A 72,089-nucleotide genomic window follows, 5' to 3' on the forward strand; every position below is an offset into this window, starting at 1 on the left:
CCAAAGTTCCAATATATTTTTCTTTGCTTTTTCTCTAGGGTCCCTGGATTAGACCAAATCTCAGGGACATTTCTGCTCTTTGACTCAATAACCAAATCCAATGGGAAAGCACATGAAAAGTCAGACTGTGGTGAGAGGATCAAAGGGCCTCGGATGGGGAAGTGGGGTGACTGGAACATTTAGGCTGCCTTTCACCCCATCTAGGAAGCCATCCCCAGTAGATACATGAAGCAGGATCTGGTGGGCTCCTTCATGTAGTGGAGGAGGCTTGGGGGGGGGCAGTCGGGAAAGGGGAGGAAACTGGAACTGGAGGTCTTAGCCTAAGGACCTCCTTCCTGTTTGTAGGGAAATGACTGCCTCAGAAAGCTGCTGGGGGAGAGGAGGGAGGCCATGGTGACTTCCTGGGAAGCTGACAAAGGCCCACCCTCCCTGTGCCCACATGGGGTTCTCCAGTCTTGGCTTAAAATAGTACAACTCTGCTATTGATGCTGAACCCAGCCTGGACCTCCAAGGGTTGCAACCATGGTTTGTGCTGCCAGTAGGAGCTGTGGGTATGTGTGAGGGTCTACCGAGCTATCTAGTTCAAATCAGACTGCAACCCCTGGCCACGGGGACTAAAATAAACTACAGATCCCAGACTTGAAGCTTTGGATGCAAGTTTCAGCTTTTGCACTGACGGGCTTTGAGGCTTTGGTCTGGTGCCTGCCTGGCTTTCAACCAAATTGAGCCAGTGGTATGGCACAGAGCCCTGCCAGGCATAAAGGGGATGCACAGAACTGCACTCCTGTTGTTCCCACACTGCACTCTGCTATACCTGCATGCCCTCAGGACTGGGTGTAGAGCAGGGAAGGCTTGTGGAGAGGGAGCTTGCAAGGAGGGCAAGGATGGGGCTGTGGTCTCCATGGTGAGACTTGTTGCCAAGGGAACAAAGTCTCCAGGAGCCCTGGGTCTGGCAGTTGGGTACTTTTGCCACAGGAGCTGGCAGGCTAATTGTCATTGCACCCAAACTCCTGATGGGCCATCAGGCCAAGGCTGGGCCGAGCCGAGAGGAGGCTCCTGGCTTTGTTTGGCCTCTGCTGCTGGGGTGGAGGGGCTGCAGCTTCAGCACACAGCCTCCGTGTGTGGCTGGACTTCAGTGAGGCCTGCTGGAGCCAGACATTGTCATTCCTAAACTCTTGAGCTACAGGGACCATCCTATACTGATACCACTGGAGCAGGGTCCATGGAGGTATCTATCTGGGTCAATGTCAAACTCCACTGTGGAGATGAACTGAGACCCCTTGTTGTTCCTGCTGGCTCACAGGTTGCCTGAAAAAGGTTCCTGGAAAGGAATCCCTGCATCCAGATCATCCAGTCCCAGCAGCCTCCCCTGCCATCACTTCCGGATGTTTCTGGCTCCTCTGTTGGAACCTGGAACACTAGATTTCACTGCTGGTTACTCAGAAGTATCCTTACTCATCTCCAGCCTGGTGAGGAGCTCAGAGAACATAGATACTTTCAGCAGTCACCCAACATTTATTTCTATGCATTCCTGAGTGCTCAATAGTTAGGTCTCCTTATGCAAATTATCTATTATCTGGGGCTCTGTTTTTTCCCCCCCTGTAAAATGGGATTATAGCACACACTTCACTGGGTTGCTCTGGGAAGTGACCTTATGAATGTTGGTACAGTCACCCACTCTATGTCCACATCACTTAGTACTTTAGTGCTGAAACAGAACCTGGGGTTTCACGCGAAGTTATAATCCTCCATTCTTTCTTCCTAGACTGTCATGACACACCCAGGAAGCTCAAAGCTCACCATTATTTAAGAAGCAACTCAGACATATGGGAGAGCACTACCCTAAATTTTACCCTATGGAATGCTGACTCAACAGAACTTTTACAGAAGACACAAGTAAATCTGACAAACAGGTAGTTTTGTTGCACCCTGGCTGGGCTGAGAGGGGGTATTTCTTTAGGTAGGACTTCCCACAGCCTTGGCTATATGCAAAGGAGGTTTGGGAGTCTGGGGAGAAATAGAGTGTGGTATTTCCTCAGTTTCTGCCATACACTTCCCTTCACAGAACTGTTTTTTGTTTTGTTTTTGACAAAGCCTTCATGAGTGACTATGTTCAGAGAAATCATATAGGCTGGGGGTCTTGGGACAACATTGCTTTTCAGCCTGATTTGGTTGAGCCTGTATATACAATTTACAGGATTAATCTTTCATTGGTTGGCTTGTTTTTAAATAGTGAAAGGTTCAACCAAAGGCCGTTTGTTCCTAAGCTTTGTTACAAACTGCATTTGTGCTCAGAACTGCCGAAAGAACAGGGAGGAAGCTGCTGTAACTTTGGTATCAGATAGACCCGAATTCAAAAGTTAATTCTCCAGCTTGCTCCTGTGTCATCTTAGGTAAGTGGTTAAACTTCCCTGAGCCTGTCTGCTTCTGAGCAAAAGGGATGACAGGGAATGGTGCAGGTGGCTATAGGGTGTGACTGTCGCTAGGCAGCCACTGTAGCCCCTTCTCCTTGTGCCTGTTTCTATCTGCTCCCTCTTGTGAGTCTGTGAAGACAGCCTATTACCTCCTGCTGCTGTGGGTCCTTTGTTTCAAATCACCTCTTTCAAGCCTTAAGGGCTCTTTGGTACCTTGTGCTAGGCTCGGAACACAGAAGGCAGCTGGGTGTTCCTGTTCCATTCGGGACAATTTAATAGACTGGTGAGACTCTTCTGGCCTGTATCTGCCATTGAGGACCCTCCCTCTGGTCTCACAGCTCTTACCCTGCCTGAGTGTGTGAGCAGGACAAGATGGCTGGGTTTTACAGCTGGGTGAATCTGGGTTCAAAGACACTTCCTGTGTTGCCTCTGCCATGTCCCTTGACTTTTCAGTCACTACTTGTTCACATCTTACAGTAGTTATAAAGAACCTTACTAGTTTTCTGGAGAGTCAGGTATTAACTTACTAGACCACTTACTGAGCAGGTAAGGCAGGCTACCACTGCCCAGTACGCTCATTCATGAGGTCACTTCCCAGAGCAACCCAGTGAAGTGTGTGCTATAATGATCCCATTTTAAGGGGAAAAAAGTCACTCACACAGCTGAGACTCGGCCTTCTCCCAAACTCTGAACTCCTTCCAGCAGTGCTCCAGGCACCCATGGTGTCCCTAAATTCAGCTCCTTCCTCGTGTTGTTTTATGGGATCTTAGGAAGTGCCCTCGGGACAGCTCTCAGCTTGGAGCTTTGTCATCAGGAGAGCCCCTCCTCACTACCTGTGCCCACCTGGAGTCCCAATGCTCTCCTCACGGCATTCGAAGGTCTGTACCTTTTCCTGGCTGGAAACCTTATGCAAGCCTTTTCACCACTCTCAACCTTAGCTTCTTCATTTACAAAAAGAGGCAATCGTTCTCAAAACTCATGGTGGTTTAGGTTATGGCACACCAACAGTGCCCGGCAGGCAGCAGGCACTCACTGGCTCCTGAGGTTCAGCAGCACACTGTTTTCTGCCAAGTCCTCAGCAACAGAGATGGGGGTGGTACTGGCTATGAGCAGGAGTCCATGCCTCAGGACACCAGGCCATCCCTCCCCCGAGCCCCAGATAAGCTTCACAGACAGATGGCATGTGCAGAGGATTCACATTTATTGGTTCAAATACAGTACCTAATACTTGCTAAACATGCATTTCATACTAATTGGTCACATTTCCACAGGTAGTCAATTCACAGAACAGGGCCCACTCCTTGCCAGCAGGCAAGTGTGGGAGGTAGCAGAAGGCCTGAACAGCCTGCAGAGCCCGCCAACTATCATTTGGTCATGCAGGGTTGATGGAGCCAGGCTGGCAGGCAGCCCTTGGCCGGCCCTTTGGGAACAAGGGCTCAGAGACATCCATTCATTCGATTCCTACATAGGACTGTGGGAGGACTGGGAGGTAGCCTGAGGTAGGTTCATGATGCACTTGCCATCAGAGTCCCTGAAATCCAAGCTATGGAGCATAGGAACGGGGCAGAGGCCGCTTCCAGCAATGGCTTGCCCCTAGCTGGGCAGGTGGAAAGGACTCCCCAGATACTGCCCAGACATTACAATGCAGCCACAAGCTCCTATCACAGGCCTGGGATGGCAACACAGACAAAAACACAACAGTCGGGTTTCGTTCCCGACAGAAACACGTAAACAGCACGGGAGCTACAGTCTTCTTTTCCCACAGGACTCCTCAGAGAGGAATCGACCAGGATGTCACTCAGAGGTAGTCTTTATTCCCCCCATGGAAATTTGAGTAAAAAACATTATCACCTATTATATTTCGGCTAAAAAAAAAAAAAGATCAGCAAAGAGCAAGAGAACCCTTTGGCTGGCAGGGCTGGTTTCAGGGTTTAGAAGACTAGCTTCCACTAGTAGCACATTTTTCCTGATTTGGAGCAGACCCGAGCCTTTCCCACAGCTTTCATTTGAGCCTACAGCTGATATGCAAGCAAGCTGGGTGTATTTAGGACTGACTGACAGATAAGAAGAGGGTTTGTCCTGGGCAGAGGGTCTAGGCTTCTCATGAACACCAGAGAGCTGTGTGTGTAGGACGGTCAAAAAAAGTCTTGAGGAAGTTGTCAGGGTCTGACTCTCAAGTCCAGGAAAGATGCTACTTGTGGCAGCCAAGAGAGGGCTTTCTGGGGACCCTGTAATTAAATACACATCCCTGAGCTGTGGTCCCAGAAGTGCCTGCTTCAAGGCTGACCAGTTTCCAGCACCTGGTGGGATGATTGCCATTTTTCATCCTAAGAAACAGATAAAACTCTACTTCACAGACACTGTGGAAGGAGAAGGGAGGAGGATGGATGGCGGAGGTGCAGGCATTCCCACAGACCAAGGTGGGGGAGTCAGCTAGTGGGCTTTCTTTTTTTCCTTTTTGTAAGTTTAAAAAAGCAGTAAAGAAAAAACAAAACAAAACAAAACCAAATTTTAGTGGAAGGGCTGGCCTAAAAGGTTGAATTTCTTAAAATTGGAATTAAAAAACAAACATAAAATCCAGCATTCTAAAGTCAGGTGTGTGGAGTGTTCTACACTTCCACTGTTCTAACATCAGGACAGGCAGGTTCTGCCTGCTTCCCTCTACCCGAGAGGCCTGCCTCCTTCACTAGTAGACTGGCCCTGGCACTGGGTGTCTGAAGCCACATGGAGTGTTTTGAGATGAGTGGTAAGAAATTTCTCCAAACTCCAGGTGATACTACCAGTTCACTGTTTGAGACAGGGTCTTGTCGGGAGAGCCGACCCTGGCCTCAAACTTATTTTTTTTTCTTTAAGATTTATTTATTTATTATACATAGGTACACTGTAGCTGTCTTCAGACACACCAGAAGAGGGCATTAGGTCTCATTACAGATGGTTGTGAGCCACCATGTGGTTGGTGGGAATTGAACTCAGAACCTCTGGAAGAGCAGTCAGTGCTCTTAACCACTGAGCCATCTGTTCAGCCCTGGGTGAGACTACTAAACCTTGCAAAGGACACAAATGGCCTGTAAAGGGAGCCAGAGAACAGGAATTACAAAGCTCCAAGACTACATTCCGGCCTTGGGTAAAGAAAGTATACGTAAGAAAAGGAAGGGGGAAACTTGTATGTTTTGGCATAAGGCAAGGAGGTGGGTTCTCCTTCTCCACATGGCTTTGGGGACTATATTTTTTTGTGATGGAAAAATTCTCACTCAAAGTGAGTAGTTTCAGTGGCCTGGATCAGAGGGGACAGGAGAGAGGAATGAGATATGACATGCACAAGTTTTTCCTTCTTCCACTAGCTAAAAGGCTGCCTGTTAACCAAACATTATAGGAAAAAAGGCAAAAAACAAGCATACCAAACCTCCTCCTCCAACCTTTCTCTGTGTCCTTCAAACCAAAATCACAAATACATCTAGTGGCTGACCTAATGTCTCCACGCTGCTAGCTACACTCCTGCCTTCTCCTCATAACACCCGAGTTTGCAATGCAGCACATTTACTTTACCCTGTTTAAAAGAAGCCCATGTCATAAAAGGACTGGGTGCAGAAGACATTAAAGGCGGTCCGCAGGTCAGGCTTCAGCTCGGAACACACAGCCACTTGGCTCAGAGATTCTGCAGGGCTCTTGGCAATGAATGGGCTCTTTGTTCTGTGGAATCTGCTGCAAACATTTGTAAAAATGGATTTGTACAATGGCAACTTGCAGAACCTTTCCCCCACTCTACAAATTAACAACTTGCTCTGTTTAATACTACATGATTGGAGAGACATGTTCTTGTATCATCAGAGCTTTGACATTCAGCACAACAGGTAAAATGCTAATTTGAAAAGCAATTTAAAAACTAACAATTTGACAAATGGAGGTCTAAGCAAGAAAGCTGCCGTGTGCACACAGGCTCTGTCTCTGATCTGTGTCTCTGATTTCTAGCTTGAGGATAGCAGCTGAGAATCTGACCTGGAGCCAAGTAACGTGATCTGGTTGGTTAAATATAAAAATTCAGGCAAACAAGAAAACATTGTGAGCCCAGAAACAGACAAACACACCAAATACATATATCTTCCCACAAACATGTGAAAAACAATCTATCTGGAACTTTCTCGAGAAACACATGTCTCTTAAGTGGCTGGGGAATAAGAAAGAGAAGAAATAATGCTCTGAACTTTGGACACCAAAGGACATATTGTCACTATGCTGGTACCCGTGACATTTCACTGGAGAGAAAACCTGACAAGAGGAGACTGACTACCTAGGGGGCACAGGATGTGGTGGCCTCCTGGGTAAGTTAATAGGCTTTTCTGGGGAAGGTAAATAGTTCCTGACAAAACAGGCTGAAAGAGATCATGTGGGCGAGGCAGTCCCCATCAAGGGATACAAGCCAGGGAGCATCTGTCTGGGGTACTGGTGGTAGGAGCGCCTGGTACAGGCAAAGGGAAAAGCAGCTAAAACAACTCTCAGATAAACCTAGCTGGTCCTGGCCAAAGTCTGGAAGGCAAGAACTGTTCCTAGAACCATGGGGTAGGAGGCAGTAAAGCACAGGGGTCCAGGCTGCATCTGCAGAAGCAGCGGGCAAACCCTTAGGAACATGAGGTAGTTTAAAGCCCCTTCCCCTTCTAGGTGCTTCTGGCTCCATCCCTCCAAACCTTTGTAGGCCAGACTACTGATAATACTTGAAGGAATAGCTGGGCTTCTTTGGGTCTTGGCTTTCTGTTCTATAGCCCTGGCAAACGAATCTCTCATTTTGGAAATAATGGGAAAACTTACAACAAAAATTTAGGAGCAAAGTTTCTGGTCCTTTGTATGGTTTAAAAATGGCAGTTTTGGATTTAGTTCTGGGGATAAGGTGGGTGAGAGCAGGGCTTCCAAAGGAGTCTTTACTCTTTCAGCAGCCTGGCCTTCCCCTACCTTCTGAGGGAAACTCTTTAAAGAACAAATCAGAAATGGCATCAGAATTCAGAACATTTTCCTGCCACCTTTCTAAAGGACTGACAGGAAGTCAAATTCATAAGAGGGAGGGATGGAGTCTGAAGAAGGTAGGCCTTGGTAGATCTGGGTCAGAAAACTAGGCAGCTATGAGCCACAAGGGCGCTGGGAGGCAAGTCTTACAGACTGACTATTGTCAGGACTCTACCTGGATGAAAACTTGACAGCAGCAACCACAGTGTGTGGGGGAGGGGTGCAGCAGAAGGCAGGGCAGAGTTTCTGATGGCAAATCCTCATCAATGTTGAGGATTAAAATCAAAATTGCCTCTCTGACGTCCTACCAGCCATTAGTAAATCTCCCTATACCACTTCGCTCCTTTGCTGTACTTTTACTTAGATGTTTGTGGCTATAAAAAAGGCAGTTTGCTCTCTAACAGACAAGTGTATATCTGCTGAGAAAAATGTGGAAAAGGTAGGGATGGTCATACACCCGTTTTCATTGAGGTAGTTGTCTTTGTCAACATTATGGAAATTCTCACCTAGTCCATCCCACCCTCTCCCTCAAAATACAAAAAACACCTATTTCTAAACAATGACAATACGGTAACATTAAACATCTTCACATTTTGTAAACTGCAAGGAAATGCATCTGCTGCATTCACACAAAAGCATGTGCATCATGTTGAAGGCCATACATTCAACTCTGTCGTGAAATAAATATATAGAAAAATGAGGTTAAAAACAGACAAACAAACAAATTCTTCTTGTGATGGAGGAAGCTGCTCCACAGTCTCCATCTTGGTCTCTGGCTCTTTCCTCTGGAGCCTGTCCTGCGTACCCAAGGCACTGTGGGTGGCCCAAGGAGGTGCAGGGCACAGGTCACTCCTTCACTGTACTTGTCTTGCAGGAGTGCAGCACCACCTTAAAGAGGAGGGGCAGCTGCTCCAGGGGCACATTCACCATCTTGCCTAGGTAAAGGAAAGAGATAGGAATTAGCAGTGGCCAGCAGGGAATGAAAGGCTGTCTTGTCTCCATACAGGCTGCTGGACTGCCTTGGTACAGGATGAGGGGAAAGACAAGTATCAGAAGTACTGAAAAGGCCACAAGGGTTTGATAATGTCAGGGTATACACTTACTCTCCTCTCTGCTACACTTGTTCCGTGCCAGCCAGTTTAATGCATTGTCATATTCAGACTCAATGTTTCTGTCTGCAATTGCCTTTAACCCCCCTCCATTTTACAGCTGAAATGAAGAGGGAGGTCCTACTGAGCTTTTCACAGCTAAAAGACTACAGGAAACTTGTTTCCCATCAACTCTCTAGCATTCTATAGGACATTACTCTTTAAAACAAAGTAAGTGATTAATAAAAGTACTAGGGGAGTGAGGAGAAGAATTACAGGGGCAAATAAATTTGAAAAGTCTGGAGATAAAAAGAGTTTGACAGATTTTTTTTTTCCTGACAAACTTCTCAAAGAAAATACCCCAGGGTATTATATTTTCCCTGATAGGACCTTAGAATTACCTGGAGGGCATTAGAAATACTCATGTCTGGCCTTCACCATGCACCAGTTAAGTCAGAATGTCTGGAGATGCAACCTACTAAACACTATTATTTTCCAGTTAAGTAAGAATGTCTGGAGATGCAACCTACTAAGCACACTATTGCTTACAAGAGCTTTCCAGGTGACTGAAAATGCTGCCGGGTGCAGCCTGCATCTGTTAGACTGCACTGTGGCTCAAGAAACAGAAAAAAATTCTGTCAGACTGACCCGTTTTCCTTTAAAAGTTGTGCTGCTAAATTTTACAGAAAGCAAAAACAAAAACAAACCCAGTCTAAACATCATCCCAGTGAGTGCTGGATAACCAAACCAAGAATCCTCATTAAATGTCATAAAGCAACAACAAAGAGCCAAGGTTATGCACTGAAACAGACTTATTAATTGCCAGGATCTTAGCAGAGGGTGCAAGACCAAAAACACAACACACAGCAACACACAAAATTCCTTTGTAAACACATAAGCTTAAAGGTGCTACTTTATATGGCCCTGGAAAGAGTTTGTGCAAGCCCATGAAATAAAATCTTTAAAAATTGGCATATAATTTACATATAAAATTTATTATCTAAAAGTGTACAGTTCAGGGTCTGAGAGATGGCTCAGCAGTTAGGACCACTGACTGCTCTTCCAGAGGTTCTGAGTTCAATTCCCAGCAACCACATGGTGGCTCACAGCCATCTGTAATAGGTGTGTCTGAAAGAGAGTGACAGTGTACTCACAAAGTAAATAAATAAATCTTAAAAAATTGTTTGAATAAATTATTTCTGAAAAAAAATATATTGTTCAGGACAAAGACTGGAGACACAGCCTGCTTTCTCATCCACGCTACCTGCACACCATAATCGGAGCCTGGGAAATACCAGTTTTTCTTTTCTAGAGACACTGACTTCCTATTACAACAGAACTTATCTAGGGTAGGCATCCCATGAACAGTGCTCATGGCAACCCTTCCCAAGCTTGGAGAAGCAAGGAAGGATGGAAGCCTGGGCCCAGGTTACCTGCGATGTATCGGATCTCGGGCAAGCACATCATCAGATCAGGAAAGCGGTTTGGCTGATGTGTGTATTTATACTCAGTGAAATCCTGACAAATGTACCAATACCGCTTGTTCAGTTGTTCCAGCTGTGAGGCACTGGTCAGACCCCTGATATCTGAAAACAAAAACAAAAAAATCACCTAGGGAATGAGGTGGTGGTGGTGGGAATCATATTTGTAAAAAATGAGACAGTGTTAAATGTGGTCATAACAAAGATTTTTCTTTCTCTAATGTGGAGAAACTAAGATCTGAATAAGGGAAAATAAGACAGAAAAGGAAAAATATGCAAAGGACAGCCCTTAATAAAGGGTATGGTGGCACAAAAGAGGCACCAGCGAGTGTGGAACAAGCGACTAACTCCTTACTCAATAACCCTTCAGAGCATCTTTAAAGCAGAGGTTGTCAGGAGCCTGACATGTATCATCTCCAATGCCTCTGTGTTCTTACTCTTTGGTCTTTATGTACATACCTGAATGTATGTATGTATGCATGTATGTATGTATGTATGTCCATCTAAAGTACAGGAGATGCATAAAGCATTCTGAGTTAAAAGTATACCAAGCCTTTAAGGTCCGGCATACATTTTTCCTCCTCTAAGAAGTTGCTACCAATCTTCTCCCATCTGTGGTACAATTAACATGTTGAGTATTAGTGGCATGTAAATTCTTCAGGGACCCAAGGGCTGGCCTGGCTTTTTTTTTTTTTTCCTCCTTCCCTCAACCCCTGCCTACATCCTTAATACATGGTATAGGGCTTAGCTAGAGAAGGCACAGAGGTCACAGAGGTCACCTGATAAATGCATGATGGTATATAGACAGGAGTAGTAGGTTTATACAGCACTGAAAAATTGAGTGGGGAATAGCGGTAAAAAGGCCTGAGGCTGGAGAGATGGCTCAGTGGTTAGGAGCACTGACTGCTTTTCCAGAGGTCCTGAGTTCAATTCCCAGCAACCACATAGTGGCTCACAACCATCTGTAATGGAATCTGATGCCTCCTTCTGGTGTGTCTGAAGACAGTTGTAGTGTACTCGCATACACAAAATAATTGTTTTTTGTTTGTTTTTATTTTTTAAAAGGAAGGCCTGGAGCTACAGGAATAAAATCACTCAGGTCCACTCTGGGAATAGGGCATTTATATGTTGGCAATGTGCCTACTGGGCAATAAGTCAACTGGGATCCCTAGTGGAAGAGCAGGCTTCATGTGCACATGGAGGTTTGTGTACCACCACTCTTCCCTGGGACATCAGAGCCACGGTCAGCCGTCAACCAGCCTTATCTCCAACAGTCTCATCAGTCACCCTGCTTCTCTTTAGTTGCTGGTAAACTTGTACATATTTTAAATGACGCATGTTCTGTCCTTGGTGTCTGTGTTTAAATGCATTAAAACTGACTAAACAAAGTGAATCCTCTTCCTTCCTCTGTGAGTTATAGAGATTGTGGCATTTAGATTTCAAGAAAAAAAAAAATCTAAGCATTCCTTGCACTGTAGAGTAGCAGGGGGAGTGTAGGCCTTCTAAGACTGATGGTCACATGCTGTAACCGACCTGTGACAGTCCTGGGGGTGGGGCGATGGGGAGTTATGTATGTGATACCGAAGGGCGAGCGCTTACTGGCAAAAATAAATACACAAAACAAACCGATGCTCTTGCCCTACCACCTACTCACCTTGATTCAGGAAGTTAATTGCTTTCATGCATGCATATTCCTCATTGCTGACCTTTAGCTGATGGAACTTGTGATATAGGTAGATGAGTCGTTCAATCACCTCCATCCCTTCATCACTAAATCTAGAGAACAGATACAGGTTTTTACCTTGGATACAAGCAAAGGCCTGGAAGGGCACAAAGATCTTATCTATGATAGGAAAGAAGCTCCACGTGGGGGAGAGGAAACCCACAGAGAAATCCATGCTTTGTATGGCAGCCAGTGTAGATGACGTAAGTTGCTGTTTCCAAGGTCAGACAACCAAGTAAAACCAGGTTCAAATCCAACTGTGCCACAGACAGCTGTGAGATTCTGGGAAAGCCATTTGACCCCTGTAAGCTTTTAGGTCTTCCTTTGCAAAATAATGTTTGCCTGGTTATGCTGACAAGAGCTGAAGGAGATCTGGGGTAGAAATGAGGAATGTGACAATATTAACATACAGCTTTTGTGGAGATGCAGTCTCCAGTATCAATGACAGCTGCCATGGTGACTCTATGAGAGCCTCAGCCACAATGTGGAAAATGCTTCCAATTATGTTCGTTTAGATTCACTGTTTCTAGTAAGGCTGAGATTATATACAAAAAAAAAAAAAAAAAAAAAAAAAAAAAAACCTGGCATTCCTGACTTCAGCTCAAGGTAGGAAACACTTGCTGAGTCTTTATATCACAAGAGGCTTTGTGCTGGGTACCTTCTGTGCATTCTCAACCCTAAGAGCTGAGTGAAACAATCACTACCAACATACAGCTGAGAAACTCAAGTTTAACATGGAGAGAGGACTGGCTGGTGGGATGAGAACTGGGACTAGCTTCCCAGGGCACTTCTAGTACCCAGGGTAGTTGGGTCATGCAGAGCAGACAGGCTTCTTGAACTATTTACACATGACTTCTTGCCTGATGACTTCGTACGTGTACATAGGTAATACAACAGGTATATAAATCTAACACTAAACCACAGTGGAATTCATCTTATTTCTACTCTTTTTATGTTTTGGTGTTGGTGGGGCTGTGTGTGTGTGTGTGTGTGTGTGTGTGTGTGTGTGTGTGTGTGTGTGTGTGTAAGAGATACATATAGAGCCAGAGGTTGACACTGTGCATTTCACTAGTAGTCTGCACCTTATTTTTTTTAGGGATACCAGTCTTTAATTGAATTCCAGATCTCATTAATTTGGCTACACTGGCTATCAAGCTGTGAGGACTTGCCTGTCTCTGCTCCCATCCAGTGCTGCAGCTACAGACATTCCCAGGTTTTCACAGATAACTGAACTAGGGGTCCTCATACTATAAGTACTTTACCTATTAAGTGCTTTTCTCCAGTCCTAATACATTTAAGACAAGTCTTTGGCATGTGATTTTATCATTTATTAAAGATAAAATCGATTTTGAATACAAATGAGAGAGATATGCTTGTTATTTTTTTTTAATGAAGAATTAAATTTGTTCTGTGTAGTTGACATGGCTGGACATATACCAACGTTTTCAGAGTTAAACCATTTTTTTTTAAAAAAAGATTTATTTATTTATTTATTTATACCAACGTTTTCAGAGTTAAACCATTAAAAAAAAGATTTATTTATTTATTTATTTACTTACTTATTTACCTATTTATTTATTTATTTATTTATCTATCTATCTATCTATTTATTTATTTATTTATTTATTTATTTATGGTTGTGAGCCACCATGTGGTTGCTGGGAATTGAACTCAGGACATGGCTGGACATATACCAACGTTTTCAGAGTTAAACCATTTTTTTAAAAAAAGATTTGTTTGTTTGTTTGTTTGTTTGTTTATTTATTTATTTATGATTGTAAGCCACCATGTGGTTGCTGGGAATTGAACTCAGGACCTCTGGAAGAGCAGCCAGTGTTCTTAACCACTGGGCCATCTCTCCAGCCCCCCCACCCCCTTTGAGACCAAGTTTCTAGACCCTGGCTGGCCTAGAACTCACTACATAAAACAAGATGGCCTCAAATTTAGAGACCTGCCCTTCTCCGTCTCCTGAGTTTGGGGATTAAACGAATATTCTACCACCTCTGGCTTACTTGATATCTTGGTCTTTTAACCATCAATGGTTTGGGCATGAAGTGGCAGAAGCATATACAGGGTTATTTCAGAAATTGCTAAAAATAATTGTGCCCTAATCCCAAGAAAAAAATCATTTAACAATTTTTCAAAATTAGTTTCAAGTCAGAAACTCAAACAGCAAACTTTTTTTTTTTTTTTTTTTTTAAAATAGGGTCTCATACAGGCCAAGCTAGGTTTGATCTTGGTATGCAGTGGAGATAATCTTCAGACCCTCAGTTCTTCTGACTCTATCTTCCAAATGCTAGGGTTTCAAGACATCTGGCTAAAATCAGACTTGACATAATCTAAAAACGCCAATTTAATAAAAACAATGAGGAATGGTGATAGGATGATATTCAGTCTTTTCATTTCCCATAATTAAATCATCTTGTTTCTAGAAGAGCAAAAACCCTAATAACTTGGAATCTAAGCTAAGGTATCTCTGGCAATTTTTATGTATGAGGGCACGTGCTGTCCAATGAGTGCTTGGAACCAAGGCAGCAGGGAAGCTCTGAGCAACATGCTCATGTGTTCCCGCAGGCACCATGTTCACAGAAGACACTGAGGACACACAGTGAGTTTGATTGTGAATGAATGTCTCCTTGTTGAAGGTTTTAAAATCTTTTAGTAATGCCTTTACATTCGGTTACACAGCCTCAGGCAGGGTTGTGACAAACAGTTTAAGAATCTAGCAGTCAGGACCAAATCTGACCACACTTTCTACTTTGGGCTAGAAAATGAGCATCCTGGGGACAGAGCATGTTTAGGTAAAGAGGCGCCAGACAGTTGTGATGGCTAGTTCAAGTTCCTCACTGTTCTAGCCCAGTGGCCTTTATAACTTTATTACTACTGTCCCAGACTGATTAATAACATATTCATATTGAGTATCTACTCTAAAACGCTTGCCAACCATTCTACTACATGTTGAATGCTGGCTACTTTTAGCATTATATATATATCCTTTCTCCCAATTAAAACAAAGTATATTAATCAAAATTTCCTTTGTTCCTGTGTGGGAATGAAGACTCAGAGCAGCCGCAGACTGTGCTCCTGACATAAAGACCCTTTCACAGGCATTCTTACTTTCCTGATAACTTGTGAGATGAACCACATCCTCTGCATTAGGATAAGAAGAGGTGACTCTCCCAAAGTAACATAGTAAGAGTGAGCCAGGCGTTTGAATGCCAAGCACAGGGGCTTTCCTAGTGCTGTACTATCTACCCCAACCCCGCCAAGTTCTTACGTGCTACCTGGGAAAGGCTGCCACATTCTATCTCAAGAGAAACCGTAATAGCATCTCATCCTGGGGCTTGGCCCTAGGAGGTGCCAGGCACTTCTGTGCCACTTGCTTGATGATGAATCTTGTAGGAAGTAGTGTGTCTAGGGGTGAAGACCACTCCTTATAATAGTACTTGCTGGCTACTTAAGTTGTTGAGAGAGAAAAGGGGTTTACTGCCGATTCCCTATACTATCTGCATGGAGTAGTAGGGTGGGGACAAGCTAAGGTGGAGCATAACAAAGAAGGCGGGGAGAATGATGTTGACGTCTGTCTGGTAGCCGAGCGATGCAGCACAAATGACAATGTTCTGTCCCTTCGTCAGCAAGCTCTCACTCCACGTGCTGACTATTGCACGGTAGGATCTGCAGGTGTGTGGCTATCATCCAGATCCTGAGCTGGCAGTGCCAAACCTGTCCCTGGCTATCTTGACTTAGGGGACACTAAGAAGTTCTCAAGTGTTTGGACCTGTATATATATGTGCCCAAGATCTGTTCTTTCTCTTGGGAATAGTACACCCCTCTTTTCCAAATATCTTACAAGAAGCAGCCATCATAGTACCTTGGCAGTGGTTAGGGTTGGCAGTCAGCCCAGCAGTCCCCACTCAGTCTCCACAGCTTGGCTGCAAAGCTTTCCTCCACACCCGCATCCCACCCTTTGATAAACAAAGTTGTTCTCTGTTCCATGGGCCTGCTTTCTCTTCCAGCCGTTCCTCCTCCACATCTGCCCACTCCACATTTCTGATGCCCCTGTATTCCCTGTCTACAAATTATCAGCATTCAAAGCCATAAAGCCAGACAAACACACCCATTCTTCTCCTAGGTGCCTATCACACAAGCATTCTAGGACAAGGAAAACATTCCTGCCAGGATCCCCCAAACCACTGGACCATTCAGTCAGCAATCGAAGTTGACACTATGTAAGTTATATCCTGCTCAGGGCAGAGAGGACCAGCTCTCTTTCCTATTCATCTGAACGTACCCTCCCCAGCAGCAGTCATCAGCAACAGTCTTTAAGGAACTGCCCTCTGGTGCCACATACAAGTCAGATTACAGCTCGACAACACATTCTAGAAAGTCATTCCTCCAAGAACCTCATGTAGCATAATGGTGGAGAGCTCCAGCTTTGGAGCACAACAGACCTGTGTAACAGGTCTTAGCTTCATCTTTTCTCCCTTTGTAGCCTTACATTTTCTTCTCTCTGAAACTCAAGGCTTATATATCTACCAATCTCATAGGATGGTGGCAAGGACTCAACAGTAATATAAGTAAAACAATAATAAAATTGGTGTAACAAACCCTGTTGGTTGTTATACACTCTCAGTGTCTCTACTGTTGTCATTCTTCTGTAAAAAGGAGCAAAAATAGTGTTTCCCCAGCTGGAGAACTAGTCAAAAGTGCCCATTAAAGTCCATCTAACTCAAAGCATCCTCTCCAGGGAGTGAAAGGGTGTTGATTAGGGCTAGGAGCAGTCACTGGCTGGTGCTACAATCTGCTTTAAATCACATTTGTCCACCTCTGTTTCTGATAACAGTCTGATGAGGAATAGGCACCATAAACTTGATTCAGTATTGAGAAGAGAAAAGGAGCTGGTCATGCATCATCCGGAAAGCCTTTTCCTGACAGCAGGCACTCACACTCAGGAGCTGGGAAGAAGCAAAGGCTGCCTGGGGGAGTGGGAGTAGTACAGCAAAGTAGGAAAGAGCTATGGCCAATTAGACTCCTTACCCTGGAATTCTAGCAGAATGGGGATGCTTGGCAGTGATTAACCTAACCCCAGAGGTTCAACTCCCAGATCTGATGACCTGGTTCTTCCTGCACGCAACTCAAGACTTCAAGACACCTGAGCCAACACAGAATGGCTTATCTCCCACTATGTTCTTCCCAGAGGCTTCATCCTAGCTAAGACACCTTGGGCCCACAACTTTCCTTACTCACAGATCCTGCTGAAGCCACATCACTGATCCCTAGTTTGGTGCTGCCCTCTCTTCCCAAGTCATTGCTGTGTCATCTTGCCTTGTTTTCCTCTCCATGGATACAGAGTAGCCTCTCACTCAGTCATGCTCTAGTCTTGCCCACACCAAATGCAACCTGTCCAACACATCAAATCCAAAGTCTTTTCTTCTTATTAAAAAACAAAAAACCAAACCGGGTGGTGATGTACATCTTTAATCCTAATACTCAGGAGGCAGGGGCAGGAAGGAGTATCTCTGTGAGTTTGAGGCAGCCTGGGCTGCAGTGGGAGTTCCAGGACAATCAATCGGCTACACAGAGAAACCCTGTCTCAAAAGACAAACAAACAAACGAACAACAAAAACAACCCCAAACAACCACCACCAACACCACCATCACCATCCAAAATTTCATACAGTCTACATGGGCCTCAAACTCACAGTCTTCCTATCTCCATTTCTAAAAGTGCTGGCATTACATGTGTGCATGTTTTCAAGTGCACCTCTGTGAACTGCTTTGTCTGTCTCCATTCATTTTTCTTCCCTCAGTTTTCTTTGTCTTATATCCTAATACTCAGGACTGATTTTGGAGCCTTACACATACGGTCACCTAAGATTATTTCTAGGTGACCCTTCCTTCCTTCCTTCATTCCTTCCTTCCTTCCTTCCTTCCTTCCTTCTTTCCTTCCTTCCTTCCACCACACTCAGCTCTTACTGAAGTTCTTTTAGTCTCCTACCTTCACATTGCCCTCTATACTGTACTTAGAAAATTCTCACTTCAAAACGTAGCTCAAATGTCTGTTCTTGTGGTCGGCCAAGTATGAGAAGTACAGCCCTCTTTACTTAGTCAGTGTTTGACTAGTCCTTACACCCTCTGAAATCTATTCAATATGACCTTGTATTATAGATTTTATCTGCTACTAAAATAAGAATTGGCATTTAAAGCTTGTCTAAGCTAGGTGTGGTGCTCAGAAGATTGAGGCAGGAGAATTCTAAGTTTGAAGTCTGCTTGGGAAATTTAGTGAGAACTTATCTCAAAATAAATGAGAAGGGGTTGGGGATATCATCTCAGTGGGTGAACACTTAGATAGTGCTTGTAAGATCCTGGGTTTAAATCTATGGAACTAGACATTAAGGGAGGGAAAGGAGGAGAGAAAAAGGAATGAAAGACAGACACTTCATCTACATAGTCTGTGTTCCTAGAAGCCTTGCCCCTAATAACTCCCAATACATGTAATGTGGGCAGAGTATGTGCCTGGAAAACTGTTCATGCTTCAGGGAGCAGAACTCAAGAGGTTGATTATTCTTCTTCCTCCTCCTCCTCCTCCACCACCACCACCACCACCACCACCACCACCACCACCACCACCACCACTACTACTACTACTACTACCACCACCACTACCACTACTACTACTACAGGAAGTCAGTCCCAGGAAGAGCTAGTAGATCCCAGGCAAATAGGGAGTCTGGGCTCTCTGAGGCCAAATCTACTAACTAACTATATCACAGCAAGCTTACTGTTATCCAAACAGCCCTTCAATCCAAAGTTATGAGCTAAAGCCAGAAATCTGACAGAAACAATGAATTAGAGGCTATGCCAGGAATAGGTCATCTGTTTATAAGACAAATGTCAGGTAGTGCATCCTAAAGACAGCAAGCAAGGCAACGCTTGAAAAGCAAAGGAGAGAGCCGGTTCCCAGAGTCCCACTCTGCTGTGCACAGAGCTCTTAAAGGCCTTGAAGCTCTGCTCTGTCCTTAAGTGTTGGCCTTGCTTTCATGTAATATATAGGATGGTGGGAACTGATGCACCCCAACCTAAGACAATTATAGAAGCTGGTACCCTATCTTCTCCATATCTCATTTATCCTTGTTTTGGGTACCTTTAATTCATGTAACTTCTATTATTTAAACTGTCCAAAAGAGGTGGTTTATTGAACTGCTTATTTAGATGTGAATTAAGCTATGACATTTTGTATGAATAAGTTAATAAACCATGGAAGCTATTGAAAGGAGGATCAGAAATTAAGGGTCTCATCTGTCCTAGACCTTCAAAGAAAGTGAGTAAAGTAGGTATTTGGACAGGTCATGGAAACAGCACGGAGGAAAGGAGCTGTTCTAGAGAAGGAAGTTGGAGGATGTTGGTCAGCTAGAAGAGAACCTTAAGGCACATAAGAGCCAGGAGCCTGCTTAGCTCAGTCCCAAGCTCTTAACATCATCTCACTGCACCTCAGGCACCACAACAGAGCCTAAGACGTCAGCAGGCTGTGTGGGGTTGGGAAACTTCACCTTTGTCGTCCTAAACAAGTACATGACACCTATACTGCCATAAGTTGTGGAAAGAACTGGTAATGTAAAGCTGCCTACAACTGATACCAAGATGACTCCCGGGTTCCTTAAGGAGAAATTTAGGTTTTGTTTTTCCTAGATATACCATCTTACTAATCTGGATAGTAAGCTTAGTGCTCTGCCAGTCTGGCGGTACAGCACTTATTTGCCATAACTGCTCGCTTTGTGGGAGAGGGACTTTTACTGTACCACAGTCTATCCATTTAGAGCCTGTGACTGGGTGACAACACAAAGCTAGGATGTGACAGGGACTTAATGCTCCTCCTTTGGAGGCTGGGCAGCCTTGCCTCACAGAGAGGATGATGGCTTGGTTGCCTTCGGAGAGCCTCCCCAGTCATCAGCTCTCACCTGTGTAGTTCTTCATCAGAGGGTGAGTACTTGGCAGTGACATCAGCCAGCTCCCCAAAGATCTGCTTGCTGTAAACTGTGAGGGAGGAGAGCAGGATTAGCTCCTGCCATGTAGAGCTCAAGAGGCACGTGTAATCCTTGATTGAGAGCTCACAGAAGAATGGCAGCTTCTTGATCCAGGCAATCTGCCTAAAGAGCAACTCGTCAGCCAGGCGGCAAAGCAGAGCAAACAGTTCTGCCTGTGTCACAGCATACCTGGGGGCAGGAACAGGACAGAGTCACTTCCTTCAGCCAGAGAATGAGGCTAGGAGCACAGGAGAGGGCATCCCTTAGTAGTAGGCCTCTTGTCCTCGACCACAGATCTCCAGTTTTACTTCTTATACAGGGGCAGGGTTGAAGCCAGCAAAAAGCTAAGGTGGGGTGGGGAGAGGGCCCAGTGAGATGATCTGGTGAGAAGAGGTTGCTGAGGGAAAAGGGGAATTATGAGGGAACATTACTCTTAATGGTGGTGTTCTCTGATGTTTCAAACCTTAGAAGAAATTCTTACTCTTTCCTGTTCTAATTTTGGCAATGAAAACTTCAATCAATGGGGGTGGGTTTGGAGCATACCCAGTATAAGGAACAACACCTACACATGCAGGAAAACAGAAACAAAACCTAGAGCCAAACAAGCCCAGGGGCCAGAGGCAGAGGAGATTCTGAGAACAGAGACATTCAGAAGCCTGTTCTCACTGTGCCCCCTGGTGGTGACAGTTCAGGAACCAGAGTTGCTCAGCCTTTCCTATAAGCTATTTCTCTAGCCCAAGGTGGGTCTCTGAGTCTCATCTTCATTCTTCTCAAGGTCCATGGTCCCTTGTCATCCTCTTCCTCATACACTACATAAAAGCTTTAAGTCTCCTCTTCTGAAAATGGAGCCTAGCTTAAGATCTCAGGATACCCTCTGGGAGGCATTAGATTAAGATTTTAGCAAGCCATGTTTTCTACCCAAGAAATACTGGGTACAACAAGGAGTGGCCCAGATGGCTAACTCCACAACACTCAAGTAGAACTAAATGTAAACTGAGATCTCTTCTACACGTATTTAGGCCCATACCAGAGGCTACCATGCACCATTGGTTATTTATGGACCTGTTGGCTAGGGACCTAGACAGGTTAAAACCAGTTAGGGCTGGCTTGAATGATTGAAAAACCCTAGGCCTGATGTAGAGCCTGATTTTGTGCCAGAAAGTGCAAAGAGCAAACATTCCAGGGCTTGGTTTACCTAAACCCAATGAGAAACAAAGGCTCTGATATATACCAGATTCACAGGAACTGAAAAGTAACCTGAATCTTCTGAGAAAATACGATTAAGAAAACATGAGGGACCAATGCCTTCAGTGACAAGGCTGGGGATACAACTGATGCATGGTAAGGACATTCTGAGACTTCAAGGGGCCAAACAGGACAGAATTCACTCACCCATCTTCAATCAACATGGGTGTGCCCAGCGGCTCCAGGTCTTCCGCTGACATCAGCTGATGAATCAGACTGTAGGACTGAGGGTCCAGGCTTCGAGCTTGTGGGGGCAAAAGTGGTGAGTGGCCAGAATAGCTAAAAAGGTGTGGTATGTATTGATAATGTGGAGGCACCGACATCCCCATGTACTGATCCCTGAATGTCATGAATCCATTTAGTTCCACAGACCTGCAGGAGAGAAAAACTTCCTATCAGGAAAAGCCATGGCAGGTTGAATACCTGCTCAAAGAAGGTAACTCAGAGATGAGTTGCTCTCTGATCATGAAGTCTGAAAATAATCAAGGTATGGGACAGAATTAATGGTTACATACATGTCTACGCTATTAAATTCCACCCATGAGACACGGATTCTGTGTAGGCCCACTAATGTGACCAGCTGAATAGGGGGATATGAGTAACTATGGACAGGATTGGATTAAGTCTTTGTACTGATATCACACCTAGCACCTTGCTCATGTTAGGCAGGTGCTTGGCTACTGGGCTATATCCTAGCCCTCTTCTAACATATCTTGAGACAAGGTCTCACTAAGTTAGAGGGCTAACCTTGAATTTACTCTGTATCTCAGGAGCCTTGGCCTCCTAGATAGCTGCGACAACAGGACTTCATCCCAAGGCCAGCTTTGAGCAGTTTTAATATATACTAATAATCTATGGTGACAAAAATGTGTGCTTTTATTGTTGTTCAGGTAAACAACGGCATAGGACAGGCTAAGTGGACTTAATTAGTCTAAAGCCCTGAGGTCCATAAGTCCCTAACTATTACAAAGAAAGAACAGGGATGCAACTGAATAGAATAAAAAGCTCTAGTTAAATCTGAAGATTGTTTCCTGCTTCCTCTCCTTTGGAGAAATGGATCCATTTTCCCAATTAACTGTAAAAATTACATCTATACATATGTGTATATACATGTGTAAGAGTGCATGAGTGAGAGAGGACAACTACTGGGAATTCTCTTCTTCCACCATGTGAGTCCTGGGTTGTCAGGATGCACAGCAGGTGCCTTTATTTGAAGAACTGTCTCACCAGCCCATTGCTAATTAACATTTTAAAAATCATTTAGCTTTCCTGGACTTATCTCCTACAGCCGAGTTTGGCAAACTGCAGCCTACAGGCCAGATCTAGCCCAGCACCTGTTTTCGGTGAGTCGAGCTTTACTTGAAGAAAGCTACCCTCGCTGCTTTAGACAGGGCATGTGCTGTGCTGCTTGGGAGCTGGGACCCAGGCCAGCTTAAACGTCTAAGATAATAACTATATGACCTTTCACATTTCTATTTATTTGTTTGTTTGCAAACAGGCTCTATGTAGCCCTGCCTGTCTGGGAATGACCTTTTTAAAAAAGAAAATTTCTTTCTTTTATCATTTGTGTATGTGCTTGTGCACATGTGTGTAGGCCTGGCGTTGACATCGAGTATCTTTCTCAGCTGCTCTCCACCTTATGTTAGAGCACACAGGGTCTAAGGGGACGAAGCTTACCAACCGATTCAGCCGAGTTAACTAGCCAGTGAGCCCTGGTGATCTTCCTGGTTCTAGTGCTGAGTGGAGACAGCGTCCATTTGTTCCTCACAGCATCTAGCTTTCGTGTGGGGACTGACTGGGGATCGAACTTAGGGCCTCACACTTGCAGATCAACTACTTTACCAACTGAGCTATCTCCACAGGCCCTATCCTGTGATATTGTACTTATTTGTGTATATGAGTGCTCTGTCTGCATGCTTTGTTTGCATGCCAGGAGAGGTCATGATAGTTGTTAGCTAACATGTGGTTGTTGGTAACTGAACTCATGAGAAGTAGAGAGCAGTCAGTGCTCTTAACTTTTGAGTCATCTCTCTAGTCCCCTACTCTGTGACATTTCATGAAAATATCTGTTAATTCTTGTCTTATATGAAAGATTTCTGGAGTAAGGCGCCCTTCCATGGTAGCTCAAAGCTATACTTACAACTATTAGCTAACTTAAGAAAGCATGATTGCCTCAAGAAGCTTAATCTTGAATTCCCCAATAACACCAACTCTGGTAAGTCAGAAAAACTGTAACTCAGTTCAACAGTTTGTTAAAATGTTAGTGATAAATGAAGTGGGAATGCACAGCAGTGGCACTTAGCAGTCTGCAAAAGAGGTAGCTGATGTTTTGTTTTGGTCAACCTGCCCTTGCACTATCCTGTTCCCAAAGAGCCTGAGGGCCCAAGGGCCTGAAAGCTGAGACAGCTGGGCAGAGGAGCACTAGCAGTTCTTTGGAGGATTACTCATTGGATGATGATTCTAGGTTTGCTTTTAGCTCACCTGGATGACAGCGTGGAGCCTGGTGAGGGCTGGTTGCTCTCTGAAACCCTGTTCCCAGGGGAACTGTGGTCACTGTCACCATGGTTGCTCCAGTGATTGGCTTCTTCTTCAAACTCCTGTCCAGACATGATTCTTTCAATCTCTTCTTCTGATATCTTTGATAAGAAATGGATGCATGTTAGCTTTGGTGCCACAAATACCTTCTGTTCTCTCTCAGAGTTTATATTCAAGGTCTCTCATGATGTTTAGATGCCTTTGGATATGCACAGTATATCTGGACACAATTTAGAACCATGGTTTATCACTACTTTCCCCTTGGCCATTTACTTTACCTTCAAGTCACTTTTGAGTCTTCATTTTCCTAACTGAAACTCCATTTCAATGACAATCTCCTACTCGGCAGACCCAATAGTAAGTATTCCCTCCTTTGTGAAGTTATCTACTGTTATTTACCTGCCCATAATTATGTGAATTCTGAGAAAGGAAGTACAGTATTGTGGTTAATGGTATAAATTTGGGAGGCAGACTTGTGATGAAATCCAGAGTATACCTCTTGTAGCACAACCTTGGGAAAGTTACTGAATTATCTGAAGCTAAGTACCTCCATTTCTGTAGTAGGTAGAACAAAAGAACTACCTCATTTGATTCTTGTGAGGATTAATCAAATCAGATACTTATAAGGGGACCTAGCAAGAGTAGCAACTATGGAAGTACTGGGAGTTACAATAGCATCTTTTTTGGGTTGCTTTTCTTTTGAAAAATGGTCTTGTTACACTGCCCCAGGCTGGTCTTACATTCCTAGATTCAAGCAGTCTTTCTGCTTTATTCTTCTAAGTAGTTAAGACTATAGAGATGTGTGTCTCCATACTGAGCTGTCATTGTTATAGAACACTTACAGTAACACATCCCAAAAACATCCTCTGTAGTACTTAAGACAACAATAGGACCTAGAAAAGAAGTAGTACTCAATAAATAGATATTGAGTAAGTGTTTATTTGTTAAACACTGATATGTACTTTCATATAGATTTTTAAAAAGAAAGATATCCCCAAGTTTATTAAGTAAAACTTGACAAAATCACAGCTTACTGTGTACCTAGAACTGACCAGGGGTATGAGGAAGGAATAGAAATATGTTAGTAATCAATCCAGTACTGTACAGAGAACAAATTATCTTTGATACAGTTTCTAACCTAGGGTTGAGGCCTAACTGGTCACAGCCAACACAGCAAAGTTCTACAGAGGAGGAGCCAGAGGAATTTTTATATGTTGTTTCTATGGAAACCGCAAAGGCCATTTTCTCCCAGGTCTGTCTGGCTCAAACTTGCATATTTATTTGCTCTAGTAGTGTCTGAGAAAACCCTTAACTATTATGATCATAAACAGAAGCTTCTAGAACTCTACACTAGCAGGACCAGTGAGAGGGCTCAGCAGGTAAAGGTGCAAGCCTGAGGACTTGAGTTCGACCCCTAGAGCCCATATAAAGGTGGAAGGAGAGGTCAGACTCCATAAAGTTGTCCTTGAACCTCCAACAATGAATTATGGCACTAGTGTGCTTATATACACACATCACACATGTGAGCATACATGGCACACATATGTAAGTACATACACAATAATAATAAAAGGTTTTTATTTTTAATTTTTTAAAAAGAACCAAGTGTGAATGAGACTACAGGGCAGAAAAATTTAACTAGTAGATAAACAAAGGAGGTGGTCTGAAACTGTTTGGTGTATACATTGAAATGGAAATGTATACAATGACATTTTCTGATAATTAAGTTATAAATACATAAAAAACAAACTCCAGTTTTTATTTTAAGGATGCTTAGTACTCTGAAGTCCCTGTAGCCTGACTAGTGGTGACAGCAAGTTAAAGACTGGCTGGGTAAACGAGCAAACCCATGGTGGCACTTTCCAGCTAGGAGTCGGACCATCTTTCCCCTGTAAACCCATGGGACAAGACTGAGGGCAACCAGATACACTGACAACATGGAGGACAGACTTGCTGGGAATGCTTAACCTGGGTTCAGACTTCGTTTGCTATTTCCCAGATAGATGCTACTGGGCAAGTCCAGTTAGTCAAGCTCTGTGTTTCAGTTTCAGGCAGATATTACTCTTTTGTAGCTCACAGCTGTTACGTTGGAGCTAGAGCAAAGAAGTATGCAGGTCAAAATCAGACAGACTTGGAAGTTAACTCAAGATGAAGTAATAAAATATGACACAAAATATTTTTCAATAAAATAAAAACTCCATCTCTCTTTGCCTTTATTAAGAATAGATAAACACAAGCTGGGCACATGCACACACCTTTAACCCCAGCACTCAGAAGACAGAGGTAGGAGGACCCAATTGAGAACTTATAAATCACAGCTCTAACACTTCATTAATAAATAGGGAAAACAAAACAAAACAATATGTTCAGTATAAAAAACAAACACAGCAGCAAATGAAATGGCTTTTCTGAGCATTGGTGTCTCAGCGCCAAAAGCAACAGTTTACACTTCTATGACCTGAACATCCCCCCTGGCAGAGCAGAATACTTATACAGCACTAAGAATGCATTAGGTGCTTCCAGAGCACCTTAATATAGTTCCTCGTGTTGTGGTGACGCCAACCATACAATTATTTTTGCTGCTTCTTTATAACTGTAACTTTGCTACTATTATAAGTTATAATGCAAATATCTGTTTTTTCTAATGGTCGTAATTGACCCTTGTGAAAGGGTTGTTCAACCCTCCCAAAGGGGTCACAACTATACTAGAGGGTTTTTCTTTTTCATTGCAAAAATATTTAAGAATTTTCCTCAGTAGATGATCTATTACACCTAAATATGAAAAGAATGAATACAGGTCAGATATGAAAGACCCAAAGCAACCAAAAAGACTCCAAGCAGCCAGGATAATCTTAAGAAAGACTAATGAAGCTGAAGGCTATACACTTCCTGGTTTTTATTTATTTATTTATTTATTTATTTATTTATTTATTTATTTATTTATTTATTTATTTATTTATTGTATATAAGTACACTACAACTGTCTTCATACATACAGAAGAGGGCATCAGAGCTTATTACAGATGGCTGTGAGCCACCATGTGGTTGCTGGGATTTGAACTCTGGACCTCCGGAAGAGCATTCAGTGCTTTTAACCACTGAGTCATCTCTCCAGCCCCCACTTCCTGGTTTTAAAGCATACTTCAGAGCTACAGTAAACAAAACACTGTGGTACAGATTTACACCTCAAAAAACTATATTTACAAGTATATGGTCAAATGATATTCTGCAAAGGCACAGGACTACACAGTAGGGAAAGAATAATTTCTTCAATTTACAGTGCCAGGCAGCTCTTGCTTTCTTGTGCTAGCTCTGTCCTCTTGCCCCTTCTCCCCCCCACCCCCATCTCTCTATGTGCTCATGGCCAGCTTCTCCTTTCTCTCTCTCTCTCTCTCTCTCTCTCTCTCTCTCTCTCTCTCTCTCCATGACCTGAATAAACTTTATTCTATACTATAAAACAACAACAACAAAACAAAGAAAACCATTGCCAGGCAAACAGCAGTTACATGTATATAGGCAGGAGTAAAAAAGGAAAAAGAGACCGACAGCTCTTGTTTATTAAATGAAGGACTGAAACTGTAAATTTCCTAGGAAAACAGAAGAAAACCCTTTCAAGGTTGGTGTTGGGAACAATTTCATGGATAAGACATCAAAAGCCCAGGGGCTGGAGAGATGGCTCAGGGGTTAAGTGTTAAAAGCACTGACTGTTCTTTAAAAGATCCAGAGTCCAATTCCCAGCAACCACAAGGTGGTTCACAACCATCTATAGGAAGATCTGATGTCCTCTTCAGGCAGGCGGATGTATGTGAAGCAGAGCACTCATACATTAAATAAATAAATTAATTAAAAAAAAAAAAAGACATCAAAAGCCCAGGCAACAAAAGCAAAACTAGAGAAGCAGGACTGTGCCCAAGCTTCTGCACAGCCAACAATCAGCCCTTGACAGGCAGCCTGTGCAAGCAGAAGAAAGGAGCCAGCATCCACAGAATGGTGAATTCAACAGGTAGTTTTTAGTCATGCAAGATGAAAAAACTCCAGTCTACTGGGCAGAGTTACAGACACTGATATTAAAAAATTAAGAGAGCTCAACAAGTATAGTGTTTGCTGTGCAAGTAAGAGGTATGAATTTAGATTTCAATATCCACAGGAAAGCCAGGTGGAGTGACGTGTGCTTATAATCTTAGTGCAGGTGCATGCTGGGGCTCTCTGGGTCAGGCAGTCTAACAGCAATAGCAAGCTCAAGGTTTAGTGAAAGACCTTGTCTCAGAAATAAGGCAGTGAAGCAAATAAAGATATCTCAAATTCAACATCTGCCCTATACAAGTGCCTACATGAATGATAGCACCTCCACCATACACTTAACACACACACACACACACACACACACACACACACACACACACACACCACATATGTAAGCAATCACATGTTGTTTTTAGTATAGAGTAAAATAAATACATTTTCAAGAGATAAGTAACAGGCATAAAATGTAACTAACAAGATAAAAAACAGCAGGAAATTTCCCATGTATCAGTACATATCTCTGGATTCTTGTCTTCACTTGTTTATACTTAACTGGAGAAATTCTAATTTTCTTATGAACTATCTCTTGGTTCTCCTCCCCCTGCCTGACCTGTGCTCATTGTCCTACTTACTTCAAACTATTACCTGTATCTCTTTGAATATGTGTATCTCTCTGCAAATCCATTTTAAACCATTCCTATAAGTATTTTTTTTTTCTAAAATGTAAAGCTCTATAGGATACTCCCCTTTATTTGCAAAAGTGACTGCTTCTTGGTACACAGCAAAAATTTGCAAAACTGATCCCAGCTCTTCATATGTTTGGGGATTCACTTGATAGGTTCGCCATTAAATATATCCAATTTCCTTAACTCATGAGGTTCTTCTGCTGGTAAGTAAGAACAGGAAGTGTAGGCTGGTCCCACAAAAGCTTTACTTAGGAGACATAGTAAAGACAGTTCTCTCTAGAGAACCGACTGAAATTCAAGGACTCTGCCTCATTTGCAGCCACTCTACTACATGTGCCTGACAGTCCAGTTTCACTGAACTACCTTTGTGGTTCTGTCAGGAGCTGTCTGTGGGTCATTTCAGTCCATTCTCTCTGGTTTTGATAAACCTTGCTTCTTAACACACCTACTTCTTCCTTTCCCTTCAAGAATCAGTTCAAAAGTACCTTAAGGAGCCATTTCCTAAGTGTTTCCAGCCTCCAAAAGGAACAGCCGTTTCCCTGGCATCTTCTTTTAGCTCTCATTGTACCTTCGTGTCTATCTGCCATCTGTCTCCCTCATTAGACTGAGTTCGCAATATAGAGACCAGCAGCAATAGGAACTTGGTAGAAACCTATGTTCCTGCCTATAGAGTAGAATGTTATTATTCCTATTTTACAGCCAAGAGCATGAATAACAGGTGATTTTTGCTGATTTCTGGCAGGCTGAGTTCCCTATAACTTTAAGTGATAGATCAAGGTGGGAGAATAATCCTTTGCATGGTTTAGAATCAGAACTGAGTTCATTGCCTATCAACTTTTAGGAAGGACTGAGGGATCATAAGGAGAGCTTGAATCCATTAACTCCAGCAGTTAAAACTTTAAAGTGGGGATGGATAAGTGGCTCTGCAGTTAAGAGCACTGAACGCTCTTCCAGAGGACCCAGGTACAATTCCCAGCACCCACATGGAAGCTCAAATTGTCTGGAATTTCAAAATCTGGCACCTTCACCCAGATATAAAGACTTTAAAAGTGTTCTCACATTTAGACTATAAAAGCAATTTTCACAGAAATGAAAGCAAAGATGGCAGAGGAGAGGATCAAGGTAAATGGCTACAGGAGCATTAACGTTACCAAGCTTCTAGAACAAACTAAGAGAGTGGGTATAGGACTCACCTGGACTGGCCCAATGCTCTTGTTCCGGCCTCCAGGCATGCCATCTTCTCTGATAGCTAGAAGGAAACATAAGACAGTTAGAAACACACTAAAGATTGTTTATGAACAAAATGAAAACTTATCTGTTCCAGCACTTGGTAGGCAGAGGCAGGCTCATCTCTGTGCCTTCTAGGCCAGACTACATAGTGAGTTCCAGGACAGCCAGAGCCACATAGTTAGATCCTGTGTCAAAACAAACAAACAAACCAGCCACACACACATATATATAACCTTACCTAGCTAAAAGTAAAATGTAGTTAAGTAGAGAAATGAAGATTTAAAAAGTCCAGGCTTTTTTGGACCCACCGTTTACTTTATTACTGAAAGTTGTCCCATAAGCAGCAGATACTTTTGGGTCCCCAAGGCACTAGATATGCACTAAATATAATGTACACATTCAGGATATTCAGCTAAAATGGTGACATTGTTAACAAGTCCCAGTTACAAATATCCCTCCAGAATGTGGTATATCTCAAGACTGAGGGACATTTTAGTGAGAGTTTTAGTGGAAGAAGTGAACAACACTTGTTCTTTAATATAAAATCTATTTCGTTCTCTTCCTAAGTTTAATTTAAAGGACCAGGACAAGTTTTTATTTTTTTATTTTTTTTTTTTATTTATTTTATATTGTGTTTCTGGGACTTGAACCTAGCAGTTCACACATGCTAAGAAGCACTCTGCTATCTAGGCAGAGCCCTGTAGAACATGACTTCTGATATTTAGTTTTTATTAATTGGAACATTGGCCTAATTCTTCCTTACAAAAGCAGAAAGTTGAAACCAAAAGAACTTACACACACATACATACACACACACACACACACACAGAGAGAGAGAGAGAGAGAGAGAGAGAGAGAGAGAGAGAGAGAGAGTTTAGAAGAGGCATCAGATTCTCAGGAACCAGAGTTACAAATGGTTGTGATTTACCGTGTGGATACTGGGAACTATCTGTGTCCTCTGTAAGAGCAGCATGTGCTCATAACCATGGAGTCATTTATCCAGCCACCAATGACACGTAAGTGGGGGATTTGTTGTTGTTTTATGTATTTGGGGGTTTTGCCTGTATGTATGTCTGTGCACCAAGTATATGTGGTGCCCGAGGAGGCTGGTGAAGGGTGCTAGATACCCTGGGACCAGAGTTTCAGACAAAATAAAACAAAATCAACAACCGTTATTACTATTATTATCACCATTGGTTTGGTTTTATCAATCAATCAATTAATTAATTAAAAATGAAAAGATGGTCTTATGTAAGGTAGACAGGCTGTGAACTTGCTTTGTAGAGAAGGTTGGTCTCAGTGTCCTAGAGATCTGCCTGCCTCTGCCTCCCAAGTGCTGGGATTAAGAGAGCACCTTATATACAGTGAGTGTGAACTCTGGTGAAGGCTGACCTGGAACTCCTTTTTGCCATCTCCTCCTATATGCTGGCACGCATCACTATGCCTTGCATCACTGTTAATGGAGTTTCTTAATATGGGGGCACAGCACAGGGAAAGGCTTCAGAAAAAGACAACTTTTGAACTGAATCTTACAGGAGGATTTAGGAAGGTAGAATATACACTAAGGATGTAGCATCATTTCTATGACAAATTGCCCAAAATATGTGACCTGAATCTAATGTTGAAGGAACTAACAAACCCAAATTGAAGACTAATCCATAAAACAAACCACCTACTTGCTTTAAAAATCAACAATGTTATTAAAGGCCATAATAAGAGACATAAAAAAAAATACAGGGGGCTGGGGAGATGGCTCAGTGGTTCAGAGCACTGGCTGTGCTTTCAGAGGTCCTGAGTTAATTTTCATCAACCACATAGTGGCTCACAACCATGTGTAATGGGATTTGATTCCCTCTCCTGGTGTGTATGAAGACAGAACATTCATATACATAAAAATCAATTAATCAGTCAATCAATCTTTTTTTAAAGAAAAAAAAAAAACAATGTATGATCCTAGACTAGCTTTTAGGTCAGAAAAAAATTTACAATTGTTACACACAAACACACAAAAAGATAACAAATTGAAGTTACTCTTTATATTAAAATGTTATAGCCATATACTATTCATCAGTACTAAAAAATTTTGGTACAATATTATTAACAAAAGTAAAAGCTTTCTTAGCATTTCTTCACTTTCCTGATGTCTTCTCTTCTGCCCAGAAGCCAAACCAGAATCCAATACTGCATTTAGAATGCTTCTACTGTTTTCTCCAATTTATAACAGCTTTTCCATCTTTGTCTTCATAACCTTGACACTTTCCAATAACATTTCCTACAGTGTTATTCTGAAAAACTGCCCTCCAATATGGACTCCTAAGTTTTCTCATGAGTAGTCTGATAATGAACCTCATGTTCATTCTGTCCCTTTCTTGGGGTTCTGTCTGTCTGTCCGTCCATCCCTACACTCTCATCTCTGAGTGTGTGCCTGAACTTTTCTCTGCATCATCTTACTAGGGTGAACAATGCTGGATAGTCTTATGTCAACCTGACACAGACTAGAGTCATCTGAAAGGACGGAATCTCAGTTGAGAAAATGCCTCCACGGGATCAGGCTGTAGGCAAGATTTTATAACATTTATTTTCTTTTAAAGAACCTTTTTCAGATTTACTTCATTTTGTGTGTATGAGTGCTTTGCCGGCATGTATGTCTGTGCACCACATGCATGTGTGATACCTAAGGAAGTGGTGAGCCTCCATGTGGATACTGGGAATTGAACCCAGGTCCTTTGCAAAAATAACAAGTGCTCTTAACCACTAAGCCAACTCTCCAGTTCAAAGGGGGGGGGGGTGTTTGTTTTATTTGCTTTTTTTTTTTTCTAGACAGGGTTTCTCTGCATAGCCTTGGCTATCCTGAAACTCTGTAGACTAGGCTAGCCTTGAAATCATATAGTCTCTCCTGCCTCTGCCTCCCAAGTGCTGGAATTAAAGACTTGTGCCACCACTGCCCTGTGTATAGCCTTTTCTTAATTAGTGATTGAGACAGATAGGGCCAAGCCTTCACTGTGGGTGAGGACATCACTGGGTAGACGGTCCTGGGTTTCATAAAAAAGCAGCCATGAAGCAAGCAATGATGAATAAGCTGGTGAGCAAGCTAGTAAACAACGCCACTCATGGCCTCTGCATCAGCTCCTACCTCCAGGTTCCGGCTCCAGTTTCCTTCGATGATGAACAGTAGTATCTCTGCAACTTGTTTTGTGGTCATGGTGTTTGACTATAGCAATAGTAACCCCGACTGAGACACCAACCCTCATTACATTCTGGCTAAAGTAAATTCTCCTTGGAAACAATTTTCCCTTTATAGATATTATTTTTAGACTCCACTTTTGTTTTAACCAATGCTCATTTCTGTTGGACTCCATTCAGTGGATTTGGCTGCAAGTTAGTACTATCATGTTGTGTGTCAAATAGTGACTTGTATTTCTATCATGGACACTGGAATTCTTTCATAAGGAAGAAAGGTCACTAATGTTCATTCAGTTAGTTGCTTCTATCAGTATGAGCATGCATACATATTCCTGAGCCCACAGGCAAATCTAGAGATGTACTGTTCAGGTTGAGTGCTGTGCCCTGTGTGCTCAATCCCACAATCCCACATACTGTCTTTCTTTCTTATTTATGTGTATGTGGGTTCCTGTGGAGGTCAGAAAAGGGTCCTGAATCTCCCAAAGATTGTTTTAAAGGTGACTGTGAGCTATCTGATATGAGTGCTGGGATCCAGACTCTACCTCTGCACAAGCAAAAGCAGCAAATGCTCTTAACCATTAAGCCATTTCTTCAGGCTCCCCACCCCATTCTCTAAGCTCCTCCTATTCTCAAACACTCCAAAACTCTCCAGGCTTCTTTTGTTTTTCTTGTTCTAGCCCTGCATCCAACTAGTTTTCCATGGAGACTTCACTGTTTTTACTGATACTTAAAACAAGATCTGGGTTCTCATTCTCTCTCTCTCTCTCTCTCTCTCTCTCTCTCTCTCTCTCTCTCTCTCTCTCTCTCTGTGTGTGTGTGTGTGTGTACAGTGGTTAGTGTTTAGAAATACATATATGTATACTCACTAACTCACTCTACCTACCTGATCATCCATCCACCCAGCCATCATTCCCATATTAATACCACTGATGATTCTGACCCAAATTTTCATTCTAACCTTTCTTGATTGATGACTCTCAAATATAGTGTATTTATTTGCTTGTTCAATGGCAGTATTCAATTAGAGACAGAATTCCTTACATACAACCTTGAGAAAAACAATTTTACAAAGCAGAGTGCTTTGTTTATATACAATTGTTTTGTCCTTACCATTACAGTATGTAGTTAAAACACTGTTTGCCAAGGCCGGCTCCCTTCCTCCCTACCACCTCAGTGTGCTTATGTGACATCCTCACAGTGTTGACTACATCTCTCCACTGTAACACATTTGGTTTGACTAACTTTTTATATCCATTAAAATTCACTTTTTTGTAATATGTGGTTCTTTTGAAAAATAATTAAAATTATGCATCACTAGCCATGAAAGTTTCAGAGTATGTTTTACTTCCAAAATATTCCCACTGTAAACATAATTTAGAACTGCTTTCTCAAGACCAACCAGAAGGTGGCACTTTCCCTCAGCAGCCTTCACTAGGCTACTAAACCAGCTTCTGGGAAGACACACAGGCAACTATTTATATCTATGTGTAACAGTCTCTGGGCTGTAGCTTAGGGTCTTCAGAGATGTCATGATGTCAAGAAGGTGTCCTATAACCTTGAGGCTTGAGGCTTGAGGAATTCAGCACTCACAGCCCTGGGCAATGAAGGAAGGTGAAAAAAGTAGAGTATAAAGCCAAATCAGGGTGAGGTCAGAAAGACAGAGCTAGTCTAAAATTGGCAACTGACCAGGATTTCTGAATGCGACAAGTAATAGTAGGGAAGATAGTGGGCTTTCAGGTAGAAGAGCAAACTTGAGCACATGTGCAATGGCATAACATTTGGCCCTGAGACCTTCCTCCAGCCAGGGAAGTTACACAGACAGGCAGGGAGCACTTCAACATTTCAAATGCCCTGCTATGGTATTGTTTATCACACAGCTAACACACATATTCTAATGTGCAAACAGTTATGCCACACAGAAGATCTGTGAAACAGTATATTCCCTCTGTGATTAGGCACAGCTCTGCTTAATAACACATAACTTCAAAATGATTAAATATCATCATAATCATATATAAACCGGGAGTAAGAATCAATAGGATGAGTGTGTGTTCAATACATAAATGATGAAGGCAAAGTGCAGAACAGTTTACAATACATGCGAGTGTTCAATAAGTATTAGTTCTGTGAGGAAACTGTAAATCATCTAAGTGTTCAATAATTCTCTCACCTTCCCCCCTTTCTCAGAGGGGGGTTTATTTAGTGTGTGTGTGTGTGTGTGTGTGTGTGTGTGTGTATGTATGTAGATGTGGGTGTATATATGCCACAACACATCTGAGAAGGCCATGGGACAACTGTCAGGAGTTGATTTGCTCCTTCTAGCACTTGGGTTACAGTGACTGAACTCAGGTCATCAGGCTTGGTCCCAGGACTCTCTCACCTTTCTTCACAACTATAAAGCTCTCAAAATATCCTTTTTTTACCTATTATTTTTGTCATTTCCAGTTTGTTTTTTCATTATTTCTATCCTTTTTATTGCGTGTGGGGGGGGGACAGGGTTTCTCTGTGAACTTAACTCACTCTGTAGACAGGCTGGCCTTGAACTCAGAGATCTACCTGCCTCTGCCTCCTGAGTACTAGAATTAAAGATGTGTGCCACCACTTCCTGGTTTTTCATCATTTCCGACTCCTTGATGGCTCAGTGGTTATGAGCACTGGCTGGTTTGCAGAGGATCTGGGCTCAGCTCCCAGCACCCACACGGTAACTCACATATGTCTGTAACTCTAGACCACAGGATCTGATGCCTTTCCTGATCTCACAGGTTCCTTCCTATGTGGTACATGAAGCACACATATACATTTAGGTACATATATAGCATGAAATTAAATAAATAAACTTAAAAAAGGGGGGCTGGAGAGATGGCTCTGTGTTTAAGAGCACTGACTATTTTTCTAAGGGTACCAAGTTCAAATCCCAGCAACCACATGGTAGTTACCAACCATCTGTAATGAAATGTGATACCCTCTTCTGGTATGCTTGAAGACAGCTACAGTGTACTCATATATAGTAAGTAAATAATTAAAAATTTTGTTTATTTGTGGGGGGTACATATATGTCAAGGTGCTCCTGTGGCGGCCAGAGGACAACCATATGGGTCCTAAGGATAAAACTCAGGTGAAGAGGTCTGATGGCAAGCACCTTTACCAACTGAGCCATCTTGCCATCCCAGTATATTTTTTAAATATTTATTCTAAAATAATTTAAGTTATGTGTCTGTGCAGGAGATATGTGCATGTGAGAGCAATTGCACAGGGACACCAGAAGAAGACATCAGAGCCACAAGAGCTGCAGCCATAGTCAGTTCTGAGCTGGCATGTGGGTGCTGGAAACTGAGCAAGAGCAGTATGTACTCTCTCCAGGCCCCTCCTGGGCATTTCTAAGAACTTTCTAATTGGCAACTTAGCTTTCTCTATTCAATCCTTCAAAACTTATTAGATTCAGCTTATTCATGGCATCTCAGGCTAATAGCTCCCAGAAAACTTCTCAATAATAGACCCTGTATTTGAGTATGCTACGGTTTTGTTGTTTTCTCAAGACATAGTTTGTATAGCTCTGACTGAACTGGAACTTACTCTGTAAACCAGGTTAGTCTCGAACTCAGAGATCTGCCTGCCCCTGCCTCCTGAGGCTGAGACTAAAGGTTTGTGCTGTCACCACTGCCTGGCTAAGTGTGCTGCTTTTAGTACATAAAATGACATCAAGTAATACTTCATGCCATTGTTTCTTGAAAGTTTGTGGACTATATCCTGCCTAGTGAAAAACTAACTGAAAAGTGTAACAGTTGCAGATGAGGGAGTGGCTGAGGTAGGCAGAGAGCCTGAGCACCAACTCACCCTTCCTGTTCATGCCCATCTGGAGACACTTGAGCAGGCGGCAGTACTGGCATCTGTTCCTCTGTTTGCGGGACATGACACAGTTCTTGTCTCGACTGCACCGATACACCCGTTTGTTGCAAATGCTCCTCTTGAAAAAACCCTTGCAGCCCTCGCAGGAGATGATCCCATAGTGCAAGCCTGTAGCACGGTCCCCACAGATGAGACATGTCCGTTGTTCAGCTCGATCGTCTGGAACAGAAACTGAACATGTACCAATCAGCACCGTAAAAACAATGGGGTTAAATTCACAGTTCCTAAAACCTTCAGCCCTGCTCTCGGTAAATCACAAACACCACAACTCAAGCTACCTGAAGTGCCTCCTTCACACCATTAGCCTTTGGGAAAGAGCTGCTTTTGTAACTCCATACTTTTAATCTAGTTCTGTGTCATTCCTAAACCAGTGTAAGAAAAATGGGCAAATAAGCGTTTAGATTCAAGACCAAAGCTCACTCATAGTAGATGTGGCTGAGGAAGAGTTAAGTTCACAACAAAACATGCACCTGAAACCCTGAATGAGTAAATTGATCAAAAAAAATTAATGGATAAAAAATAGTCTGGGCAAAGGAATTTATCAGAGAAAGGGCACATTTGCAGTGAAGGGCTCAGACTTTGCATAGTCTCTATATAAGCAGGATCTGTGATGCTCTGGGGGAATTTACTGATCCCAGGTTCAGGGTAGAAAACATGCAAGATGAGCTTTTTGTGGTATTCAAACTAATCATGATGTCAGGTGACAGGGAAAAGGAGACAGTATGAAAATCTTTCACTAGTCTAAGATAAAGCAAGCTCTGCATCAAAAAGAATTATGAGGGCAGCAGATAAAGGGTTTCAAACCTAAGGCCAGTGAGGTGGCTCAGGAGGTAAAAGCACAAGTCTTCACCTGAGTTCAATTTCCAGAACCCATGGTGGAGGGACCAAACCAACTACCAAAAGTTGTCCCTCATCACCACAAGCACATGATCCTGCCATACGCCTCACACAATAAACCTGAAAATTTTCAAATTAAAAAAATCAAGACTCATTAAGAACATCAAAAATGAAAAACCTAATGAGTTATCACTGAAGGCTGCTGGTACCTGAATTCAGTTACTTAAAAAATACATTAGATAAAGGAAAGGAGAGTGAGATTTAAGTCATGTGTCCTTCCACGTCCCAATAAGAGAAGGGAGTAATATGGACAGGCAATTTAGAAATTCTATACTGTTGAACGTCATGCTTAGTAGAGAATTATTAGGATTTGGTGAAGACAGCTCACCTGAAGGCCTTGAGATACAGAGAGAAAGGAAGGAAACTTTTGGCTTACAAAGCTCTAGAACAGGGTTAGGATAATAAAATCAAGTCTTTAGGCCTCTGGGCTCAAAACTAGGCTCTGCCACTTGTTAGGTCTGTCTCTCTGAAAGGAACTGTCAATTTCTGAGGTGTAACTACCTATCAGCAAGACAATCGAAGGTGGAGAAGAGGGTGTAACTGGAAGCAACTTTTGCCATAAATGTGGTATTAGATAGCACTCTTCAATGTGGGTTTACTGAGAGTCACACTCCTTTCTACAGTACCCAATAAATTCACTAAGCTTCACCAAGACGAGTTACAGGGAATCATCTAGTGATACAATAAGGTTATCTTACCCTAATATGGAAAAGTCATGATCTGACCATAACCTTATTCTGAAAATTGCTGTTTTGTGTCTATGGTTTTGGTTTTGTTTTTTGACTCAGGACGTCATGTAGCTGAGACTGTCTTTGAACACCTGATCCATTTGTCTACATCCACACATCCATACACGTGCTGGGATTACAAGAATATGCCACCATTTCTAGCTATTACCAAAATGTTTCTGGTCATTTATGGTAGCCCCAGTTATACACAGCATGCAAGAGTGGGGCAAGACAGCTCTTGCATACAGTTGCCATGTTAAAGAAAGGCTGGGAAGCCGTGAAAAGAAAGCTTAGGAATTAAGGTAAATGAGACAAAATCCACAATTTCTGGGGGAAAAAAAAATCCTCCATGGGGCCTTTATATATGTAGTCTTTCCTACAGCCTTGCAAACCTTAAGAGCAATCTTAAGAACTTTTCTGTAGTTAGAAATTACTCTACTGTGAACAACAAATACTGTTACGTTGAATGTTGCTTTTTCAAACTCCTACTAAGAAGACAGTTAAGAAAAATCCAGACCTCAATCAAAGTCTCCTTGGACACATATTAATATTTAGATGTAGAAATGTCAAAGCAAAGTAAAACAAAAAACAAAACAAAACAAAAAAAAAAAAAAGAACCACACAAATAACCATAAAACACCCAACAACATTGAAAACGCTATGGCAGCTGATGAAGTCAGCTAAGAGACTGCAACTGGCCACTGTTTTAGAGCACCACCATGCTGCATTTGCTTAAATGAAGTATGTCTTCATCTTCACATCATTTAACAGCAACATAAAAGCAAGTGTAGTCATTAATCTGATTAGAAAGTTACAAAATTTTGGCTCTTGTTTCATAAAAGTTACATCACATCTAACCCAAGTTACTTTGCAGGTAAATTTCAATCAGAGAATTAATAGTAACAACCGGTGCCAAGTCTACCCTAAGAAAAGGTATATTTTTGTTTTTACTTCTGGAATTTGAATGTAGGATCTCCCTTACTTGTTTGATTACTATAGACAGACTTGCTAAGTTAAACAGGCACATCTCAGATATGTATGTAATTCTCTTTCCTCAGCCTTCCAACAAGTTGAGAAAATATTCTACACCAGGTCTAGCTTGTATACTTTTGAATAAATGTGTTAGTGGGTGAACAGAGTGACTTAGTGAAGTGTTTTAGAATTACAAGTTAAAGCACATAGCATTGCGATTTTTGAAATAAATAAATAAATAAATAATATTGGGTGCAAAATGATGAAAAGACACTTAATATTGACTTCTGGCCTTTACACACACACACACACACACACAGACACAGACACACACACACACACACACACACACACACACACACACCACACAAATGTATGAAGGGTAGTAAAGATAATATATTATCAAATGTATTTCAGTTAAAGCATGCACATTTGTTTGTATGCATATGTCTGTACATATAAGTAGGAAGTTACTAGATCCCAATGAGCAATGTATCAAGCATTAAACAGATCAAAATATACTGACCTGGTATTTAAGACTGAAAATGAAGCCACACATGGTGGCACATGCCTTTAATCCCAGCCTTTGGCAAGTGGAGACAGGTGGATTTTTGAGATTTCAAGGCCTGCCTGTTCTATGTAGAGATTCCCAGGAAAGCCAGGATTATGTAGAGACTCTTCTCAAAACAAACAAAAATACTGGACCTGGGCATAATGGTATATATCTATAATCCTAGAATTTGGGGATTGTGTCTTGAGTATCAGCCTAGACTACCTAGAGAGTGCTTGTCTCAAAAAAACAAAAAAACAAAAAACACCCACACAAACACATCCAACATGCCTCTTCCTCGCTTTGTAACCTGAGTCTCAATCACTATAAATCACTTGTGCAACAACATAGGTGTCTTGTATTAAAAATGTTTGGCGAAGAGGTTAGAGATATGGTTCAGTGATTAAGAGCACTATCTGCTCTTTCAGAGGACCCAGGTTCAGTTGCCAGCAACCACATAGTAGCTCACAAACACCTTATCTCTAGTTCCAGGAATCTAAGGCCCTTTTCTGACCTCCTCAGGCACCAGGCATACATGGTACACAGACATACATACATACAGGCTAAACACACCTTTACATACACATGATGACGACGATGATGATGATGATGTTTGGCCAAGGAAGTAAGAAAAAAATATATACTGTAGGTTTTTGTTTTATTAAGTTAAAAAATATGGTAAAGAAGAAAGAGCTATATAGTATGAAGCGTAGGGGCTGCTGGAAAACCTTTAGATTCTGGTAAAGTTCTAATATTTTTGACCTGGGTTAGTGCTTGTTTTATAAATTGTACAACTACAATACATTTCATGCACTTTTCTCTGAGTGTTCATATTTTAAAATAGAAGTTAAAGCAAAAAAGTGAAATACTGCAGGAATGGAAATAAAATCAACAATGGCAAAAGGTGGGCATATTTGATGGAACTGCATCAGATATGAATGCGAAGCACCGAGGCCTTCAGGTGAGTACAGTTTCTGTTTAGAGGACAACAGGTCAAAGCAGCGTCTTAAGGGTATAAGAGGGGAAAGCAGGTGTTGCAGACACCCAGATAACAAGATGTTGAAGAATGGCTGAGTGGCAAAGAAAAGAAAGGGCTGTCAACTGACTGGATAGCCAAGAATAAATAAGGGGAAAACAAGGCAAGAAAATGTCTACTGTGAACTCTAAACCAAGGTGGCTATGAGAAATATGATTTCATTAGCAGCAAAGTAGCACTTAAAACAAAAACTGAGGGAGGGGCAAAGCAAAACATTTGGTTTAAAAGAGGGTGGCATTTAGGAGACAAAGCCTAGGCTCAAATGAAAGATATGGCAGTCACCAACATTTAAAGAACTAAGGCTAGGGTCACAGATCAGAACTGCCACTAGGGCAGGAGGCCTGAGGAGATACAGCAACACGATGCCCAAAGAAAGGCACAGAACATGATTACTACAAAAACAGGTAAAACAGCTTCACAAGGGGCTGCAGAGATGGCTCCGCGGTTAAGAACACTGACTGCTCTTCCAGAGGTCCTGAGTTCAATTTCCAGCCACCATATGGTGGCTCACAACCATCTGTAATGGAATCTGATGCCCTACAGTATACTCACATACATAAAATAAATAAATAAATCTCAAAAGTGACTCACTGATCAGAAAACTAACATGATTTGCTAGAGGCCTCATAGCAAGTCAGTGATATATGTGAGCTCCAATGCACCACTTTTGTAAAGGCAGATTTCCCGTGACAGCAGCTGCCTCCTGTGAAGTAAGTGAAGGGGAATGGGGGATGTGATGTGCATAAAGTTTATTCATACAAACACAAACTTCATGAGTAAAAAAAAAATGACTACATACTATCCCACCAACAATAAATAGGCATCCAAGTAAGCAGTGCGCTCACTGATGATTTCGCTACAGGCTAAAGGCTGTCACAGAAACACTCTTACTCTCATTCTTTCACTAAGCCCTGCGGTTACTAGACACCATCCCACTCCCCAACGACATTTTTCCCATTTCAAGGGCTCAGGTGGCACAAATTACAACTTGGAAACTGATTTTTATCAAAACCTGTTATTCAAGCTGTGATGAAGGCCAGATTTAGGAAACAAACAGTACAGCTCCTTACTTGACCAAAATTATACTAAGAACCAAAGCAATCTGAACATGCCTGGCTGCTGTAATCTAAAATGAAAGCTTCAAGGAGCTATGACAGAATTAAAACCCAAGTTCTTATTTAGAAGTTATTCTTCTCTTGCATACCACTCCTCCACTTACTACCGTAAAAATCAACTTCAAGAGGCCATTTACTTGGCTCTTCAGAGGACTTTCCAAAAACTCAACCACCTGAGTGAAAACAAGCATTCCACAAAACGGGTGTGGGCTGACAGGAGGTAAGAGCCAGTGCTCTGGGGCTCAGCAGATGATTACAGCTCACAACAAGTTATTATGTGTTCACAGAGAACTAGAGGAGGCTAATGGTACATGTTTAAGGAGATAGAATGCTAATTACCCTAAATCTGATCACTCAACATTATATACATGTGTGGAATTATCATACTATACCCTCATAAATATGTAAGTTTTTTTAAAACTAATACAAATGCTTTATTCAACAGTTGCAGGTCATGGGCTGGGTAGTGGATATCCAGGGCTCAGCAGCAAGGTCAGTGCAACCTCCAAGCTTCTCTGACTCCAACAGGGTGAGCACATCACCCTCTCGAACGGGACCTTTGACGCTTCGAATGATAAAGTGGCTGGTGTCATCCATAAATTCCACTCGCACCTGCCTGCAGTGTCCCTGCGAACCGGTCCTGCCCAGCACTTTGGTTACCCTAGCCAGCTTGCTGGGCTGCACGCGACTCGTGACCATGATGGTGGCGATCTGGCAGCAATATGTAAGTTTTTTAAAGATTTTTTTTTTTTTTTTTTTTTTTTTTTTTTGAGATAGGCTTTTGCTATGTAGCTCAGGCTGGCCTCAAATGTTACTTGGGTCACAGGCATGCATTGCAAGGAGTAGGTCAAGAAAAAAATATGCATGGGCCGAATGTTTAGGACTTTTTTTTTTTGTTAACTGACTGTGAAATAGAAAATGGAGAAAAGGCTAAAGAAAAGCTGACTGATACTATTAACTCCTTAGACCTAAGAGTAAAAGTGAAACAAGTCACAAATTACAACTGGCTGAAGCTACAATAATCCAAACAGAAGGTGGTCCATTTACTCAAAATCCCAAATGAAAACAGAGGCAAGCAAAATCTAGATTATAGTAGCTGCTGCCCCCATGCTCTGTGTGCTAGGATCTGCACGTGTGTGTGACTTCTTTTCCATAGAAGATTAAGTAAGGGAACAGCACATCCTAAATATGGGCAACACTAACCTACCAGCTGGGGAATCCAGATGGAATAAAAGGAAAATGCAGAGCGCGCCAGATGGACAGACATCCTCTTTCCTAGATGCCATGTGAACTACTGTACTCTGCCACAGCCTTCTGTTAGGATGCACTGCAGCTGAAACTGTCCTTCCTCCTTCAAGCTGTATGTCACATACTTGCTCACAGTGACTCCAAAGTCTTATGACTTCTCTTACTGAGGAAGTATGGCAACTACACTGCACATCCCTAGAACACGTGGCTTTACTTAAAGCAGGTCTCAGAAGGGACCTAAGCAGTTGATTACCAAGCTCTGGGCACAGATCCAAGGGCTGTGTGTCGGCCCACTCATTTGTTACCTGGAGTTCTTATAAACTGTGCGCTCTTTAAACAAAATTACTTTTCATTTATTTATTATATGTATGAGTGTGCCTGCTTGTGATCAGAAGATAATTTTTGGGAGTCAGCCCTCCTTTCACAATGTGGATCTGGAGGACTGAACTCAGGTTAGACAGCTTGGCAGCAGATGTTATCTTGTCAAACGGTGTGCTTTCATTTAAAGATAGAAACTGCACTGTTCCTTAATTCAACTGGTATTTATTGATGATCACTTTGTGTTTGGTTTGGGGCTATGTATTAGGAGTACAGAGGAAAAAGAAAAAGAGGTCCTTTATGTCCTGTGATACATTCTAGTAAAGCAAATAGTTCCAAACAAAGTATGAGAAGTACACCGAGAGCAACACAACAGGACATAGGCATGCTGGCCTAGGACCAAGACACAGCAGTAGAAAGCAGCATGAGAGACTCAAGGCTGGTGATGTCATGAGCAAACATATGACAGTTGTGGTGGTGGCCCCCATAGGCTCATGTATTTGAATGTTTAGTGACCAGTGAATGGAACTGTTTGAAAAAAAATTACAAGATATGGGGTAGGTGTGGCCCTGTTGAAGGAAGTGTGTCTCTTGGGGGTGAGCTTTGCTTTGAGGTTTCAAAAGCCCATGGCGGGCCCAGTGTCTCTCTTTCTGCCTGTGGACCAGGATTTAGCTCTCAGCTACAGCTTCAGCATCATACTCCCTGTCATGATGACAAAGTACTATCTATGCCTCTGAAACTGTAAGCAAGTTCGAATTAAATGCTTTCTTTTTTTAATGAGTTGTCTTGGTCTACAACAATGACTAAGACAACAATAAAGATATTTGGTGGTGTTTGGAGCATAAGTTAGTTTGTGACAGGGTCTCATGTTCCAAGCTGATCTCAAACTTCCAAATATTGCTAGGGATGACTTGAACTGGTTCTCCTGCCTATATAATGCTAAGGTCATAGGTAATCACATCCAGTTAACAGTGTGCTAGAGATTAAAACCAGGGCTTCTGACATGCTCGGTGAGCAGTCTAACAACAGAGTTACATCTCTAGCTCCCCTCAGGGGTTCATACTTCAAGAAATGTGACTGAGATTTAGGAAGGGCGTGTGATAGCCTCACTTACCACTGTGATAAACTGCCAGGTACTTTGGTGGTAGAGGTCCACATTAAAAGGCTCTAAGGAGTTATATTCTCTGCACAAAGGCCATTTGTCCCAGGAGAATGTTCTACACAGAAATGAGGTACGTCTATTGTTGTGCCCAGCCACAACTCCAAGTGTGAAAGAGAAAATGCAGTCATTATAATTAGCTAATTTTTTTCACTAGTTAAAAGCTTTGTTCTTTCTTTCTTCCTTCCTTCCTTCCTTCCTTCCTTCCTTTCTTTCTTTCTTTGAGGGTTGGGGACAAGCAATGCTTGCTTTACTGAAATCATTGTATTTTTATTTGTATCTATATTATTATGGGATTGATGATCTAGAAACTAAAGTAGCACAGTTCTTTTGGACAGAGACTTTGAGCTGTATCAAATCCAGGGACTATTCACATCCCTAAAACCAGGGTTTGTTTGTTTTTCATACTGATTTCATCACGTTTGTTAAAGTATGTTTTTTTTTTTTTCAAAAAGACCTATTTATTTTATGTATGTGAGTATACTGTCTTGGTCTTCAGACACACCAGAAGAGGGCATCGGATCCCATTACAGATGGTTGTGAGCCACAATGTGTTTGCTGGGAATTGAATTGCTCTAGAAGAGCAGTCAGCGCTTGTAACTGCTGAGCTCTCTCTCCAGCCCAAGGTATTTACTTTTTCAAGACCATTTTTTGCTTATAATTTGAGATGGTTATGAATAGAGCTGCTACAAACATTCATGTGCAGGGGGGGGGGGTGGTGTGGGAGCTGGAGAAACAGCTCAGCAGTTAACAGCACAGGCTGTTCCAAGATTCATTTCAATTTCCACCTACACATGGCAGCTCACTACTGTTTGGAACTCCAGCTCCAGGGGATCTAATACCTTCACACAGACATGTATGCAGGCAAAACACCACTGCACATAAAAACAAAAATGAGTAAGTCATTAAAAAAATCCATGCGCAAGTGCCTAGAATGGAACTGAAGCACTAGTGTGATGTGGGAAGTACAAGCTTAACTTAAGAATCTATCAAACTGCTACCTGTGAGTCATAAGTCATTTACATGACATATCTACTCTCTCTCTCTCTCTCTCTCTCTCTCTCTCTCTCTCTCTCTTTCGTACACACACTCGCGAGCACACATGCACGCACACACGCGCGCACACACGCGCACACACACACACACACACACGAGGGAGATCTAGCCATGCCATCTTTGTCACTGCCTGATATTATCATTTTAAAGTAATTCTAATGTACAGTTTAATTTGTAGTTCTCTTTGTATGTTCAGTTGCTATCCATATTGTTTTTGGAGACAAGTTCATCTCAATCATTAATGGGGGGTTTTAGTATATCTGTTAATACTGAGACAGGGTTTTCTATGATGGCTTTGAATGCATGCTCCTCCTACTTAGCCTTCTGAATGATGGTATTTTATGTATATACTATCTTAAATGATTTTATATGGGTTGGTACTTTACTTTTCTCTGTCACTGTTAACAATTCTGTGCTCAAACATAGACCTTGAACAAAGACTATTGAACTATATACCCACCCCCATGTTATTCCCTTATTTTTGAGTCTTGGGAACTATTTATGAATGCAGAATAGAGGTCTTCAAAAACGAAAAATGTTTTTTTAAAAATGATTATTTTTATCTTATGTATATAAGGGTTTGCCTGAGTATATGTAAATGAACCATAGATTCCCTGGAGTAAGGGATGGTTGTAAACTGCCATGTGGACGCTGTGAACCAAATGATGTTCCTCTACAGGAGCAGCAAGTACTCTTAGTCATTGAACCATCTCTCTTGTCCCTGAACAAGATTTCTTAATTAAAAGTTAAATGACAGATGGAAAGGAAATACAACTTCTAGTTATTGAAGTGACTCGTTCATACCTCACACCTACTGCTCAGCCCTCTTAGTAATGTCGAGAGAATCTCTATGAGAAGATTATTCCAAGTCTATAGTCCTTTGTGAGATTTTAAAATGTTAAGCAACTGAACTGAAGTATCATGACCGTCTTCTGTAATCCTTGTCAGAGACTAACCTGCTTTGGAATGTGGGTGGAGAGAGAGGATTATTTCTAGTGAGTCCCACAGTGAGTGGGAGATGTGTAGAATTAAGATGAGGCCAGAGAATTAGGCTGCTGCTTAATCACAGTGTTCATTTCATGTTTGATGAGACTGTAGAATGGACAGGAGAATAAAGCACAGGGACCCTGTGGGGAGGCACACAGTAGGTGAACAGTGGTCTAAGTGATAAAGCCAGCTCAAGCCAGATGGCTAGAGGAGACCGTGCATAGATCTGAAACCCATTCTGGTGACAGGGCTAGATGATGGAATATAAAAGAAAGTAAAGGAATTAAGGGGTGAGATTTTAGTTTTAAACAATTAAAGGATTTTGAGTGTTTACCAAGATAAAGGGAGATCACTCAGGAAACAGGTTGACATGAGGTGTAGAAATGGAGCCTAGAGTTCTGTTTGCCACTGATAAGTTTTCAGTGCCCACCAGAAAGCTAAAAATTCAGTTCAGACACAAAAGTCTGAAGCTCAAGGAAGGTTCCTGCTTAAAGATACACTTTGTGTAGCCGTTCCAATATAGATGAAAGACTAAAGTCAGCAAAAGAGAACACACTAGCTGAGAAGAGGGTAAAGGACTAAGTCCTGGAAACACACCAACATTTACAAGTCTCAAAGGAAACTGAGGAACTGTTGGTTTGAAAAAATGTGTAAGTCGGGAGGGTAGCTCAGTTGGCAGAATACTTGCTTAGCATGAGTGAAAACTTAGGCTCTATCCCCAGCACCACATAAAACTGTTGTGATAGTTCCAGCTCTCAAGAGGCAGAGGAAAGAGGATCCTAACTTCAAGATAACTCTTCTCTGTAGGGAATGAGGTCAGCCTGAGCTATAACACCGTCTCGGGTGGGCGAAGGTGTTGGGAAGACTCGTGTACTGGAAAGAGAGACAACTCAAGACCAAATACTCATATTTTGAGAAAAGAAACTCAAGACCAGCCTGGGTTATAGAGTAAAATCAGGATGAGTGTAAGGCTCTGTGTCAAAGTAAAACATTAATTATAGGACTGAGGCTACAGCTCAGTAGTAGGACACTTGTCTAGCATGTTCAAGGTCTTAGGTTAAACAAGAACAACAACACCACCACCCACCAGGCAGAGGGGAGATTCAGGCTTTGGCCACTTTCTTTCACCTACTAGCAAACAGTGTATCTACTAGGTTTCACAGTGTAAGACCACATGGATAGATACAGGAGTGATCAAGTAAGAGTTTGTCTCCCTGTTAGTGCACATTATTTTAGTGATCTCAATGTGAAGCTATAGAGAAATTCTGAGGGCCCATCTATATTCAGTTCTAATCCCTAAAATTTCATGATGCTGTCTTAATGGTCATGACAACTTCAACATTTTCTAATTTCTGCAAAAAAAGTCATAAATTCATCAGAAAGGAAGGTTAGTATACAAAATACATTAATCCAGAGCAGCAGCCAAAGTGTTGTAAGTACACAGATCTCATTTGTTTAACTGTTTGTTTGTTGGAATGTACCACATAGACCAGGGCTGGCCTGGAATTCACTGAAATCCGCTTGCCTCTGCTTCCAACTGCTGGGATTAAAAGCATAAACTACCAATATAGGCAGAAGTCTCTCTCTCTCTCTCTCTCTCTCTCTCTTTCTCTCTCTCTCTCTCCCCCTCCCTCCCTCCCTCTCTTCTCTCTCTCTTCTCTCTCTCTCCCTCTCCCTCCCCCCCCCCCTCTCTCTCCTCTCCTCTCCTCTCCTCTCCTCTCCTTTTTGGTTTCAAGAGAGGGTTTCTTTGTGTAGCTCCAGCTGTTCTGGAGCTTGCGCTATAGACCAGACTGTCCTGGAACTCACAGAGATCCACCTGCCTCTGCCTCCCACAGCTAGGAATAAAGATGTGTGTGTCATAAATTGCTTTGACGAATGCTCCTGAGAGCCTCTTTGGAATAAACCCAAAGACATTTTTCTTTGGTAATTTTTTTTTATATAGCTGCTACATGTATCTTTCAACCTCATTAATAGATGACTGTGAATTAAATTCATGTTTAATTTGAATGTCTCTAAAAAGAATTATATTATTGGTTAAGAAATAATAATCATAACTGAACAAAATATAACTAGACTTATTGATTCACATGTTTACTAGCATAATACAAGTCTTTTGCCAATCTCTTGTTTTCACTTCATTCCTGTTAAGTACAGGTTTAATCTTTCTGACTGGGGGTGTGTGAAGTATTTAAGAGTCTCAGTCTAAGCTGGATGGTAGTGGTGCTCACGCTTTTAACACCAGCACTTAGCAGAGGCAGGTGGATCTGAGTTCCAGACTAGACGTGCTGGACTACACAGCCAGACCAGGATAGCCAGGGCCACACAGAGAAACTGTTTCAATAAAACAAAACAAAACAAAATAATAACAGTAAAAAGGCCTATTAAGCAGTCCAAACTGTGACATGGGTAATATTGTCATTCCTTTTATAGATAAAGAAAAGACAGCACAGACAAATGAGGAACTAGGGCTCGGCCACATAGCGTAAGCAATGTGACAGTTAGTAAGTGTCAAAACTAAGTTTTTAATCTAGATGTCTTGACTTGGAAGTTATGTCCTTAATCACCATTCTATACCTCTTAATGATGTAGAAGTGAGTAGTCTAAGATTACAGGCCTAACTTATTCCTCGCTAACTTTTCAAAGTATGGTACATAGGCTGTGAGCCTCTATTAATGGCTCAAAGCTAGTAGAGAAAGCTTATAGACAGGAACAGAGATGACTCAAATAAGTCAATAAACAAAGTCTTTATCAGATGCAAAAACCCAGCTTACTGGTAAATCATGAAAATTACAAAAAAGGCTGAGCTACTATTCATTGTCTTTTATTAATACATTATCTTTAATGCAGTTGTATAGTATATACTTTCAAAAACACATTATGGTTATCCTGGAATTTATAAACTCAGTGATATAAATATGTGGTACATATCAGTAGTCCCAGCTGAGATACAAAGACTGAGGCCACACTCTGAAACAATGTTCAAAATAGGGCACAGGAAGATGCTCCACCCTACCCTCTGCACCATCAAAACACATGGCTTCTGAGCATCTGTACTGGCTGGTTGTGTGTGGCAACTTGATGCAACCTATAGTTAATCACAGAGAAAGGAGCCTCAGTTGAGAAAATGCCTCAATGAAATCCAGCTGTAAGACATTTTCTCAACTAGTGATCAAGGGGGGAGGGCTCATTGTGGGTGGTGCCATCCCTGAGCAAGTCCTGGGTTCTTTAAGAAAGCAGGCTGAGCAAGCTAGGGGAAGCAAGCCAGTAAGTAACATCCCTCCATGGCCTCTGCATCAGCTCCTGCTTCCTGGCCTGCTTGAGTTCCAGTCCTGACTTCCTTTGGTGATGAACAGCAATGTGGAAAGTGTAAGCTGAATAAACCCTTTCCTCCCCAACTTGCTTCTTGGTCATGACGTTTTGTGCAGGAACAGAACCCTGACTAAGACAGCACCACATTTCATACATAGTCCTAAAACAGAGCATGTCCAGAGAGAAGATGCTCAGTGTGGTGAGGGAACTGAACTGTGACAGAAACTGCAAGGTTGGAAAGCTCTTGATGGGATGGAATAAGGGAAGGAACAGTTTGTTCCTATCAGGTAGCAACTGTAGAATAAATCAAGATAAATCTACATATACTATTGTAAGGAGTCATATTTCAGTTTCAAATAAGAAAGCAAGCACAGGAGTGTTCAAGACTGCACTGAGTGTTTAATTACTCTAAAACATTAGACAGAGAAATAACACAAATGTTAAGGCTCCTCAGTGATGATGAAAACCACATCTATTCATTTATTTATTCACTTATTCATCTACCTACTTATCCATCCATCTATCCATCCATCATCCATCCATCCATCCATCCATCCATCCATCCTGTTTTGTTGAGACAGGGTTTCTCTGGGTAGCACTGTCGAGCAACCACCCTGGAGACCAGGTTGGCCTCAAACTCAGAGGCCTCTGCCTTTACCTTCCAAGAGCTGGGATTAATGGTATGCACCACCACAGTCAAGTGAAAATCACATTCTTCCTAGTATGTTGCATTCTTTCTGTCTCTTCCTGACTCTTGTTATAGTGGCATCTAAAAAGTATTGACACTTCCTTTCCTCTGCTGGCAGCCATCGTTTAGAAAGGGTGGGTGCATATCAATACATCCAGGAGCTATGGGGGAAGAAGCAGTCTGATGGGACGTGATGCACTTTCTTCTGAGGGTCCCCTGCTGGCAATACTGCTAGTTCTCAGTGCTGCACAGGGCTCCCCACCCCACCCAATTTGATAAAGCATGAAGGCTGGGATACAAGGCTAAGCAAGGTTATGTCATTTATAGGATTGGTGTCTATCATGGTGGTCGAAAATGCCCAGTTCCTAAGGCTGCAACTTAAGGCAAGCCTGTTCACCATGGTGCTAAACAGCTAGTATTTGCCTGAAGCCTTCAGTCTGTTGCTGAGAGAGAGCTGGTCACCATGGTGGGACTTTGACTGTTCTGAATTCCTGCTGGGTTGGTGATAATTCTACATATAATTTTTTTGAGGTTATCTTCATTGATCTACTCCATAAAGCTATCAGAGGAAATCCTGACAGCCAGTCCACAAGCACATAGAGATGTGTAGGCTGACATCTGCTGGCTGCAAGAGCCTTTGGGCCACAAGTTCCATCAAAGTTCAGCCTGGAGAAGGTGCAATACTCTCCAGCTCCACTGTTAACTCTAATATCCAATAAACAATTTAGGACAGTTAAAAAAAAGTACTGACACTTGAAAAGTACTATTCATCTACTCATATATTTACCTCATCCAACAGCGTTTTTTAAATGCTTATGTGTATGAATGGGTATTTTGCCAATATACCTATCAGTGTACTATACAGTGCCCAGGGAGGTCAGAAAGGGTGTTTGAGCTCATGAAACTAGAGATACAGGTTGTTAAGGAGGTGCCTTGTGGGTGCTGAGAACCAAGCCTGGTCCTCTACAAGAACATCGGTGCTCTTTACCACTGAGCCATTTTCTCTACAGTATTTACAAATGTTTAAGATACATTTCTCACAGTATTTTAAAATCACTGTGTTTGTGAAATTTCTATTCTTGGTATAAGGAAGGGTTAGTATTTGCTTTTATCACTTATCAAAGTATATAAAGAAATAAGATTTAAAATGTTGCTGAAAGGTTGTGGCACACACCTTTTTTTAGTCCTAGCACTCGGGAGGCAGAGGCAGGTAGATCTCTGCGAGTTTGGGATCAGCCTGTCTATACCGCAAGTTCCAGGACAGCAAGGGCAGAAAAACCCAGCCAGTCTCAATAAAAACAAACAAGTAAACAAAGAATTAAAATGTCTTTTTACTTGTCTTCTGTCCTCTTCACACACTTAGTGCACTGTTATGTTTAGTGAGTTTGTTATTAAACTTTTATCCACATATAAGCATCATGTATATAGGTACATATATTATAGATTTTTAAAGTTTTTCTTTTTCTTTTTTTAAAAAAGGATTTATTTAATTATATAAGTACACTGTAGCTATCTTCAGACATACCAAAAGAGGGCCTCAGATCCCACCACAATGGTTGGGACCTTTGGAAGAGCAGTCAGTGGTCTTAACTACTGAGCCATCAAATGTTTAATTATGTGCATACTGTGTGAGTGCAGATCCCTGTGAAGGACAGAAGTATCAAATCTCCTGCAGTAGGAGCTACAGGAAGCCCCTACAGGGTGCTGAGAACCAAACCTAAATCCTCTGCAAGAGTAGCCAGCACTCTTAACTGTTGAGCCATCTCTGTAGTGAAATATATGTTATAAAAATGAAAAAACAGAAACAGAATCACATCAATCTATAGCTTGCTCCCACTTTCCTTTGCCTATCTTCCTGATGATACAGCTAAGTGACTCTATTATTCACAGTCTGCCTGTGATAGTTTACATACGTCTGTGTATATAAATCTATTCACAACTTTTCACTAATTTTACATCCTTTGTTCTGGATTATGATTTGATCTCTTCACTGTCTTAAATTAACTCCAAAATTTTCTTTCTCCTCTAGTCAACACAACTACAAAATGTTCTAGCAGAGAAAAAGCTCAAGGAATTTGCAGATATCCACTCAATTTTCACTAGCACAGTACTTGGTCTGGGGAGTGCTCTGCAGCCTGCCTCACTGGTCCTACAACATTTCAAGGCTGCATTTCTAAAGCACTGATTATTGCTTTCCTAACTGAGGCAGTCACTGGAGACTTTTCCCTTGAGGTATAAACAGCATGAGCCATGGCTTATCTAAGAACTCTCTCTCCTAACCTTCCTAAAGTTGCTACTCTTTGAAAGTCATGTCTCTTTCAAGCTGTATTAAACGTGTCACAGGCACTGTCAGAGAAGCTCTTTATTTAGTGTCCGTAGCACTTTGTCTAGTATAGGTATTACTGTCCCCTACTGTATATAAATAAAACTGTTGCCCATATACTCAAGTGATTTGTCCAAGTAACAGAATCAGGCTGATGAGATTCACTCCCCAGTACCAGAGAAAGTCAGAAGCAAGGTACTAGATGTAGTCAAGCATGAGCCATCTAGGGGCTAGCCTTTACCACAGAAACCAAGGGATCTGCTAAGAGGTAACAGAAATAGCAGCAGTTTGGGGTTTTGCTTTGCTGGCTTAAAAATCCTACAAGAATTAAGGTCATCCTACAGGACAGCCCTCCTGAAAAACCTTAGAGAGCCATCAGCCTGGCAACTCCAGACCCCTCCCTGTTTCTCACCCTAATGAATACAAGGTCCTTGGATCACAGTGTGAATATCAAGACCCTGTTAGAGTGAGCAATTACCTTTACATTTTTCAGGATTTCAAAATATGTAAAACAGGTGGGCACTGGAAATATCCTCAAACTCTCAACCCTGACAAATAGGTACATTTTTAAATAAATATGGTGTTCTTATATAAGCTTTAGAAAAATAATTTTTGTACTACTAAAAATATTTGAGAGAATGTTTTTCAATTGCTTCAACAAACTACTGAGGCATATAGAAAAAAAATTTTTGCAAATAAAATTTAATTCCTTGGATTAAAAAGAAATCTCAGCAACAAGGTGACACAAAAATGATCTTAAACACATGGTGGTGGAGGGATTGGCTTTCATACAAGTCCTCTAATATTCTTTCTCCCTCCTCTAAATCAAACATGACCACAGAGATGTCTGTGTGTGAAAATGACAAAAGCATCAGGCCCAAATCCCAACCTCATCTTGAACCCTGAAGACTTTTATGGCTTTTCCTTCACTAGACCCTCCCCTAATACATATTAAAGACCACATTGTTCAAAGAGATTTCATATCCCATTTTAATACAATGTATATGATAACTAAAGCCCAAGTTTTTTGTTAAATATATTCTTTCATTTAAGCTTTAGTGCAGAGTTACAATGTATCCGAGATGGAGAAAAGATGCTACCAGTCAGGCTCAAGATGCAGTAATTAAATAAAGAGTTTCTTTTTATGTTTTTCTTCAACAAAGAAATATGAACAAAAAGGGTGTTAAATATATATATATATCCAAAAGATCCATGAATGTCTAAGTATTTGCCCCAATTGTCCAAAATAAGCCAGATCTTATTTCATGCCTAAATAAACTGAACTTGCTGTTAATTTCAAATGCCAGCTCCCCTTCCCCACTTCTTATTCCACTTGTATGTCTGCAAGTCACATTATGGACCCCCGGCTGTTTTATTCATGTATTCCTATAAGATTCCAAATTAGGAGAAGAAATAGAAGCTATTTTTAATTACATTTTCCTCAGTTCTTACCAGTAATTGTCACCTATACTTTGAAGGGTTAGTGGTAAAGAGACAGCAACTACTCTTTTAGCATTACTCTCTCAACTGCCACAAACAGTTTGCATAATAAAACAGCCACAGAAGTAACCCCTTGGTCTTCTGGGAAAACGATGCAACAAAACAGGGACCTTACAGTTGGACTTGGGAAAAGCTTGGAGGATGAAAATCTTCACTGAAGCAAAGGAAGACAAAACCTTTAAATCTTTAAAAGTATAATTTAATTGGCAGAACTGCTCACTTTCCCTGACTGGGGAATTTTTGTCTAACATTTGTATGATACACTAAAATACAACATGATTTTTATAACATCAGTGTGTTTTAAGATAAGTCCTATAATCTTTGCACATTTCTTAGACTATAAACCTGTGTCTAAATAATCTCCAAATTATGTACGAAGAGCATCTGTGTAGTTCAATTCAAGTTTCAAGAGCCAATACCAGCTGTTGGGGGAGGGATTTCACACATGCTACACAAATCCCAACCAGACCTTGTTCTCGTCCCCCTCCACCCCCTTCTCTCATTGATGGAAAACCAGTAAGTAAAGCAAATGTTGGAAGGAAAAAAGGGTGGGAAGGAAGAAAATAGCAATTCCAAATCCTTAGTGTTTAGACACACACAACCACCTCTAAAATGCTCATCCAGTTCCATACGGTGTCAGCATGAGGACAAAAGGCATTTAAAAATCAATTTGGAGTGATTTCTAGCAGGAGTTGCTTAGCTCTACAAGTTGGAGAATGGGAACAGTCCCAAATGTTGAAAGACACTTATTTTTCTCTTTTAAGAAGCAATCCAGTTTTCTCAGGAAATTCATTTTGTAGCACTGTTTTTGGTTTTAGGTGACTGTCCTGTTAGCTAGGCTGTTCACTAGAGCTGCATCTATCTTGAAGTGTGCACAATGGCCTCTCTTGCTGCTCTCTCTTCCTCTGTTATTGATCCTTACAGATACTCCAAGACCCTTCCCCCACCTTTCTCCAAATCCCAACCCCCATTCTGAAAGATAGCTTAAGAAATAAGACTTCCTGCCTAGCGACTGGCAGGGCTGAAAGACCAGATTGTATGACTCCACAGATCAGGGCGGCCACAGAGAAGGCTTGAATAGAGTTAACCCTCTGTGAACTAAAACAAAACATTTGCATGCCCAGCTGTGACAAAGGTTAATTTAAATGGACAAGGGCCCAATATCTAAAACTAGGCCACACTTTTTTTTTTACAGTAGCATTCACTGACTTTTGTAAGCAGTCAATTTTGCTTTTTAAGCTTCCAAAGACCTCGTTCAGCTGTGATAATTAATTTTGCTTTCAGGCATTTGGTATGAAAATTAGAGTAAAACAATACACTTTCTTGTTTTGTACGTGTTCTCATTTTACTGCCCTAAGTTATTTTCTGCCACTGAATGGCTAAGAAAAATTGAAGTTTTAGAACTTAATAAAGTATACACTTTGGAAGAATTATATACAGGCATCAGGAATTGGTAGAGTACACATCACTATGAGATTCAAATTGGCTAGGGGAAAAAAAAAAATCCTCCAAGCCCTAAATTCTCTACAAGTGTCCTTTCCAAATTCATGTACCCACTGCCATCCCTAACTCAAATTCATGTAACTACCTCTGCCTATTCCTAACCTATCCAATGAATTTCAAGAAAATCTTAGTTCTGTAACTATCCTTTTCTATAGAATTATATTTAACAATTTCAAGAGCAAATTAATAAAGAATTACTGTGTGTATTAAGGGAAAAAGAGGCTATTTTTGATAAAACTATAGATCTTACACATAACTGATAATTTCTACACTCCTTTGTTTCTACTAACTTACAAAACCCAGCAATGCAGTAATACTGGCATATATTGTATCTGAGGAAGGAGAGCAACAGTGTTATGAAGAATCCTACTCTGAGTGGAATAAGTGGAAGGCTCACTTCCCTGGTTCATGCATCATCCCCCATAGTGATCACAAACCTGCAAAGCTGCCTATGACAGATGTTAGCCATGCTGAAAGGGGCTGGGAAGCTTCCAGGGACAATTTCATGGGGTACTGCCAGTACTAGAAATTTATCAACTACTTCAAAGACTTAAGAGCTCTTTTCATTTGATAATGTCTGTCAATAAGGAATCAAACTATTAGATTCTACATTATCAACATAGCATCATTAATGCTAAAACTCACTTTTACACTGTTTGATAGCTGTATTTTTCTTTCCTGGCCCAAATAATAATGTGGGATTCTGGAGTTCACACATAAGTAGGAGTTTATTCCAATAAGAGTTATAACAATACCTAGTCAGTGTTATTTACAATCACACAGAAAAAAGAAAAAAAAAAAAAAAAACAAACACCACCAAAAAACCAAACAAAACAAAACAAAAACCATAGAAACAAAAAAACTCTACTCACTCAGTAACATTTAAAAAGAAATTAGTAAAGGCTTAGTCTTATATTCCAAACCATAAAGCTTTAAGTTCCCTAAGAGGATGCGGCTATCTTATCAATGGCCTCGCGACCCCAATCCTATCTATAATTAACAGTACTAAGTAAGGTTTTGGCAGATTGTAAACTGGATTAAGCAATTTAAAATATAAACAAATTCTGTCAAGAGGTAAACCCCACAATGTTTAAAGATAAAATAAATTTATTGTGTGCTGAAATATGAAGTTTAAGTTTTTGTCAAATCAATATTAAATTCAAATCTATCACCCCTCCCTTTCCTGCTCTTTCTACAACCAATTAATTCACTAGTTTCCAATAGCTTTTTTTTCTGTATTTCACAACATTTGCAGGCAGTTCCTATAAGAAAACTTGGCTGAATTCTGCCAAGATACAAAAAGAAAAACAAGCAAACAAAAAACCAAAACAAAACAAAACACAGTTGCCTGTGAATCAAATCTAAACCTTCCAGGAATGTTTTTCTGGTCCCGGAGTTAAGCAACCAGTTCCTTTACCTTCCCATGTCTCCATTTCATGCTTCTGCGAGTCTGATGAGAAGTTCTGCCGCAGCCATGAAGAAACTGAGATTACAGAGTAAACTCAGCTTGATGACTACCCTTCCCACACTTGCTCAATTTCTTTCTCTAAGCCGAACTACGACCGTCATCCTCACAGGTCAGTTTACAAGCCGGTCATGTGATTACAAAGTTCAGGCTCTAAGGTCACAGTGTGCATGGAGTTCGTTTATTACCAAAGGTTATCTGAGTGGAACTGATAGACTTATTTTCCTCAGCTAACAATACTGCCTCACACCGTTCCCTGAGAACTAATACAGGAACATTTAAAGTGAAATGCTCCTCTAGTTTGAAGTGGATCCTAAAAAACAAAACAACATAAAAAATTACAAAAACTAAAGACATTTTTGAAGAACTAGATTTAAAAGGGTTCTACTATATAGGGTTTTCCTTTCTTTTTCACCCTAAGTCCTATGCTACACTATGTTTCTAAACCCTGAATTAAAAAATTTAGTGCTAAAAGCTTTGACAATTCAGGCAAAACAGTTCAGGACAAGCATAAGGGGTTTGCTAATTTTTTTAAGGGTTGGCGTTCTTTGGTTTTTGTCATTATAATAAATAATGACAGGCAAATTCTTCTGAGAAAACTGAAGCTAGAAGCTACAGGCAGTGTCCCCTTTACCTTTCAGTCTCCCATACTCTGGCCGGGTGATACGGGATGATACAAGAATGTGGGAAAAGAAAACTAGGACTTCATTTTGGAAACCAAAGGTTGGAATTCCTGCCCCAGCCAAAGTCTGCATCTTTTCAAGTAGGCTTCTTGCTTCATTCCTCAAGTGCCTAAAATCTTAAGTAACCACCTTGCTACAGCCTTTCTGATTCCTAAACACTCTGAATAAGAATGGGTTTGCAAAGGCAGAAAATCTGGGTCATATGCAAATGACACCTGGTCAAACACTCAGCTGTCCATTCAGGTATCAGAAGACACACATTAAAAAGGAACACTTCTATAGGGAAGGCCTTGACTTTGATCCCCAGAGGTACACAAAGTGGGACTCGGGGAGAGCAGGTTCCACTAAGAAGGTGGAATAGAATTGGATTCCTAACTATCAGTTATGTATATAGTGTTTATCCTTATTATGTATATAATGTTTGTTTATCCTTAGGAATCCAGTTTAGCTTAAAAATACAAACAAACAAACAAACAAACAAACAAAAGAAAAAAAAAGATTCTCCTTGCATGGTAGTGTCACCTGGCATGGTAGTGTCACCTGGCAGCCATTTAACTGAATAGTGAACATTTCTATCATCATTAAGGGTTTTCTTAGCCAATAGTATGCACCAGAAAGGCTAAGAAAAAAGACACCAATTATTTAGGAAACAAGAAGAAGATGCAATTTACCTAAAAATGAATGCTTTGCCACTGCACTCCTTATCTAGCCAAGCAACTCCTCCCATACACAGAGAGATAAGGACAGATAGATAGACATACACTCACACAGAAAAAGTCAGAGAAAGAGAAACACCTTTTACTAGTTTTCCCATCACTATAAAACAATTATTAAAAAGATTTTCCTTTGCCAGGCACACATACCTTTTATCCCAGCACTCCAAAGGCACAGGCAGGTGGATCTCTGAGTTTGAGGCAGCCTAGTCAACAGAGTAAATTCTAGGACAGCCAGGGCTACACAGAAAAACCCTGTCTTTGTCTTCAGGGAAAATAAGATTTTTTAGTTTCTATCAAACTTAATGATGCTTTTGATTAATTTTACTCAAGTGACAGTATAATGAGGGGAAAGTCTGGGGATGTCACTAATTGCCAGAATGACAATTTAGCTTGCACCAAGCCTGTGTCCATCTTCTGCACAGGAGAGGTAGGGAAAGATGTGGATCAAAAACCAAACAGGGAAATGGCCATTAACCAAGAGCCATTCAATTGGAAACACTTATTTGCAAAGAGCAGTTTCTAGTTCCCTGAAGGAGATGGGCTTATCCTAATTTATACCTCTGCACAGCTGAGTCCTGGAAACGCGTCTCTTTACCACTCTACATTAGGAGAAAAAGAACAGCCTGGCTCCTGGTGAGGAGACTGAAGCAGAGAGCTTAACTCTCCTTGTGGCTGTGGCATTCGAGGACCAACCCAAAGTATTGTACATTCTAAGCAAGCACACTGCCTTGTGGGTTTTGCTCCCCTCCCCCCACTTTATTTCTTTCTTTCTAGATCTCACTATACAGCCTTGGTTGTCCTGAAACTAACTTACTTTGAAGACCAGAATGGTGGGGATTAAAGTCGTTAAATGCTTGGCCTTTCTAACAATTCTAGTTACACCATATGCCTAAGAACAATTTAAAACATAAACTTATTTTATATTTTAATTACAATTTAAAGTTATTTTTAAAATATAATTATTTTAAGACAGGCAAGATTTAGTTTGGATCACAGAACTGTTTCCATATTCTCACTCCCATAGCTTTTTGAGAACACTTCACAGGATATCTGGTAGGTGACAAAAGAAAGGTGACCTCGTGCCTCACTGCCTACAAGATGTCAAAGAGAACCTCTGACATCAGCCGAGGCCCTGGGCACTGCTGAAAAGCTACTGCAGAGAACACAAACCACTCAGGATCCTTTTCATACTGGAACTTGTGAGTAAGAAGACGGGGGAGGAGAGAAAATGAGTTGGAAACATTTTTATTTGCTAATATTAGCTTTGTAATCCAGACAAGAATAGATGGATATCTTATATCAGCACTGCATTTGGGTCCAAACGTAGGTGGGACCTTAGCTAGCCATAAGATACTTAGTTACTTTTTCATTTTATGGATGGAGAAATCAAAACCCAAAGGAAGGACAAGGCAGATCATCTAATCAATTGAAAGCAAATATCCTAATTTCTCACTTCTTCTATTACATCCCATAGTCTTACTGCCATTTCCCATGTGTTTGTTTATTCAAATAAAGGCTTTTAAAGAGGCCTGCACATTCTAAACCTGAAGAGGGTATCAAGGCTAATGTAAGTTTAGAGCATCAATGTTAGTAAAAGAACTATGTAGTTCTAGTGGCCTCAAGGGTCATGGCAGTCATTTCAGCCTTGTTTAAAAGAAAAATTTGATGAAAATCTGAAACAAAGTAAAATCCATGGGACTACTCATATAGAGAGACATGTGGCAATTTCAGAAACTCAATATATAGAAATATTTTAAACTTTTTAACCTTGCAAAGATAAGGAGAAAATAAAGGCCCAAAGACTCTCATGCATTAGACCTTTGATAAAGACCATCTCCCATAACAAAAGAAAGGGTTTACTTCAGCCAAAGAGAACTAAAGGAACCACAGTCAAATGGACATCACACTGCCTGAGACTGCAAAGGGAAGCTCCTGACAGCAGAGGGGAGTGAGTGCAGGAGAGATCCAAGTTATGCCTTCTGCTCCTCCAGCTGGAAAGGAGCTCGAATAGTTTCAACACTGAGGTGAGCTAAGGTATTAGGACTAATAAAGCACTCCAGAAACTGGAGATTTTCATCCAATTCTATGAAAACACATTTTCTGTGATGAGGAAGAAACCGTGGTATCTATGGTGACGCGTGAACCTTGTTCTCAAGGTGCTTACACTCTAGCCTCAGTTCTCCACTGCTCAATACTAACCCATTGGTAATGAAAATATACTAAACATAGAAGTGACAACATAGTGTTATGAATACCGTGACAGAATAGAGTTAGAAAATTATTATGGAAATACAAATGAACTGGATTAGTAGGTAAAGAATAAAGGAAATAGAAAATGCTTATATAGCCAGGACCTAATACTGTGTGAACCCAAGTATTAGGTCCTGGCTATATAAGCATTTTCTATTTCCACACTTACTTGATACTAGACTTTAGGCTGAAAATCTAGTTCTGGAAGTAAAAGATTTCCTACCATTATCTTCTATATACTATGGGTGCCCTTTTGACTAACATACACATTATATATCCCCTATTAGATTCCAAGCTATTTGAGACTATGCTTGTGTTTTTGATGACCATTGCATAGGTGACCAAAAAGCAGGCAGTCAAAAAAAAAAAAAAAAAAAAAGTAAGGAGCTGGTCCTGAATCCAGCAACAAGGAAAAAGGAAACAAAATTCAAGAACATAACCAATCACCAAAAAATTTGCCCCTACGTCATTTCTGCAAAGCCAAAACCAGTTTCCCAGTCCCCATTCTAAGGCAAAGCTTTCCTCTAACTGAGAGAATGAATGTAATAAAGTTGAAAACCAAGAGGACCAGTTGGTTGTAAACTGACAAGATAATAATCCCACTATCAACAACTTCTATCCTTATTCTTTACCAAAAATAGAATCTCACAAAAGAGAAAGCAATTGAGTCTTTCTTTGGGGTAGAACTTGGCTCCAGTTGGCAAACAGATAAACGTTTTATCAAACAAGATATAGCATATTTGATTCAAACTGATTCAAGTATACACAACAACCAAGCCCTCTCCTGGGTCCTGGAGTCAAATACTGCTCCTTGGAACCTCATGTTTCTGTTTCCAGGGCATCCTCACCTTAAGCCCTCAAATATATCTTTTCTTTAAAACTTTTGCTTTATCTGGGCTCTTCTCAATTAATGATATCAACAAGTCTCCTAAGCCAAAAACCTATGGTTCCTTCCTTGACTACTCCTTCCTCTCTGATTATTTCCATCTTACCTTTTCTTACCAACTCAAACATTATAGAACCAGCCACTATGAAGATGTATCAGTAACCAATAGTGGAACAATTCAAACGTCTTTAAATACATAATCAACTGTTTATGAAATACAAATGTTTAAATCTTCAGGCTAGGGTTAGGAGCATAAATCAGTGGTGGAATATTTGCCAAGTCTATGAAACTGAGTTCACTTGCCAGCACCACTAAAAAGAAAAGAAAAGATATGAATTAATGATGCTAGAATTGGGGATATAGCTCAGCTGGTATAGTGCTTGCCTAGCATGCATGAGGCCTCTGGGTTTGATGTGTAGTACCAAATAAACCAGGCATGGTAGCTAAAAGATTCTGTCCAGCTTTCATAAGATCTGGAAGGAAGGAGAAATGAGGACAGAAAAAGAGATGCTGAAAAATTCCCTTATATCAATGGTTATGTTTGAGAAGTTATCAACTTGAAAATTACTAAGTAAGGGAGAGAAGCTTTTATTCTGCCTTTTCTAGACGAATTACACTATGTGTGCTGGCTAGTTCTATGTTAACATGCCATAAGCTACAGTCATTTTGGAAGAGGCACTCTCAATTTGAGGAAACACTCCACTAAATTGGCCAGTGGGCAAGTCTCTGTGGTACATTTTCTTGTTTGGTGATTAATGTGAAAGGCCCCAGCCCATCAGTGGCACCAGTGTATAAGGAAGCAGGCCATGCAGGCTATGAGAAGCAAACCAGTAATCTGCTCCTCCACAGCCTTTTCATCAGCTCCCTTCTTGATTCCCTGAATGGTAAGACTATATACCATACAATTAAGCAATTCCTTTCTGCCCCAAGTTGCTTTGGGTCAACTGAGAACTACGGAACAAAGGACAATAAATGAAAAAGAAACGCTGGAGTTAGAATGAAATAGTGCTAGGTACTGATCATCAACGACTGCTAACCTTACGAGAATAGAGAATACAACAATTCAACATCCTCATGGAATATTCGCCTCAAAAGTTGAATCTTTGAAGATAATAGTCTCTAGCCTCCATCTACTAAAGTAATACACTACAAGATTCAGAAAGAAAGACACATTCATCTACATCACAAAGATATACCAGCAGAACCCTTCCCAACACCCAAAGCCCTCAACCCAGTGTGCTAGCAACTCCTGAGACCATTACTCACTCTGCATGATAAGAAGATGAACTGCCTCGCCACTATGTAGCTAGCAAAGAAATTGAAGAGATTATTTTAACTTTATCTGAGTGTTTCAAAAAAGACTGTAACTAACCTTCCTCTTTGAACATTAAGTTAAGAGTGCTATTGTGAGAGACCATCTGGGACTATGTTCTTTCTACTCGACTAGTCTTCCTTTAAATTCACTTTCTTTACAAATCAAACCCAAAACTAGGGTCCAGCCAACCTAGTTGAAAATACTATCCTGTATGTAAAATACTATCCTGTCACTAAGATCCTTTCACAAACTCACAAGTCTAGAAACAGTTAACACTTTCTTTGTTCTTGAGCACAATGAGTTAGTTTTCCTACAAGTTTGTCCACAAGAATCTTTGTCCCAAAGCCCACTGGAATGCTTGTTCACACATCTCTTAGAGGTAAGGAAGGGGACACCATCCTCCTTTTCCTTGTTCCAGAATTAGTGACAAAGAGTTCAACATTTAAAGCAAGTCAACATTGAGCAAGCTCTGCTCTGTGTCAAGATCCTCTCTGTAGAGATCAAGCCAGCAGGGGATACAAGGACATTTCTGAGATGAGGGACAAAATACAATATGTGCTCAGAGAAGAGGCGTCTCAGCTGGGGTAGGAGCAGATCTTCACTGTGGTATTGTTATCTAAATAAATAGCTGAGTATTCTGGCCTGGCATGATTATGGACACCTTCAATCCAAGCAGTCAGGAGGCAGAGGCAGGTGGATCTCTGTAAGTTTGGGGTCAGCCTGGTCTTCAAAGCAAATCTAGGACAGCCAGGGCTATATTATACAGAGAAACCAGTCTCAAAAATAACAACAACACAAAAACCAAAAAGACAAAATAAAACAAAAAACAAACAAGAACAAAAACAAAAAAACAAAAAAAAAAAAAAAAAAAAAAAAAAAAACCCAAAAAAACCCAAAACCCGGAGGGACTTGAGGAAAACTGAACTGAACTGTGAAGCAGCGTTGCTAAGCAAGCCTACTGTGCTCCAGAGCACGTTTGCTTTCTGATAGTTTCCAAATAAACAAGGAATTAAAACGAGATAGCAAATAGAAGATGGTGACTGAACACTACCTCTCCTTCTCTATGCCTTCTCTCAGAGACAGATTCTTGGGATCAAACCTTCACTAAAGGCATGATCTATGCAGTCCCTCAAACTCACTCTGGGCTTCACTGTTTAGGACAAAAGCAGCATGGCAAACAGTGAAGGAATGTGAGGAAAGACCAATGCCATTCAGGAATTCTTTCCTTGAACTTGTCCAAGCATCTCTTCCTAATAATAATGCTCCTTAGGAAAAAATGAAAACATTACTACAGGATTTGAATGTCACTTCAGCCAAAACAAAAAAGACCAAAAAGACCCCCCCCCCCAAAAAAAAAAAAAAAAAAAAAAAAAACCCAAAACCTAAGCAACCATGGTACTTGTCAGAGTGTAAAAAGAAACAGTTGCAGGTACTAGACTTCAGGAGATGATGGGAAATGATTCCCGGGAGGCAAATAAAATATGGTGAGTGAATCTGTGACTGTCCTACTTAACTATTTAGAGCAGTGGTTCTAAGCCTGTGGGTCCTAACTCCCTTGGCAAACCTCTATCTGCCCCCCCCCCTTACAATCTGATTCGTAACGGTAGTATAATTAGTTATGAAGCAGCAATAAAAGTAACTGCACAGTTGTGGATCACCACAACACGAGGAACTGTATTACAGGGCCACAACATTAAGAAAACTGAGCAAGAGTGGGTCACAAGTTTTTCTATATTAGGAAGGAACAAAGCATCCAGGTACAGCCTAACAGTTTCCCAGAGTTACAGACAGGAAGCTAGAAGTCAAGGAGGATGATAAAACTGGAAAAAGGAGCCCACAGGTCCCTCTGGACTAGAGGGAGACTGCACAACTGAGATCTGCATAGGTTCACTAAGTCTTTAGCTGTAGTTTATTCTGTGCATGTATAAGAGAAAACCACTCAAGATGAGCAAATGAATTCCCAAGGAGAGTAAAGAAAAACAACCTTTTGGCCTCTTTCAGGGCTAAGATCGTTCCTCCAACAATGGGGACAGAACTAGAGAACTTTATGCATGTCAGGCAGGTGCTCTGCCATGGAGCTACATAGCTAAGAATTTTTGTTTCAGCCAGCCAAATTGGAGAGTTTTCTAGATTACTTCCTGAAGAAGGTGATTAGCATCCACATCGCCTAATACCTATCCTGAGGTATTCGCCTTAGGGCACTGGCTGGTTTATCAGACTAACTACTTGATATATTCAGTTCAACTGACACAGTCTAGGCAAGTGGTAATGACTGGTTTGTGGAATGAAAGATAAAGTCAGCAGGAACCAAATGAGACAAATCCAACAGGTTGAGAGGACAGTAGATCTTAATAAACTTTGCCTTAGCCTCTGCTTGATGGAGACAAAAATCCAACAGTATAAACAGAAATACCCATTACCCTGTAGCTTAACATAAGTGACTGAAAAAAAAATCATCATAACTTTGTTTCAATGACCCTTACACTGAAATTTTCTATTGGATACTTTTAAGGGCTCAACTATGCCCTACGTAGTGGGCCTTAACAATGCATAAGGCAATCCTTGTGAGCCTATTCCTAGAAAATGGTTCTTTACAATCTTAAATGCCCTTATGGCTCTAATGAGGTAATTTTGGCATTCTCCCTTTATGTAGTTTGCTCAGTTTCACAGCAATAAGACACTTAGATTCCACTGAATATCTCTACCCAGATTAAGTTAATGCAAAGTTGGAAAGCTTGGATCCTTAAAAATTCTTAACATCAAGATTTTTCAGATAAATGAGGTATGAAACAGAGAACATCAAGAATACAACGTTATCATCACAATGTCCCTATTTTAAAAAGAAAATTCACTACAGAGAAAGCACAAATAAAATGGGTTGGGAATGTTTTAGGTACATGCTTCACAGTGAGAGACACACGGTGGTCAACATGATGATGGAAAGGCAATTGAAAAGGAAGGGCACATGGAGTTGAGCACCCGAGAATGGTAACAAGACATAAAACTGAAAGTAAAGTAACACTGCAGCTTCAGAGATCAATAACATGTTTATGACTGATCCTATGGACACTATATGCTGCAGATTAGAGAGGGATACTGTGCCAGCAGCAACACAATATTTCGACCATTTCATAATTCTCATTATCCCACCATTTCATTCTTTATTCTGCCACTAAGCACATGAGATGCCCTTCAGAAACACTGTAAGGTTTTCTTTGTTTGGTTTACTTTTGCTCAAAGATGGAAAGCTACTTCTTTTATAGAAGCACTAAGTGAGGAGTCTCAGCTTCTTTCAGGACAATACAAGTAATAGAATTAATGTAGGTCCACATGCATACCAATTGTTCAGTTGCATAACCTGGAGCAGAATACACACTGCCAAAAACTCAGAGGACTGTTCTGAGAGCAAGTTAGGATGGGTATGAATATTTTATAGGCAGATGAACCATACAAGTGCTATTTTGATAACAGAAACATAGTCAGCCAGAAAAGATGGTTAGGAAAAGAACAGCAGTTAGTGAGGTAATGATATAAAAGGTGACTTGTTCCCAAGTCTACAAATGAAAAAAAAAATCAACAAAAGGACATATTGTCATGATTTTTAGTCTTTTTGTGGTAGAGAGACAATTTTTCAAAAGAAAAATCTTGCTAACTCATTAAATAGGAATTTTTGATATATAAAAGTACTAATCACATACAAAGATGACTGAAGTATAGAGGAATGAGAAGAAAGTGGGAGAAAGTCTAAGCATAACATCAATTCCACATACCACGGAGGAAAACAAGTTGTAAACCTCTCTATTAATGTCTAACCTCCAGGAAGCACAGGCATTTGTAGACTTATTTATTTAGCATAAAGAGTTCCTATAAATCAATAAGAAAAGATACACAAAACCACCAATGGACAAAAAAAAATGTGTCCATGTGAAGACTTCTTACAAATGATTGGTTTGTAATTCTTTAGTAGTTACAGAGAATCTGTTTGTCCAGAAGACCTGAGCTGGGTTCTCAGCATACATATTAGGTGGCTCACAAGCATCTCTAACTCTAGCTCCAGGAAATCTCTTTTGGTTTTCTAGGGTACCTGCATGTTCATACAAATATACACATATATATATAATTAAAAATAAATTTCTTTTCAAAAAGATTAGTATGTATACAATGAAAAAGTCACTTTCAACTATTACCAACTGTTTCTCTAGTTAGGAATGTAGCTGAAAGGCAGGGTACCCAAGTTTATCTTACAGCAAAACACACACACACATGAAATAAGAGAGAACCATAAACCACTCATCAGGTCTGCAAATAGTGTGACTGCCTTATTTTACTTTGAGAAAATGGGTTTTACAGTTCTGGCAGTTGGTATACAGCTTCTTTCAAAATCTAAACTGTACATACCCCATAGCTCAAGAACCCCTTTTCTTCTTATAGAAGTACTCACTCTTTCTTACAAGGATGAATACATGACAATGACAATGGAACATCTATCACAACTTTAGAGAATAGTCAAGATGGGGAAATGAGGTAAGAAACCAGATTACCACACTCTGCCCTGTCCCCTTACACACTTTATCCTAGACTTTAACTAGGCTGTCAGTCATTTGTGCAGTCCCTTTCCCCAACTGTTCACTAACAATACTAATATCAAATAATTCATCTCTACTTTTGACAATTCAGTTTGCAAATAAGAGGTTAGCCCTATGCTACATGGAATAGATCTTTCAATGATGCTATTTCTGTGCTGTGCTTGGGGGTTATTTTGTGGTGTTTGTACTATGTTGTGCTTTGCCTGGTTACATTTAGCAGCTGTGGTCATTGCTCTGTGTGGAGATATAATTAAGCAGTGGTCAACAGCTTAGTAATATCGGTTGTACTTACAGTGAGTACAATGAAAACTTCTAAATATGCATCTTTTCTAATGCCTACTGAATAATTTTTGAAGAATTAAGTCTTGGGATCAGGTCATGGATAGTAAAGAAAAAAGTATTTATACTCCATATAACTTTGCTGTGTCCCACAATGATCAACTCACTGAAACCATTGTGGGTGTTCTTCATCCTATCAGCAGAGGGCAGCATTTCCCACATAAGCGAGGCTTCAAGATAAGGAGCTCAAATTGAAGAATGGAAAGTCACCATCAGATCACAAAGGCAAACTCCACACAGTATGGTAACAACTGCACTGTTAGAACAGATCCTGGTTTCTCCAAAACTATATGACAGAAACTTAGAACTAACAGCACCTAACACTGTGTATTGACATTGTGATGGAAAATAAAATTCACACACACACACACAGAGAGAGACACACACAAAATTAGCCATAATATATAGGGTATATCTATATTAAATTGGAACTTACAACAAAAATTCCTGGAGCCCTACACCAAAGAGACTAGAGGGTCCATTTATACTTGAATCTACTTTATCGGGTTTTTTTTTTTTTTTTTTTTTTGCTACAAAAAAGAACGAAAGGGGCAAACCCTTTGACCTACCACACACACACACACACACACACACACACATGTATAACATGCCTATAATCCTATAGGCAAGCAGACAACAAAGATAGTACTAGGACAGCAGACAAGGCTACATAGAAAGACCCTGTCTCAAAAAAAAAACAAAAACAAAAACTTTTCACTGGACCTTGAGATCGCTGTTTTAGTTAGACTGGCTGGCCAGTGAGCCCATGTTCCTCCTTTCTCTGATATTCAGCCACAGGTTACATTATATAGATGTCAGGCCCAGATTTCATGTAAGTGCTGGCTTTCATGGAGGATCTGAACTCAGGTCTTCATGCTTGTGTAGTAAATACTTGACCTATTCCCCAGGCTGTGACCACAGATGTGCAAGCTCTGATTTCCTCCCTTCAGCTTCACATCAGCAGAACAAGGTAGTAGAGAGAGCAAAAAGAAACCACTTGGCCATGCAGTGGCACGCAGAGGAAGGTGGATTAAGTTTTGAGGCCAGCCTAACAAATGCAAACATCTACAGTTAAAGTGTCTGAGACATGGGTTGGAGAGTTGGCTCAAGCCTTTAAGAACACTTCTTGCTCTTACAACAAAGCACCTAACATACACATAGCAGTTTCACTCAAGTCCTAGGGGACTTAACACCCTTTCCTGATTTCAAGAGCATCAGCATATACTTGGTATACATACATAAAAGTAGGCAAAACATTCATGCACATAAAATAAATGAGTCTAAAAGAAAATTTTAAAGGCTTTTTTTTTTTTTTTTTTTTCCTTTTCGAGACAGAGTTTCACTATGTGTAGACCAGGCTGGCTATCCTTTATCTCAAGAGATTCTCTCACCTCTGCCTCCTGAAAGCTGGGATTAAAGTCACCATGCCTGGCTTTCAGTGTCATCGTAACTAGACTCACCATGGAAACACGGGTTTCTAAGAGGATTTCCAGAAACATTTAGAAAAGAGGGAAAGCCAGTCCTATTCCAGCAAGACAGATGAACATCAGCCCTCATTTCTCTCTGCCTTCTGACTTCAGATATAAACAAATATCGTCCACCCCTGAGTTGTCTCAGGGTATGTGAGGAGATGAAGAAAAGAGCCAGGTAGGGTAGAGTAATAAAGAAAGAAAAAAAAATTCCTTACATAGGGCATAAAGAAACAATCTATACTTTACAACTCGAATTATTTAAAATTTTTATAGTCTGTCCTACTGTGTGTATGGAATAAAGAAAAAAATCATTCTACATCTGTATCAGCTAGATTACAAGTTCTTAAGGAGAAAATCATTTATCTCTGCTTTTATCCGGGTTAAAGAATGGCCAACACTGATGACTGATTTGTGAAAATGTAATTTATCAAGTTTTATACTTCTGTACATTAGGAAGTGTAGGTCTTTTTCTCTCCTCTCTCCCACATTTCTTCTATTCTTACTGGATTCCTTTACTTTGTCCCTGGTACCAGTGCTAAATGCTTTATGTATAGCATCTCATCATAATCTCTTGGGAAGTCTGGAAATTGATCATCTCCATTTTAGAGATAAGCCAAGTTTCAAAGAACTTAGCTAAGCTGCTGAAGATCTAACAACTAATATCAAGAAAAGTTAGAATGCAAACCCTTAGGACTTGAGTGTCTGAGAACTAAGGCACAGTTACCCACTGTGATATTAGTGGTAACAGTAAGGGACTCAAGGACACGTGGGTCACAGGGGAAACATTACTTAATTTACCCCTCATAAAGATTTCCTACCCAACAAATGACAAGATTTCTATTTTTTTGAGGGATGTAGCAATTTTCTTGTATATGGTAGCAGCAGCTGGACTGCAGTCAAGGCCAGCAAACAACCTGACAGCTCCGAAAGTTATTGTCGTCTACTTACCTTCTTCCTGTCCATTCTTAAATACTACACTGGGTACTGATAAGACTCCTTTATAATTTTAATTCTTTCTACAAATGGGTAATATTTAGCTCCTCCAATTAATTTCACATTAATTATCCTTTCTTCCAAAGTGCCTAATGATGTTGAAGGGACTAAATGTTGGGATGTGAGGTATTCCAGAACTATCTTCACACGTCCATTGGCATGCCTCCCTCAGAAAACTGGAATCAAGAAAGCGGATCTCTTGATCTATAAAACAAAACTCTTCTAAGACATCAAGTGCTGTTTTCATCAAACCTTGCGGCTGGAGCCTCAGCACTGATGAGTTTCTACCGCTTGTTTGGTGCCCTAGGTTTTGCTCAGATCAATCACATGTCACTAGTGCCCTCCCTCCTCATGGCCTATGGAAACGGCAGCCTAGAGCACTAGAAAGCTGCAGCACAACTCTTCTGCCTGTCTGATGACTACTGTCTGACATTATTCTTTTTGTTGCTAGTCCCTCTCTCCCCCTCTCTTTTAACCTCAGAGTATCACTAAAGATACCTAAAAAAAAAAAAAAAAAAAAAAAACTTACATTCTGCCCATTTATTACTGGTGAACTTTCTATCCTGAAATGATTTTGAGTAGAATTCTGGATACAAGAAGAAAGGTCACAAGACTATTTCCAGGTTTCCTCAAGGACAAAGAGGGCATAGGCAAGCAACAAGTGCTGTGAGCTGGAGTTAGAAGATCACATGCAAGCTGCAGCTCTGCTTGCATCTTCACAAACTCCAAAGTCTCCAAGTGTCTAGAGCTGAGGTTACTCTGGATAAGTGAGGTTGTATCTCTACTCTGATAACCTTACAGGAGACACTATGATGATCAGATGAAATAACATATGTGGAAATAGTGGCAAAGCCACAGAAGCACAAAAAATGATTGTCAAGAGCTGGGGCTTGCTTATGGAATATATGGTTCAAACACCAGCACAATAAAATTAAAAAATAGTTAATACTGTAAATATCTTCATTAAATCTAGAGTTTACATAATTAAATCTATTTATTGTATACATATATGCACCTATTTGAATCATAAGATTCCTAGATATTTGGAGATCCATAGTGTGGATAGGACTCAAATCAGTTTCAGGCCTAAAATGAACAATACCAGCCACAGTACTCTCTCTCATACATTTTCCCTTTAGCACACCACACTTGCCTTTGGATTCAAACTGAAACATTAGTTCCCAGGGTTATCTGCCTTCAGACTAACTATAGGATGGGATTCCAGTCTGCTAATACTCCCTATAGATTTCTCCTTTTAAATTTGTTAGCCTCCATGGTCATATAAAGCACCTCAGTATGATAAATCATCCACCTAACTACCCATCCTCTCATCGGTCCTATTAATTCGGCTTCCCTGAACTGGAAAAACAACAACAAACCAAACAACAGCCAAGACTAATAAGTACATCTAGGTTGAGTTTTACTTAGAATTCAAATGATCCAATGCTTGAATAAAGGACAA

The 72,089-nt window shown here is 41.0% G+C and overlaps 1 protein-coding gene across 1 annotated transcript; it reads right to left on the reverse strand.

Annotated features, from left to right (window-relative positions):
* Nucleotides 1-3,676: 3,676 nt before the first annotated feature.
* NR6A1 (nuclear receptor subfamily 6 group A member 1) lies at nucleotides 3,677-57,440 on the reverse strand. The gene is made up of 9 exons (XM_080927164.1): nucleotides 57,340-57,440; nucleotides 36,462-36,704; nucleotides 29,408-29,463; nucleotides 23,452-23,606; nucleotides 21,118-21,342; nucleotides 19,660-19,914; nucleotides 11,633-11,754; nucleotides 9,931-10,083; nucleotides 3,677-8,344 (listed from the first exon to the last, which is right to left on the reverse strand). The coding sequence occupies exons 1-9, from the start codon at nucleotides 57,353-57,355 to the stop codon at nucleotides 8,256-8,258; spliced, it is 1,314 nt and encodes a 437-aa protein (XP_080783290.1). The 5' UTR covers nucleotides 57,356-57,440; the 3' UTR covers nucleotides 3,677-8,255.
* Between the last annotated feature and the right edge of the window lie 14,649 nt (nucleotides 57,441-72,089).

The sequence above is a fragment of the Micromys minutus genome (genome assembly GCF_963924665.1).
Source record: "Micromys minutus genome assembly, chromosome: 13".
Taxonomy (NCBI): Eukaryota; Metazoa; Chordata; class Mammalia; order Rodentia; family Muridae; genus Micromys; species Micromys minutus.

Bases quoted from the DNA above. Each gene is read 5' to 3' on its own strand.
- NR6A1 (XM_080927164.1), bottom strand. The intron at 21,343-23,451 runs GTGAGCTAAAAG...TCTCTCCTGCAG, and splicing joins GGCTCCACGCTGTCATCCAG to GTCTGTGGAACTAAATGGAT. The intron at 8,345-9,930 runs GTAACCTGGGCC...TCCTTTACCTAG, and splicing joins CGAGATCCGATACATCGCAG to GCAAGATGGTGAATGTGCCC.